The sequence below is a fragment of the Glandiceps talaboti genome, chromosome 14 (genome assembly GCF_964340395.1).
Source record: "Glandiceps talaboti chromosome 14, keGlaTala1.1, whole genome shotgun sequence".
NCBI classification, from domain to species: domain Eukaryota; kingdom Metazoa; phylum Hemichordata; class Enteropneusta; family Spengelidae; genus Glandiceps; species Glandiceps talaboti.
In genome coordinates, this window is record NC_135562.1 from 14,158,758 (window position 1) to 14,211,295 (window position 52,538).

At 36.0% G+C, this 52,538-nt stretch overlaps 3 protein-coding genes across 3 annotated transcripts; 1 reads left to right on the plus strand and 2 right to left on the minus strand.

Moving 5' to 3' along the window:
- Window positions 1–2,731: 2,731 nt before the first annotated feature.
- Window positions 2,732–7,431, minus strand: LOC144445966 (protein CREG1-like). The gene is made up of 4 exons (XM_078135619.1): window positions 7,240–7,431; window positions 5,762–5,848; window positions 4,715–4,997; window positions 2,732–3,479 (listed from the first exon to the last, which is right to left on the minus strand). The coding sequence occupies exons 1-4, from the start codon at window positions 7,318–7,320 to the stop codon at window positions 3,277–3,279; spliced, it is 654 nt and encodes a 217-aa protein (XP_077991745.1). The 5' UTR covers window positions 7,321–7,431; the 3' UTR covers window positions 2,732–3,276.
- A 1,500-nt stretch (window positions 7,432–8,931) lies between these two features.
- On the minus strand, window positions 8,932–40,545 carry LOC144445688 (mediator of RNA polymerase II transcription subunit 23-like). Its single transcript, XM_078135330.1, has 34 exons — window positions 40,413–40,545; window positions 39,569–39,657; window positions 38,895–38,926; window positions 37,847–37,934; window positions 37,159–37,283; window positions 36,662–36,773; window positions 36,192–36,290; window positions 35,385–35,489; window positions 34,467–34,536; window positions 33,374–33,486; window positions 32,758–32,853; window positions 29,747–29,950; window positions 29,146–29,289; window positions 28,335–28,513; window positions 27,923–27,996; window positions 26,963–27,134; window positions 26,063–26,205; window positions 25,214–25,388; window positions 24,483–24,646; window positions 23,668–23,865; window positions 22,766–22,832; window positions 20,268–20,430; window positions 19,715–19,786; window positions 19,212–19,382; window positions 18,285–18,401; window positions 17,800–17,899; window positions 17,016–17,145; window positions 16,672–16,778; window positions 15,358–15,517; window positions 14,510–14,582; window positions 13,124–13,353; window positions 12,501–12,621; window positions 10,858–10,943; window positions 8,932–10,231 (listed from the first exon to the last, which is right to left on the minus strand). The coding sequence occupies exons 2-34, from the start codon at window positions 39,614–39,616 to the stop codon at window positions 9,946–9,948; spliced, it is 4,224 nt and encodes a 1,407-aa protein (XP_077991456.1). The 5' UTR covers window positions 39,617–39,657; window positions 40,413–40,545; the 3' UTR covers window positions 8,932–9,945.
- Window positions 40,546–40,867: 322 nt separating this feature from the next.
- Window positions 40,868–49,798, plus strand: LOC144445445 (myosin regulatory light polypeptide 9). The gene is made up of 4 exons (XM_078134992.1): window positions 40,868–40,944; window positions 44,665–44,876; window positions 45,745–45,906; window positions 47,066–49,798. The coding sequence occupies exons 2-4, from the start codon at window positions 44,693–44,695 to the stop codon at window positions 47,245–47,247; spliced, it is 528 nt and encodes a 175-aa protein (XP_077991118.1). The 5' UTR covers window positions 40,868–40,944; window positions 44,665–44,692; the 3' UTR covers window positions 47,248–49,798.
- Window positions 49,799–52,538: the final 2,740 nt, after the last annotated feature.

The window sequence follows — 52,538 nt, forward strand, 5'->3', positions numbered from 1 at the left end:
CTGTTTCAGTGTTCAAGCCAAGCGTAGAGTGACTGCGTTCGGGCAGCTCTATCTCTATTTTTTTATGTTTACCTTTTCAAATATTATTTCTGAACAAAAGTGCCTTTTAATTTAATTTAATTTATTTCAAAAGAATAGGGCCGCCACCCATCATTCGACGAAAAGAGGAAAAATATTACAGTAACATTTGGAACACAAATAAAATAGAAATTACAAAGATAATAGCGTCTTCTCTCTGAGCAAGAACGCTTTAAATACAAAAATAGACGAACAGTGTAAGCTGATTTCTGGTCGAAAGTGGGGTTATTGCTTTTGCTCGTGTTGGGTACTGTATAAAATAATTTGGTATTAGTTCCTTTCTAAGAGACTGGTATAAAGGACAAAATAACAAAACATGCAGTTCATCATCAGGAACATTTAGACCTTCATTTTCACAAGAAAATACATTTCCTGTCTGAGATAGCTTTACCGACATGTCTTCCACTCTCAATAGCTAAAGTATGATTTGAACAACGGAATTTAGCTAATGCTATTTTATACCTGGATATAGGGATACTTTGTAAATATAATTCAGGTTCTAGTTGAGACTTAAATGTAGCATAAAACCTGAGTCTTGGGGATTCATTAATTATATCGTGCCACTCTTGTTGATAACAATCAGTTAATGTTTGGTGAAATATAGACATGAATAATTCGACATTACCAACCTGTTGCTCAAACCAAGCATAACCAAAGCCATACTTAAACAAGTAGAGCTCTTTAATTTGTGTAGCCCAAGTGGTTTTATCTGCCTCATCTAATTTCTTTAACATTTCATAGGCAGCTCTAGGGTACCGAGAACGATCCATACGTAAAAGCTTTTAAAGCCAATATGTCGTGCACATCTTTTCATGTACGTACAGCAAAGTAGGACCCTGCCACACTCGCCCAAAATAGCTTCAGTAATTGTGCTGCTCCCGACCCCTAATAAAAACCTACAAAAACGGAGATGATTTTTTTTCTATTGTTGGGGAGAATTCATAACCCCAGATTTCAGATCCATAACAGAGCACAGGTGCTACACAACTGTCAAATAATTTGAAAAATTATGCATGGACATACACCTAGTTTCTTTATCACAATTTGTATCTGAGTTAACGCCTTTCTGGCAACTGTACATTATCCCTTACGGAAACCAGCTTGAGTTTCAGTTAGCAGTTTAGAATCCTCTGTCTGAACGTTTATTTAAAATTTTAGTAAAGATTTTGCTTGTGGCTGACAATAGTGAAATGCCCCAGTAATTGTTAACGTCATCAATCTTTAGGAAAGTTACCAGTGACTATACAAATCACAAAAATACTTAGAAATTCCAACAACATTACATTTAAACATTGCATTAACAAAACCGTCAGGTCCTGGTGATTTGTTATTTGCTGAAGACATAGATACTTCATCTTGTATTTTTCTCATGAATTCATCAGACTGATCAGGTTTCCATGTATATTTGTACCATTGTTGACAAGATACTGTATCGTCTGTATCTGAACAAGAAAGTGTTTTCGGGGAACGTGATGGATAGGGAAATGATCGGAATAATCAATGTCATCAACAACAAAATTACTAACATGGTGGAAACAAGGAGTCTTGAACAATTATGTAATCAACCACACTAGAACCATTGGTTGTACAACAAGTGTAATTACCTCTACGGTCGCCTTTTAAGTGTATTTTAGATGTTCAGAGAGATGTAAATATAATTTCAAAAAAAACCCAGGAAAATTCTGCTCTTCAAATAGAACTCATTAATATGCTACCATCAGTACCTGTTCATCCACTGAACATGGCATCCAACACCTCTAGCTAGCTAGCTCTGGTTACAGCTAGGCACATCACTCTCTGTGAGGAACCCAAAGCTAGATAATATTGATTGAAACTGTAGAATGTTACCATGGATCTTTGATCCAATCAGTTGAAGTTCAACAACCCCATTTTGTTTATTTTATGCTTTGTCTGCTTGATATATCACAAGAAACCCTGTGACCACATTACAAATAAATATATATATATATATATATATATATATATATATATATATATATATATATATATATATATATATAATAAACATACAAAAACAAACTTAACATACATGAGGAAATGAAAATATTTGACTATGATACCGAACATTTAATTGTATACCGATACATGTATATGCAGGCATGTGTATACATGTATTACTTATTACGCTGATTCTGTATATACACTTTTGAGGGAGTATATAGAACCTGTACGCATTCGTTTGATAGTGTACAGGCCTGCAATATATCAATAAAAATGTATGTACATGTATACAGATATTGAAATTCATGTTTTTTTAATTTTCATTTCATTTTATCATGCAAATGTTGCATCTTACTGTTTAGTTTTACTCGTTAATATTAATTTGCTTGGGTTTTTTGTTCTTGTATTTTTTTGTCTCTCTGTGCATTCGTATGTGTAATTTTAAAAAAATATAAAAAATATGTACAATCTGATCAATTTAGATGTAATAAGATCATACATCTACATTTTTTGAAATTAGGATTTTCCGTTATTGATTTTTACATTGTTTTTCGTGAATATTATTTGTTCACATCAAAGTCTTTATTAAGTTATTTTGGTAGTACACTCACACACACAGACAGACAGACAGACAGACAGACAGACAGATAAATATTAACAATCTGTTATGTTTATTGGTTTGGTATGGAGTATTTCTTTTTGGATGATGTGGCCCTGAAAAGAACAATGCATTTGGTTTGGTTGGCCTTCACAAAATCCAGTTGGGTTAATTCCGAAGATATAGCCCCAGCAGATCTTTTTAATAATTCCGTGAGAGTGAAATAACTCTTACTATTACCCACATTGTGATATGGCAAAATCCACTGGGAGACAATTATTCATATTATTGCCCTATCAATTATACATGCAAGTATCATCCTAAGCAATGGTAATAAATCATATATTATCAACATTAAAATATAGAAAAACCATTTGGGAGACAATAATTCATTCTATTGCCTACATCCCAAGTAATGGCAATCAATAAACTATTGTTTTATATATAATTGCCTTGATAACCACATATAGCCTTTGCTAATTGTCTCATTGTTCAACGTTCATCTCTACTTGATGTATGACCGGGTTGCAAAACTCAAATCTCAAAATTGCCTGGCTGGAAGCTCAAATCACAGAATAGCATGGTTGGAAAACACAATCTCAGAATATACATGCCAGTATAAATTCACAGTGATGTGTTTAAGGTTTAGCTTTAAAGTAGTCCTCAGGGGTAATATGCTTCCCTCCTCCAAAGAAATCTATCATCCACACATCTTTGATATCAAGTTTAAAAAAAAGAAATTTATGACTTGAAGACCAATCTGGCATTACTGGATGTCTTGAGAAGAGTGCTTTCTTGGCAAACTCTGTCTCCTGTGAGTCTGTAACCTCTTGCATTTGACCTGAAAGCAACACACAAATACAATTGTTACAAAAAGCAAGTCTTCATAGAAAACATGCTCCCCCTCAAATACTTGACTTCTATGTGACAGAGCTAGAATGGGGCAATGATTTAAAACAAATTAGTGGCATCAAATAAATACTAAAAAGTGTCTCTGATATGCAGCTGGATTTTCATAATTAACCATGAAGATCAAATTTTAGGTCAAAGGTCAAAGTATAAAAAGAAAATTTACAACTAATAATACTTTTGAGAAAATTATGATTACAAATATGGCCACCATTTAGTGAAAAGTTATGTAAACAACAAAAATAATGAATAAATATTTCTCTTCTCTTGTTCTGCATTAACTTAGAATAGATGTCACTTTGAAAGAAATTGGCCACACATAATGCTAAGCTGTCTGCAATATGCAAGGAATGGATTGATTTTGATAAATGACCCAGAAGGACAAGGTCAAGGTCAAAGGTCTTGCAAGAAATATTGCAAGTGATTAGACACTTGAATGGACTCTATGAAGTTTTGAATTATGCAGTAATATATTGATCTATTACTCCAAATATGGCCGCCATTCTGTCATTCACCTTTGTGCCAAGTTTGAAAGAAAACGGATATTGCATGTCTCAAAAATAGTGTATTACGGTCGGATAACTGGACACAACGAAGTCCCAAATTGTAATATTACAGTTTTGGAGATAGGTCATAAATATTGAGTTTTCACTACCAATATGGCCACATTCAGTCAAATTTGCATATGTTGTAAGCAAAGTGATTTGCATATGTACCATATGACGTCATATTTGTGCCAGGTTTGAAAGAAATTGGATATTGCATGTCTGAGAAATGATATATTACAGATGGATGCATGGAAGGATGGACAAAGACCATTATACTACAAATGTATGCATGAGCCATTTAGTACAAAATCATTCTATTTCACGACAAAGCACGTCTATGTCACTAGTTCTCCTGTGTTCAAAATATGAGTGAAAACAATAAAAATTACCATTACTCTCCCTGATTTTTCTTTAATGTTACTGGTATTATTCTGTTATTCTCCAATATTTTTCTTTATTTAGCCATAAAATACTTGTGACCTAAGGTCTAAAACAAAGGCCCCTTAGGTCACTCGTATTTTCCGTGGCTGAAGGAAGAAAACTATAAGGGAATAACATCTTATTATAATAGTAACCCTGGGAGCGGGGGAACTAAAAATACATGTATATATAAACTTACCAAGAAGTACAAGTCTTGTACAGAGTGGGTTTTCAGGATCACCTTGTTCACTTGTTATACAGTCATTGACATCAGGTATCATAGTCTCACTAAATGTCAATGAAATGTTGTTATTACCGTTAACTCGGAAATCTCTCACTGATACATCTAAGGCTGTGATGTAGAAGTATGGTATTCCTGTACTGTTGTTTACTGTGCCATCACTTACTGATGCAACATTGCCAAACGGATAACCTTTCATACCAGGCTGGGTGGATATGGTGTTCATCACTGCCCAGTTTGCCTACAAAAGTCAAAATTATGTACCTCAATTAGATGCACACTTATCACGGTTTCAGATAGCGGCCATATTTGATTTTTGCCATACAATAGTACCAATACAAAATAATCATTTACAAGTAAATTTAATTAAAACAGAAGAAAGGAGATGGCCATGTCTGTATATGAACATGATATCATGATACACTATAAACCACTCTCACTGCAAGTGCATACACCTGAGTACACCACACTTTCATTCACGCAGCAAGAGGTTCTGTTATTATTGCATAAACTTTTCACTGGTACAGCAAATTTCCATGTTGAAAGAAACTATTGTCATCATTTGCATATCAATATGCAGACACAGGTATGCAATAATGTTTTTGGTATTGCACTGCAGTAGAAATGCCACACAGACACTTGTGTCCCAAGATTTGTTTTAGAATATGAGAAAATATTGATACTACTGAAATATTTGGCTGAAAATATGTGAAGGGGTAAAATAACTCAGGTTCCTAGGATCACGCAAGTCCACACACTGCTTATAGAAACCTGTCATTTTAGCCCTTCCATATATAAAAGGTGAAATATGTCAATATTATCAATATTTTATTGTATTCTGATAGAAACATATTCTGATACATATCTTGAGGAAACAAGTGCCTAGCTATGAAATGCCACTAGTATGCATGTACATGGTCAAGTAATCACAGTTACATTATATAATTTAAATATACAGGGCAGTACCTTTACAACTGTTGCATGTTTTTAAATTCTACTACTTACCTGATGGACTACATATCGTGCTCTTTCAGCATAGTGCGTGAATGGTGGTCTGACTTCACTTTTAGTTTCAACCACTAATGAAGAAGCCTGGAGTTGAATGAAAAATTACACCATTACCATATGCACCTAAATCATTGCAATAACATTCATTCCTTAGACAATTATTGGGAAATTAGTTTTATTTTTAGCAGTGAAAAGTATTACAGTATGACAAACATACACATATGCATGGTGTTGAGAAAGGGGAGGGGTCATGAGGGGGGGGGGGGGGTCATTTCATATGGCAATAAATAACAGTCCAATAGCATTATTAGTAAAATTGCTGGGCTGGGACCCTGGGAAGGTTCTAGACAGATAATAGTACCTCAAGGTTTTCTGTCCTATCTGGTTTCTAAAGCAGCTTATGAGACCTGCAAACTAATTTTAATTAAGTCAATTGTAAAGTCTAGATAAGTTCCAGCAATGATAGCATTGTGTTTTATCAAGTGCAAACATTTTGGCAAGTATCACCATGACAACAATTGCTCTGATACCCTTTAGTATCTATCCAAGATGATTGCCATGTCACTGACCTATCAGTAACCAGTGAGAAGCCTTTAACTAAAATTTAACATTGGAAAATATGGGGTATGATATTGATATTGGAACTTATTCCTGACCATTAGATCTTCTGGCAGTTATGTTTGATGAAGGCTTGTTGATAAAATGCAGATGTATAGTAGAGCCTATATAAAGTAGATGACACTTCGTCTACTGTGGGCATTCTTGTGGATGAAGCAGTGCCTTGGGAACCAATGGTAGATGAATTGTCAAAAGATTTTGTCTACTATAGATCAATTTCATCTACAATAGATCTACTCATTGGTAAGGGTAATTAGCAAGTAGTGTAGGCAAGGGAAACAGGAAATGTTTAGCACAAAAAACTGCAATCTCAAATTTTATGTTAATATAATTATAACACAACAGTGGTATGTCACTTGTAAGGGGACAGTCATTTTTAACTGGCTATGGAGGGCCATTGTTTTGGAGTTGAAACACTGGCACTCCGGATTGGCCATATTTGTTTACAAATATTTATTTTGTTTATTGTTTACTTTTAACATTTTGTTGTTTTTGCTTTTTAAAAATATATTTTCCGTACAAGGTGCAATGTAATAAAGTACTTATTTGAAAAGCTGGTGTTGTGGGTTTTTTCTGAATCAATTTTAACTGTTTTTGTGTTGCCATAATAAACCAATTACTAATACATTTAAATAATGCTACCTTATATATAGTTCAATAGCTGCTTTTGGTATTACAGGATTGCATGTGACAAAAAGTGACCCCCTCTCCCCCACTTGAAGTGGTATTCTCCAAAATGCCCCCCCCCCCTCCTCCCCACTTCAATTTTTTTTCCAAATAGACACCCCAGTGAGTTACAAATGACTACCCCTAAAATAGCATAAACAACTCAAACAAGGGTATCCGCGATCACTTACTGCGTTGCAATCACTGTCTGCAAATATTATCACCAACAGTACGTGCATCACACATGAGGAGACACTATCCACTTTCGCCATGGTGTTCGGGTGACTCTGATGTGCTGCGCTGTTGTCTTGATCCTTAGACGTAAGACGGGGGTGTCCGTATATGTAATCGTTGCAGAGGTACGACAGAGGATCCGGACCCGACTCTAGCGTACAGCAGAGGAACCAGAGGAAAGGCATACACAATGAAAATTCATCACGTGATATGACAATGACACAACATTGCGTAACTAGCGTTTGTTGTAACACTACTTCTGATTGGTAACTCGGAGAAGGCCGGGCGATCGCTATCAACACGTACGAGGAACGCGAGCCAATGCAATTTTATTATGACTTTTAATTATACATGGGAAAATTTACTATGCTGAAATAATGATTCCATCATGTATAATGAAATAATAATGAAAACAGCTGGAAATTTAGAATGATGATATCCCGTCTAGTATAATAAGGACGCCTTTTGTAATGTACCGTAGTCACGTTAATTACAGGGCTGTCCCCTTTTCCAATCGGTCCGGGGAAGGGGGGGGGGGGGGGGGGGGCTTATTTTCAGAAAATGGAAATTAGGGGAGGATCACATCAATTAATTTGACTCATCTAACAATGCATTGTAAATAATTAAAGACATCACCTCATGTTTTCCAACGTGAGTTGAGTGATGGAGAGACAAATTACAAAGAGTTGTACATAGCAAGAGCTATAAGCCTATAGGCTACCATATCAGTCCAACCGTAGTACAAGTTGATGCACCAGATAGGAGACACGCATGGACTCGAGATTAAATTATTCACAATTTAAGTTTCTTTGGAGCCAAGCGTGCTAGAGTATCGTGTTCTGCGTGCATGCCTTTACAATTAATTATTCATTTATTCATTGTCATATGCTCTTTGTACTATTTATATTCAAGGAACTGAAATACATCAAATTATTGTAGGACATGTGGAACTGTGGAACTATATTGGAACGTACTCCTGAAAACTAGTCTAAGATCTCAGCTCGATTTCTGGGAAATAACTTTTGGCTAAACAATAGTTGATCATGTAGGAACTTTAGTTAATTCCCTTAACGTTCAATTGATCCCAAACCTGTGAATAAAATTGAATGTGAAGTTAAGTAAACACTGAGCACCAATAACACACACTTTAATTTTGCTTGACAGGACATCAACAGCCAATACAAATTACAAATCATAAAATAGTAATAAAAATAAATAATAATTAGGCTATCTACACTATGGAGCTTTCAGTAATTACAAGAGGGGGGGGGAGGTTGTCACATTTTACAAATCGGTTGGGGAAGGGCCATATTTTAGAGAGTATGGAATTAGGGGAGGAATACGTTTTACTTTACTTACACATATAAATGCATATAAACAAACAAACAAACACCCACACACACAAATATGCACGCACACACACACACAATGAAACCCCACAGGGGCCTACAAACTGTGTTACAAACAAACAAACACACACACACACACAACAACAAACAAGCAACGAAAATACCATTAAACAGTAACAGCCTGCCAAAGAATTCAAGGTGTCATTCCATACACACTACCACATCCAGATCGGCAGTTAATTAGTGTGTTATGCTATACATAGCACAGTCAATGATTTATTTCTATAAATACATCAACACTAAGATACAAAAAATGTCACATATGTAGACAAAACGTTCTGTATGTTCTATCATCTAAGTTCATTCTGGGTTTGACAGCTACATCACATACAAAATACTATAATGGATGGCTATTTACAGTTTCCATCACTGATATATATCTTCTTGTCTCATCATAATTAGTGTGTTCTAGGCTGAGGTGACTCAAGTCATTTCTTGGAAAAAGCGAGGGATACATTTACATAACAATACATTCTTTTGTTATCAAAACCACAGACAAGGAATGTCAAATTCCTGCAACTCAGTCATTCTTTAAAATCGCTTCACCAAATTATCGTCAAACGTATGATCACATGGTTCAGAAGACTATGTCACTCATCTTCTGTTACCAGAGTTACCACATTTTCCCTTCTCTAGTACCAGGGTAATCAGATTTCCCTCTCCGTTACCCTGGTTACCAGATTTCCGTCTTCTCTGTAACTAGGGTTACCACATTCACCTCTCTGTGTTACCAGTGTAGTCACACTTCCTCCTCTGTTACCGACGTCACTAGATTTTTGCCCACTCTGTAAGATTTTGTCTCTTTGTAACCACCAACATTACCAGATTTCCCCCACTGTTACCAGATTTCCCTAATTTTGTGACCTAGCTTCTGAAACTACCACAGTGGCACAATCTTTTAGACCATATCTCCTAAAGATCTATACATCCTGGACTAGTACTTGTGACAGTGATCACTTGAAAAGTGTATCCATCACTTAATGAAATAAACATCAGATTCCTGTGATTGATGTATGAAAAATCTGCATATCTGTATTAATCATAATTCACTGATGTCTAACCAACACCATGGAGGTATAGTAGACACAGGTAATGTTAGGCCATACTGGATCACTGCTAGAACAGTCACAGAACAATGACTGTGAACAAGACTCAATTTGGTTTTTCTTCACCCCTTATCCCTCCTCCATGACAATACCTAGAGGTAATCACATATCACTTGACACTGTCATTCACAAGGCTGACAAGGCTTCATTACATTTGTACTGACTGCTGCTGCTGCTGCTGCTGCTGTTGTTGTTGTTGTTGTTGTTGTTGTTGTTGTAGATGTTGCTGTTGTTGCTGAAGTTGCTGCTGCTGTTGCTGTTGCTGTAATTGTTGTTGCTGAAGTTGTTGGTGTTGCTGCAACTGTTGTTCCTGTGTTTTGCTGCTATGAGAGATAAATCTGAGTCTCATCTGCAAGGGTTGTCTGAGGTTCTTGATGCAGCGTTCTACTTCATTCTTAACTAGATCTCCAGTAAACATGTACTTGATATGGTATCTGTATCATTAGTTAAGAAATTTATCAAACATGAAATTGTACAGTAAAGGGGAACGCCACTCCAGGAAATAATGTTACATTTGTAACTTTGGGTTCTGGAGAGTCATTTCATGGTGTTACATCACACACATTTTGTATACTTGTCAAGAAACTTCAAAAGAAGGTCTGAGTGTGTGTGTGTGTGTGTGTGTGTGCTTGTGTGTGCCTGTCTGTATGTGGCTGTTTGTATGTCCTAGTATATGTGTGTCTGTCTGTCTGTATGTATGTATGTATGTATGTATGTATGTATGTATGTATGTATGTGTGTGTGTGTGTGTACATATGTACTTCCGTACATATATGTATGTCAAATGCATGTGTACGTATGTATGTATATATGTATGTAAGTATGTATGTATGTATGTATGTATGTATGTATGTATGTATGTATGTATGTATGTATGTATGTACATTCATACGTATGTGTTTGTACATATGTATGCATAGGAAAGTCTGTGGGCATGTGGCTGTGTGTATGTGTATGTAGAGTCTGTATGTGGGTGTGAGTGTGAGTGTGTATAGTATGCACATACAGAAGTCTATTGTGCATTTGTGTGTGAAAACACATGACCCATAGATAAGGATACAAGAAGTCTGTGATGGCATCGATATTGTTGATATGTGTGACTGTCTTGTCAACTTGTTCCAGCATTTCATACAATTCCTTTGTTAGCTGAATAAAAATGATACAAAGAATGATTTCAATTAGTGACAATAAAATAAAAATTGATATGACACGTCAATGCATGTCTATGTCATTCATTCTGCTGTGATCCAAATATGAGTCCAAATGTTGAGAGTAATCACTTCTCTTCTTCTCAATCTTTCATAAATTATTCCTCCAAAGAAATAACTTTATTATTCTCCAACAGTTTTCTTCATTTTGCTAGAAAATACTAGTCACCTCATTGAAGGCTTGTTAGGTCAGTTATATTTTCCTTGGCTGAAGAAATAAAAATATTGGTGAATAAATCTCCTTGGGTAATTATGATATTGCTGACTGGTTACTTTGATACATTTATCTAATGCACAGAGAGGACAAAAATAGTTGAATATTGCAACGTAAAGACAGCAGACAGAGTTACCCCTCATTTCAATGCTGTTTTTGTGGTAATCTACCAGTAATCAAAACATGCCTAGCCACTACTATAATGCAGAGAAAAACCTTTCAGAAAATATATGGGTTGATGGTGTAAACTTTATTCATTGTTGGGAAACAATAACTTGAAAATATGTCACCCTTAAAATCTTCCCTTTGTGCATCTCCACCTTAAGAACATAGTATTTTCACAACAATTTTGTTTACAGCTTTGTCCATAATACGATCAGTAGCCATCATTCAAATCTTAACCCTCACTTTGCCAAATCTGGTGTGCCTTCTTGCGATCTTTGCATGTGAAATGGGCAGAAATTTGGTAACTGGAATATGGAGTATTGGGACAAAATTAACTTTTGTTCTTAAAAATGAAACAATTTTGTTGTATTCACTCATTTGGCATATTTTACAGATTTATCTAGTGATCAAACACTATCAATATACTACTAAATTATATTTGATGACAAACATGCAATCAGGCTCATACCAAATTCAAGACTGTTTACATTAGAAATGTAAAACAAGTGTACACAGTTCTAAATGATGATCAGAAGGATAAAGCTGTTTTCAGTTAATTTTTGATGTACATCTCAGTCTTAGGTTAAAATAACCAAAACATGGCGAAAAACTAGAACTACTCTGGCATTCAACGGCAAACGCCACTCCAGAAAATGAAAGGTTTTCATAAACTTTGGTTCTGGAGTAATTTCAGTTTCAATCACACAAATTTTGCACGATAGCTGAGAAACATTGAATCTTTTTCTCACCACTATCGTACTAACCGTTCTCAGTGTTGCCTCATGAATCTTAGCTGACATGAATATGTATTTAATGAATAATGAATTCAAATTCCTAAGTGCTTATCACCTTCAGATAGTCATTAACATGAATATGCATTGTTCATTTAACATAATATATATGTCAGTTAAGGCAACAGTGTACCACATTTAGAACACAGAAGTGAAAAGAATTTCAATTTGGTGTTTCTTGGCAAATGTGCTACATTTATGTGATGTGAAATCATAAAATTACTCTCACGCATTCAAAGTTTATGAATACATACCGTTCTTTCCTGGAGTGACACTCCCTTTTAATATCCTAAAGTTTGTTGTTTGTTAAATAAGGTACACTTACATCAATAAGACAGCGTGTTCTCTCTTGATGAAATCGTTGAAAGAATGGTCCAGTCAAGTGACACACGAACAAAAACTGCTCTTCTGTTTTCACCAATGGTTTAATGTGCTCCTTGAAAAACCTGTGTCAAATAAAAGACATACTAGAGTTTACTACACTAGCCAATTTCTGTATTATTTTTATGGTACAGCATGCACACAATGGGCTGAGTATGAGTATTTGAATATTTGACCCCAAAGGTCACAGTCATTAGTCTTCATAGGTCAACAACATAAACATCAGAATGTAGTACTGGACACTTGAATCACCTCTCTGTTTATGTATGTGTGAGTGATTACATGGAAATACAATGGGCTGAGTATGAGTATTTGACCCCAAAGGTCATGGTCAATAGTCTTCAGAGGTCAATGTAAACATCAGAATGTAGTACTGGACACTTGAATCACCTCTCTGTTTATGTATGAGTGATTACATGGAAATACAATGGGCTGAGTATGAGTATTTGACCCCAAAGGTCATGGTCAATAGTCTTCAGAGGTCAATGTAAACATCAGAATGTAGTACTGGACACTTGAGTCACCTCTCTGTTTATGTATGTGTGAGTGATTACATGGAATACTTACTGTGGTAGTAACGTCAGTTGTCCAATACTGGAATGATGCCATACAGAGTGTGTAAGTGCCAACATGTAAGCACATGTCATTTCACTGAATGAGGAATGGCTGGCAGTGAAATCAAACATTGCAAATGGTTGAATAGTAGTAAGTCCAGCAATGGAACCACTCTTGTCATTTAATACCTCACTCTTTATTACCTCCAGTATCCTGTCATGTAACGACATCCAATATGGTTCCTGCAAAACATACATACATGATTAGAGATCCTACAAAATAGATACATGATTAGAGATCCCACAAAATAAACATACATGATTAGGGCTCCTACAAAACACATACATACATGATTAGGGCTCCTACAAAATAGACACATGATTAGGGCTCCTACAAAATAGACACATGATTAGGGCTCCTACATAATACACATACATACATGATTAGGGCTCCTACAAAATACACATACATACATGATTAGGGCTCCTACAAAACAGATACATGATTAGAGATCCAACCAAATAAACATACATGATTAGGGCTCCTACAAAACACATACATACATGATTAGGGCTCCTACAAAACACATACATACATGATTAGGGCTCCTACAAAACGCACATACATTCATGATTAGGGCTCCTACAAAATAGACACATGATTAGGGCTCCTACAAAATATACGATTAGGGCTCCTACAAAACACACATACATTCATGATTAGGGCTCCTTCAACTTGAAAATATACATGCATGATTAGGGCTCCTACAAAACACATACATGCATGATTAGGGCTCCTACAAAACACATACATGCATGATTAGGGCTCCTACAAAACGCACATACATACATGATTAGGGCTCCTACAAAATAGACACATGATTAGGGCTCCTACAAAATAGACACATGATTAGGGCTCCTACAAAATAGACACATGATTAGGGCTCCTACAAAATATACGATTAGGGCTCCTACAAAACACACATACATTCATGATTAGGGCTCCTTCAACTTGAAAATATACATGCATGATTAGGGCTCCTACAAAACACATACATGCATGATTAGGGCTCCTACAAAACACATACATACATGATTAGGGCTCCTACAAAATAGACACATGATTAGGGCTCCTACAAAATAGACACATCATTAGGGCTCCTACAAAACACACATACACATGATTATCCCTATGTGGTCAATGAGGGCACACAGTACAAGGATATTCGAGTACAATTATGTTGTGATATTGGTACATACATGTACATTACAAAACAACCCTTTTAGTGATGAGAAGCTCCGAGGACTGTGAGAGAGTCTAGTCACTATACAGAAATGACACTCATCGCAATATGCTGAACGAAGACTTGATATCGGGTAATAACCTCATAATACTTACTGGCAGTGAGGTTAATACAAGTCCTATGGCATTCATCCAGCTCATAACTGACTCCCTGGCTATCAATGTATGGCTGAAAACAAACCCCAGATAAACAATTTACTGTCAAATAAAACAAATCTTACATCTCAATCCACAACCCCACCTTACTATTAACTAAGGTAAGGGCCATGGATTGAGATGTATGATTCAATATACAAGTACTCGAGTAGCAGGGAAGTACATAAACCAGTAGACATGTATCAACACATTCAGATATCATTGACTAAAATATATCAACAGTGGATTGAAATTGAAGATATACCCTGGTTGTAGCACGGGCCTTCTATAACACATCTTCATCAAGTGTATTGTTTCCATTCTGATTTGTTGGCCTTGTGATGTAATGTTCAAGTGACCAATGAAGTCACAGTATGTCTGATTACCAAGAAATCGAAAATTGCCCCCCACCCCCACCCCAACCCTGAGGAAAGCAGTGTTCATAGTTTCAATATGTATGCTCCCCAGGAAGTTGAGGAAGTATAGAAGGCTGTAGTGCTGCCATTGTACCATGCCAGGGTAATAATTATGAGCACCTTGAGTTCTCAAGAGGAAAGGTGCATTATAAATTCGAATTATTATTATATTATATTTACTATGTCTGGTCACCAAGAAACTAAATGGCAACCCCCCACCTTGATGAAAGCAGTGTTCAAAGTAATGAGCCAACACCCCCACCCCACCGCTTTGATCTCTGATGAAAGCAGTCATAGTATGTGATTACTAAAAAATGAGATGATGTTGGCCAATTTGTTGATCCTCTCACCTCCAAATATTCATGTTCTATATTGTTTTTTTTAAACACTTACTGTTTGAGTACAGCATCTATGATTGCATTGCCTACAATTCTACCATTGACAGGTAGAGCCATTAATTCCACACACGTTGTATGTAATGAATGGGCAGCAGGGTTAGGAAACTCATTAAATCTCCAGTCAATGTTTGGACTTGTAGCCTTGCCTGAAATCGGTGCATGGATGTTAAGGTGAACACACTTGAACTGTGGACAAACACTGAAATTACATGAACCATAATATCTGAACTTTATTATTGAAACTATATCCGCAGTAATAATGGCCACAACGCTCACTAAAATATGCCTGGGCAGCTCTCCCTTGTTTCATGGCTTATACAACCAGTGACAGGCAAGCATTTACAAGTAGAACTTGTTACACACTGGGAAGTAAATAAATGAACTGAATTAATAACACTTGGCACAGTATGTTCGAACAGCAAAGACTTGTATTAATTTCATGATTTGATATGAAGTTTTATGGCCTGTATATGTGTACATGAAATGCCAGGGGAACTTGACATCTGTTTGTGAAAGTGAGGGCCATAAAACTGTTCTTATCAAAGCATGCACAGGTCATACAAATCTCTAGTTCCACCATGCTGTGCCAAGTGTTATTAATCAATATATTTACTTTCCATGTTTGTAACAACTTCCACTGCTGTAAATGCTTGCCTGCCACTGGTTGTATTTCATTCTCAACACTTCATTCTAAATTTTATACATAGGGTTGGAAGGTGACATCTACTACAACAGTAACATGGGCATGACATGAGAACAGGAATCGCTCTCATATATTCTGAAACTGACAGCTCTTTTGCCCATTGAATGGCTGGTATGTACTTTTCACAACTCTATCTAAATGTTAGGCTTACAAACCAATATCCATAAAAATATTTTGGGTCATGAATTGAGAGAAAGAATTTTCCAATTGTGCACTTTTTTCATGTCATGAATCATAATGAAAATCTCACAACTGAATCTAAATCTTTGCCTTATGAAATGACACCACCTGAAAGATGCTGTTATTCTCACAGCTGAATGTGAATCTGAGGCTTGGGTGCTGACACTGATAAAAAAACTGTATAATATTCTCAAAACAGAATGTGAATCTGAGGCTTGGGTGCTGACACTCATCAAATTCAAGTCATTATCACAACTGAATATAAATCTTGGACTTGGGAACAGATATCAATTGAAAGACTACATAATAACATTCCTATGGTTGAATGTGAATCTGAGGCTTGGGAGCTGACACAAATCAAAATCATATATCATTCTCAAAGTGAATATCAATTTAAAACATCTGGCATGACCATTGTAAGGATATTATCTACAAGTTTTCCAATCATTTTGTGGTAGTAATGGTGATCTGGAACCCAGTTGATTTCTTCGATTGGTTTACTGACAAACTTCATGTAGTCTGTACTTAGACACCTGAAAATAACAAAACATGCATTCTATTAATTTACCTACAAGTTACCAAACGCAAGATCTAAATTAAAAACACTCTGACAAGCTTTTGCCCACATTATCATTAGATTAATAGATATAAGTAAATATTTACATGGTTTACTAAATAATACCTTTATTTAATTTAAAAAATGCAACAACCAGGTGGTCTGTCTCTTTTAGTGGTCCAATAAGACTAGAGATTATCATACTGGTACCTACCAACCAGGTGGTCTGATGTCTTTCAATGATCCAATAATGGCAGCTACTAATTTACGTTTGAGGGGTGGACGATCTCGTAGTCTCCTCTCATAGTAGTGTAAGGTATTGTACAGATATGTCACAGGTCGATCTGAAAACATATCAATAAAAAATGAGAAAAAATCATGAATCTGCAGAGCGTCATATTATATTATGATTGCTGGTTGGTATTAATAGTAGCATTATGACAAAATTCTATGATGCTTACAGGGTAAGTATGGTGTCTTTGGTATTTGTAAGAGTGTTTGCAATGTTTCTACATTTATTTAATAATTTCATGTGTAGTAGAAAAACTGCAAGCAAGAGTGCAAATAGCCCTTAGTAACCACACTGGCACTCTTGTGGGATGGGGTTCTGTTATTATTAAATATATTTTGTCTGAAATTATGAGCAAATTTCCATAAAAATCATACTGTGCAATTGTGCATGCAAGGAACAATTGCGAACTTATTTGCATACAGGTATAATTACATTACATTGCCAGAGCAATTGCTATGTGTACTAGTTTGTATGCACCAGTGTAAATAATCTCTGGTATATCCTGCCCCCCCCCCCCCCCCCCCCCCTTTACAGGTGTTCTAATATTTTCCAAAGAACTTGCCATGAACTTTGTAAAGACAGGTGGTCCATGTCAATATCTTACAATGAAATTTGTAAAGATACCAGCTGATCAAATAATGTTCCAAAGCTTACCATGAAATTGGTAATTACCCCCTAGGTGATCTAATAAGGTCTCAAAACTTACCATGAAATTTGTATAGACCCCCTAGGTGATCTAATAATGTCTCTAGTGACTTGGATACAGGTGGAAGTTCCAAGAAACGATGAATGACAATATCAAACACCTGAAACAAATTTATATATCACTTATCAACATTTTAACTTTTACTTATAAATAAACAAGTCTTCTGCATTCAATGACATAGCCCCCAACATAACATGTATTGTACTGTTAATTGATGTCTGATATATGGTCCTACACTCTTATCAGAAAGGCTACCCTTATCAATTTCCAATGCATCCACTTTGAGTTTTGTACAGCTGTATACATTTATGTTGTATTTCTTCTGTAAAAATCCACACTATCTGATAAATTTGTGTGCATAGAATAAATGAAGGTTGATTGATTGCTTGAGTGATTGGTTAATTAATTAATTAATTGATTGATTGATTAATTGGTTAATTGATTGATTGATTGATTGATTGATTGATTGATTGACATGTACTTACTGGTAAAAATCGAAGACAGACATTACCAAAATAGATTGGTAGATACTGATGTACAGAAGTACTTCCAAGACCACTGATTTCCTGCAAACCTTCATGGTAAAACTTCTCTGGGTATTTCTAGAATTAACACAATACTTATCAGTCTTCATAATCATACATATGCTATATCATAAAGCCTCTACCCATTGGAAATGGAATTATAGGCAATCAATTGACACTAAAAATTCATCTTGTCCTCAATGTTTCTAATAAAACAATAAACAAAAGTTTCTAAAATGTCATCTTCAGTAAATTCTTAAATATGGTTGTCAAGACATATATTCAAATGCCATGTGTTTGGAATGTCAGTCTGTCTGTAACCAGTGTTCTAATACTTACCCTGTCAAATGCCATGTGTTTGGAATGCCAGTCTGTCTGTAACCAGTGTTCTAATACTTACCCTGTGAAATGCCATGTGTTTTGAATGTCATTATGTCTGTAACCAGTGTTCTAATAATTACCCTGTGAAATGCCATGTGTTTGGAATGCCAGTCTGTCTGTAACCAGTGTTATAATACTTACCCTGTGAAATGCCATGTGTTTGGAATGCCAGTCTGTCTGTAACCAGTGTTCAAATACTTACCCTGTGAAATGCCATGTGTTTGGAATGCCAGTCTGTCTGTAACCAGTGTTATAATACTTACCCTGTGAAATGCCATGTGTTTGGAATGCCAGTCTGTCTGTAACCAGTGTTATAATACTTACCCTGTGAAATGCCATGTGTTTGGAATGCCAGTCTGTCTGTAACCAGTGTTATAATACTTACCCTGTGAAATGCCATGTGTTTGGAATGCCAGTCTGTCTGTAACCAGTGTTCAAATACTTACCCTGTGAAATGCCATGTGTTTGGAATGCCAGTCTGTCTGTAACCAGTGTTCAAATACTTACCCTGTGAAATGCCATGTGTTTGGAATGCCAGTCTGTCTGTAACCAGTGTTCTGGTGAGTTTTCTTTCACAAACTCACTGACTCTATTCCTGAACTCACTTGTCTTTAGTAGTAATAACTGGATGATGAAGAAACAGACTTGTGCCTCGTTGCCCTCATGACTACGTAAAGCCTATCATAGAAAACAAAAACACATCCACATGACTATGATCTTTGTTATCTAAATTTTATGAACAGCAAAATATAAAGTTATATCCTTTCAAACTAAATGTCACTAGATCTTATAGTTATAACCATCATTATGCTAAAAATGTACAATTGGTACCAATTTATCTATGCTACAATGTAACAATATCTCACCATACTTAGTACCAATTTATCCAATGCTACAATGTAACAATATCTCACCATACTTAGTACCAATTTATCCAATGCTACAATGTAACAGTGTCTTACCAGACTTAGTACTAATTTATCCAATTCTACAATGTAACAATGTCTTACCAGACTTAGTACCAATTTATCCAAGGCCACAATATTATGCTTCCAGATCATATCATTCAAGGTTTCTATGCACTGTAAAATGGAAGGAAATAATTATTGTATAAATGACAGATACGACAATTAGATAAACAGTACATGCTCATTAATAGTCAAAATTCTAAAATATGTGTTTATAAATATGGTAATATTAAACATACATTGTATCTGTATGTGTAACTAATTTATGTTGACATTACTTGATTAATTGTGGCTCTTATCAAACAATTTAAATTTAACATTAATTATTATAATTTTTGTTGTTCTGAATGGCTATAGAAAAACGGAAAGAAAAGTATCCTGCAGGAACTTTTTTATGTTACAAGTGACACTGATATGTTGTCTTTGAAAACTTTTCAAGTGCATTGTTACTGTTTAACTTCACTGTCTGTGTAATTCAATTTTCATTCTAAAATAATGCAAAACTGTCTGCAAAGAATAACAAGAATTTTCTTGATGTGATTTTGGTTGGCATATGCTTAGGACTAGAAAGGCTCAACTTTTATTTTGATCTCACCTTATTAACATGTTGTCCACCCACTGATGTAGAAAACTCATAAACTAGGAAATCAGCAAATGTTCTGATATGACGAGATAGAGACCTAGCACCAATTCTTTCCAAGACTTTAGGTGCCACTGGACTGACACGTTCCGTTTCTAGTAACACCTTCCATAGTATGCTGTAAAGAGTTGATTGAAAAAAAATGTTACAACTGTTTACTTACTTACAGGTTTACTTAGGTATAATGTACTGGGCACAGGCTTTACAAGCCTATAAGTCCAGATCCAAGTGTTGAGAGTTCCTTTGAAGATGGTGTGTATGTGTTCTATAATTTGGTTTTGTAATCACATTTAATGGCTTGCCCTCTCCAAAAAACTGTCTAGGCGCTGCTCAAAACAGTGAATCAATGGTGCTGTAACTACCGAGTGAGGCAAATTGTTTCAAGTTTTGACTAGTCAAATGTGTATTTCCTGATATTGAGGTGGCATTGTGGTTTCAATACTTAAAGACAATGTAGGCGTGTCCTATCAGATATGTTTAGTGGCAGAAAGTTAGCAACAGCTTTGTCATAATATTCATTCAAAATCTTAACAGTACCGATCATATCTCCCTGCACTCTGTGATATGCTAAGGTTGGAAGACGAAGTTTGCAAATACCATGAACACTTTGCTGAGACACATACATTTTGAAGAGCGATACAACATTAGAAGTAATTGGATACGAGATCCTTAACAAAGCTGACCAGTCATCCCCACTGAGTGACACAATAGCGGCAAACACAGTCAGGTACATACCCACAGAACAACTGAAGTTTTGATGAAGACACATAACTCAACATCTACATTTGTGTTTATCTCAGTGTATGTGTGTGTGTGTGCTGCTATTGTGTCACTCAGTGGGGATGACTTGTCAGTTTTGATAATCTCATATCCAATTACTTCTAATATTGCCTCACTCATAAAAAATGTACATGTATGTGTTCCAAGTAAAGTGTTGATACAGTTTTTTAGCAAACTGTTGTACAGTGAGTAATATATACTGAAGTAAAGCACTTTTTCTGTGTGCTACACATATTTATAGCATTCATATCAAGTGTAAAAGTATACTGTTTCAATTGGTTTATTTACAAGCCTAGCATGTGGCCTTTCTAATGTGGTCAGTTAGCAAATGAAACAGTATACTTTTACACTTGATATAGATGCTATAATGATTGTGGTACATACAGAGAATGCTTTACTTTGGTGTTATGGCTTGTAGTTAGATGTACTTTATAAAATGTATTTTTAGAACCGACTGTATTTAATGTATTTTGGTGCTTGGTTTATTTTACTAATAGCTGATGCATATAAAGCTCTCAATGGCTTAACTCCATTTGTGATTTTCATCCATACACACTGAGTCACACTCTATGCTCTTCAAACAAGAATCTATTCACAACTAATTAGAGACAAATCACCTATGGAGGTCATTTAGTCTTACATGTTGCTTTGTCAATTGAATTCATCAAGCCTCCAGCCTGGCTTGTTTCAAAACAAAAACTGAATTTATTTGTTCACCAATGCCTATGATGTACTTTAGCCATTCAGAATGCACTTTTGAACAGAGCATTGCTATGGAGAACTGTTCTTTGGAAATTGGTGATTGAATGATTGATTGATTGATTGATTGATTGATTGATACGTGCAAACGTTTTTTTCCCACAGAAATACATGCAAGTCCTGCTAACATACTTTCAGTACATATACTTTAGCCATTCAGAATGCACTTCTGAACAGAGCATTGCTATGGAGAACTGTTCTTTGGAAATTTGTGATTGAATGCTTGATTGATTGATACGTGCAAACGTTTTTTTTCCCACAGAAATACATGTAAGTCCTGCTAACATACTTTCAGTACATAATGCATATTTCTAAATGCATATTCAGCTGTTGTTAAAGGTGTCGACAACAGTTCAATGAATGTACCATAACTTATTCATTTATAAGTAGACAGTCTCCATTTTCCCGGCACTGTCCACCAAAATAAAGTGCACTTGATATGTCCTATAATTTAGCATTCTGCCAAAAATATTATGTGGCAAAATAAATGCTAATACTAAATAGTACTTCCTACTACAAACATATGGCAAATCTATGCTACGGAGTCCATGCATAACCCCTTAGGTTGATTATTAGAGACATAATTACTGTGTGTTGTATGTGGTGGGGCGAGGGGGGGGGGGGGGGGGGGGGCTGCACTCACAACTAATGTCAAGTGAAATAATGACAAACAAAATATACAACAAAGGATTTTTTACACACACACACAGAGAGAGAGAGAGAGAGAGAGAGAGAGAGAGAGAGAGAGAGAGAGAGGAGGTAGAAAAAGACAGACAGGCAGACAAACAGAGACAGACAGACAGACAGACAGACAGACAGAGACAGGCAGACAAACAGAGACAGACAATCAGGCAGAGAGTGACAGATCAACAAAACGAAAAGGCAGACAGAGCAAGAGAACAATGCTGACTTACCATAAGAAGAGAGATGGTCCTGCTTGATTTGAGAAATGATTCACCATATCAGTTTCATTGGTCATTGCTGTAATAAATACACAATAAATAAACACTTTATTGGTCATGGCTGTAATAAATCCACAATAAATGAACACTTTATTGGTCATGGCTGTAATAAATCCACAATAAATAAACACTTTATTGGTCATGGCTGTAATAAATACACAATAAATGAACACTTTATTGGTCATGGCTGTAATAAATACACAATAAATAAACACTTTATTGGTCATTGCTGTAATAAATACACAATAAATGAACACTTTATTGGTCATGGCTGTAATAAATCCACAATAAATAAACACTTTATTGGTCATGGCTGTAATAAATCCACAATAAATAAACACTTTATTGGTCATGGTTGTAATAAATACACAATAAATAAACACTTTATTGGTCATTGCTGTAATAAATCCACACTTCGTGATAAGTATACACTAGATTACCTCTAAGATAAAAGAAACTCCAGTTCAGAACCGAGTTATTCAAAATCTTTCAGGAACATAAAATATACTATTGCATTCTGATTGTCATGCCCACATAAATACATGTAGTCATGAAAATATATTGAGTGGACATGCTCTCATTTTTCAGCAACAAATGGTATGACATACATTGCAATTCTACATAAAGTTATTTGTTTTTTTTTTCATTTGTTACTAAAATTTGTAGTTATAAATACTATATTCATTGCTTTTCAACTGATATCTTGTTGCATTTATTTGTTGTTGTTGTTGTTGTTATTATTATTATTATTATTATTATTGTTGTTGTTGTTGTTGTTGTTGTTGTTGTTGTTGTGTCATTGTCTGTGAAAATTGACTTAAATTTTGGATCACTTTTAAGAAGTCTTTCCTCACTTTTCCATTTTTTGAACTCTTCTTCCACATTTTTCTTCAGCATAGCTCTGTTTTCCTGTTGTGCCGGATTTTGACGGAAGAATTGTTGTATGGCAGTGGGAAAGCAGCTGAGAGTGTGACTAGCCCAGTTATGTGGTGTATTCTGTATCAAGATGTTCAGTATCTCCTTACACCAGTTACCTGCAATAGATTCTGATCCTGAAAAAATACATAAAATTTGACTTTCCTAAAAATGCGCAAAATTTGCTCCTTCCGAGAATGTGTTTATGAATTCATAACTTTGACTTTTCTAAAACAGAAGTGTTTGAATTTGAACCCCTAGAAATACACTGTTACGCGAGACAAGGCTACATGTAAAAAAAGGCCCCCTAACTTCATGGTGGTTATTTTCAAACTTGAATGCATACAGTGAACAAGGGAGCGATTGACAGCAATGAGCAGCTGGTAATTTTGGTAACAAATTTGGTCCGTGTTGACCAGTGAATGTCGCGGGAACGCGTGTGTTGTTACAGAAAGTAGATATTTATACATGGCATTCTGTAATTTTGGACAAAAAAGGAGAATATATCGTTCATGGTTCCAAGAATCAATAGAACAGTGCAATATAGTTACTTTGGAATAGTAAATTAGAAACAAATGCGTCTTTTTGATTCGTCTACTACAGCCCTTGATCATGCAATGATTTAATAATTTGTAACAGATGGACTAAAACATTGCATTCATTTTTAATTACCATTCCAAAGAAACTATACTTTCCTGTGCTACTGGGTTAATACCAATGCTCTGTCCAATTACTTACTGACATTGACTATTACCTGTGACATGCATAGCCCTTGCTATAGTTAATACCAATGCTCTGTTCAGTTCTTCAGACTCTGCCGATAACAACTGTTTAGGATCATTTAAGAATCTTGATAACTGTGGTTGTACTTCAACACTACCAAGTCCTGTAATTAGTCTTAATGCCGTAGTTTCAACACTGCAACAAAACAGACAAGTTCATGTGCAGTACTTAAAACGACTTTGCATTGTTGTTTCAACATTGCCTAGCTGCTAGACCCCTCACGTTGTTCTGCTTACTTTAATACCGAAGCTGATCTGAGGGCCCTAGCCCAGACAGACAGAGGTACCATCATTATCTTTTAGCTTTATTTAGCAACTCCTAAAGTGCAGATTCGAGGTCTTACTACAAGGCTAATTTCAGAACTCCAATGGAATTGACAATGACATGACTTTTACACTACTAAGCCCTGTAATTACTCTTAATGCTGTTGTTTCAATACTGTGATGAATACATACCATAGATATATAGTTGGTATTGGTTGCTTTGTGGTATAGTAAGACATTATGAGTTTGAAAGGTAGACAAACTTGTTTGTCTTTGGCAAAATTACTATTTCCAATGTTTTGGTCACACGTAATATGACCTTTTGCATGGAATAGAACTGGAGTAGTGAAAGAATGCTTGTACCTGGGATGATAGCTACATTGTAGTCAGACTGACAGTAGCTGTTATTATGAACGAAGAAGGTACACAATGTACATACCATAGATGTAGTTGGTGTTGATTTGTTTGTGGTACAGATGCCAGTGAGTGCAGATGACTCAGTAACTGAACTCTGTAGTGAGGTTGTATATGATGAAGCCTATAACTAAACATCTCTAGTAACGTATGCAGGATACCCCAGGCATGACTTTTAAATACACTGGGTAACAGCTGACCTGTGAACACAAACACACAGACATAATAGTTAACAATTTTCAAACAAATACAAAGAAAGTCAGAAATGATAACATATAATACAATTCTTGATGTACCCTTGTCTGGACAAAAATTGTCGCAGTGGTATAGGATGTCATTATTGTGAAAGATTTCCCCATAACCCCTTGCAGGAAAACCCTACGAAATGGCCAAACACATGTCAATCACATCAAGTGACAAACACAGTAAATTATATAATGTAGAAAAGCCATGAAAGGAAAAGAAAAAGAAACATACAATCTCTATCTGTGTCTGTCTGTCTGTCTGTCTCTGTCTCTCTGTCTGTCTCTCTGTCTGTCTCTCTCTCTGTCTCTCTGTCCCCCCTCCCTCCCTCCCTCCCTCCCTCCCTCCCTCCCTCTCCTCCTCTCCTCTCTCTCTCTCTCTCTCTCTCTCTTCTCTCTCTCTCTCTCTCTCTCTCTCTCTCTCTCTCTCTCTCTCTCTTCTCTCTCTCTCTCTCTCTCTCTCTCTCTCTCTCTCTCTCTCTCTCTCTCTCTCTCTCTCTCTCTCTCTCTCTCTCTCTCTCTCTCTCTCTCTCTCTCTCTCTCTCTCTCTCTCTCTCTTCCTTCCTCCCTTGCTCCTTTTTCTGTCTCTCCTGTGTTTACAAAGCAGATCTCAGTTTAGTGGTACAACTTACTAATAAATCCTTTGATTCCCAGTGATTCAATCTCCATATAGACCAGCAATCTACTGTAGGTTTCTACTAAAGCTGGTGCTAATGCTATACTCTGTTTATTTCCAGCCATCTTGATCACCTTGGTTACAATACTGTGAATTAAAACTGATAAAATACAAACGGACACAAACACTGATAAGTACTAAGTCTCAGGTATAGAGCTCATTTTTTTAAAAGTATATTTATCATGTATCTGTCCTCAAGAAAGCTCCAGGCAAAGACAATTAATAACCATAACATGGACCTATAGTGGTACAACGGCACTTTAGAATAGGGGAAAATATTGACAATACATGTATATACAATCCATGAAAAGGAAAGACCAATAATGGTCAGAGAAACTAGATGCATAAAAATGGAAATTGTGCTATCAGCAAACAAAGATAGACATAAACTAAAATCCTGTTCTTGCATTTTTAGATTTTATTCCCCAATACATTTCTACATTCAGCCAAGGAAAATATGAGTGATCTAAGGGGGCTTTGTCACTACAAGTTGCTAGACGAGTAGTGACAAGCCTTAGGTCATGAGTATTTTCCACTTGAATTAAGAAAAATATTGGAGAATAACATAATTACACCAGCACCAGTAATATCAAAGAAAAATCAGGGAAATAAAGGTAATTTTGAACATTTTGACTCATATTTCGAACACAGCAGAACCAGTGACATAGACGCACGTTGTTGTGATGTAGAACGACCAGAGTACATACTCCATATTTTTGTTGTTCAACTTGGCTTGTGCATGGTATTAAGGTAGATTATACAAGTGGATGACATTTAGTGCCTTAGTCATGTCTTTAGGGACAATATTCACAGAACAGATACCCACTAATGTGATAAGCTTTTTATGCATACCAACCTCATTTTGGCATGTATAGTTAGTGAGTCTAATAGACTCATTGACAATGGTGTGGTAGGTCCTGATGCAATACAGTTGACACCAGGCATCGGTGTTGTAGCTTGGCTAGAACCATAGATAAACTCCACCAGTATACCCATTGGTAAGGTAAAATACTCTGTATTCGTACTGTCTACAAAATACAAGAAAAATCACATAAAGTACCTAGTCATCAAAGGAAATACAAGTCACATAATTATCTGCATCCTGGAGTTAGGGGTAATAAAATAATAGTGTGCATTATTCAGAGTACTGTGGCAAATGTAGAGGTTTATTTTGACAAACAGCAATGGCACATACAAATCCATGGAGTCATCATAATGGTCAAATGGTTAGTGTGGCCGGCTTGGAATCTGCAGGTTGCATGATCGAGTCCCATCGCTGCCATTTGTTCCAGAATGACGAAAATCCTTGGGCAAGATTTGAACCATGATTTTTCCCCAGTCAACCCAGCTGTATAACTGGGGACCTGGTAGGATACAGTTTGCAATGTGAATGCTTTAATCCTATGCACTTATAAAGGCTGCAATGGATTGTATGCTCCCGAGAGAGTTTTGATAGTATTTCTGTTGTGCCGCTATAGACCTGTGACTGGGGTAAAATTATGAAGTGCCTTAATCACAGACTGGGAAAACATTGATATAAACCCCAATGTTATCATTATTCAATACTGTCAATAGACAAATATTTAGTGTAATCATAAATAATTCTTTTGTCTAAACAGGGTATATACAACTTACAGACATGGTATATATATCTTATACATATGGTATATTCAATTTACATGCATTACAGAATAATGCTATCCGACAGTCTGTCTTTGGCTGGGACGGTGGAGGGATATAACATATAGACATGGTATATACAACTTATAGACATGGTATATATATATATCTTATAGACAGGGTATATATAACTTACATGCATTGCAGAGTAACGCTATCCTATAGTCTGTCATTGGCAGGGACTGCATACTGAAACTCTGCTGCAAAAACCTGAAATCAATGTAAAAATGAAACAAATGTTCATAGGGGTAGACACTTGAACAAAGTCTATGTACAACAGTTCCTTCATTATCATTCAAATATTTCAATTTTACGACAAAATATGGTCATGCACCATTCATTCGGATGTGAAAATGTGGTGAAAGTGAAAAACATACATATGCCATACAAGACACATCAACCAATCAGATAAGGACCGGCAGTTGGTCAATACAACAAATATCAACCAATCAGATACCAGCTTGTTGGTCAATACAATACACACAAACCAATCAGATAAGGGCTTGCTGGTCAATAAAACAGATATCAACCAATCGGATTAGACTTACTCTAGTTGTGATTTCAAGGCCTGTGGTATGGACTTCTGTGTTATGTTGTCATCCATTCCTGGTTTCTTGGGTTGTTTCACATCTTTGTGCTGTGCTTTCTTGTTTAAATGTATCCATATACACGTCATAGCAAATGCATGGGTACACTGTGGTTTACTGATATCAGGTACAGGCAGACTCTGTTAAGATAATGTACATGTAGTCAGTGAAGTACATACATATATAAACATACATACATACATACATACATACATACATACATACATACATACATACATACATACATACATTCATACATACATACATACATACATACATACATACATACATACATACATACATACATACATACATACATACATACATACATACATACATACATACATACATACATACAAACAAACACACACTATATACATACATACATACATACATACATACATACATACATACATACATACATACAATGATACATACATACATACATACATACATGTACATGTATACATATATACGTACGTACGTACGTACGTACGTACGTACGTACGTATACACATACATACATACACACACACACACACACACACACACACATTATTACATACCTGTACACACACTCAAACTCATACATACTCGCTGAGATACACGCACGCATGCATGTGCATGTCATTTGCATACATGTATGTTATAATTTTTTTTTAATCTCGCACTATAATGCAAATACCACTAGTAATGGTATGTGTGCACACCAGAGTAAGTAATCTCTGGTACATACATATTTAATAATACTGGTACCACAAAAAATACTTACCTCCTTCTCTGGGTACAATAAATCAAAGAGTTTCATGACAGGAAGGAATTCACTAAGTGGGTTCTTTTGTATACTACCAGAGATAAATTGTAACAACACCCACATTAAATGATCACGACCTTTGCTTAGATTCTGTTTGCTTAGCTGAAATGAATAACAGAAACACAAAGTCAATTCAATTTGATTCTGACTGGCTGAAGTCCTTGGACAAGATTATGTCAGCTTTTGCCCCACAGAGGTTAAAAATATTTATGGGATATTTCTAAACTGTGTGTTCTCCTAAAACAAGGTAACAGGGTGCTGAGCCCCTTGTAATGCTGGGTTCTTCCTGTACTAAATTGGTTCCCTCCAGGTCTTTATAAAGTAGTGGGTTCCACCCTATGATTTACTGGGTTCTCCCCAGACCAAGTAGAGTAGTGGGTTCCATCCTATGATTTACTGGGTTCTCCCCAGACCAAGTAGAGTAGTGGGTTCCACCCTATGATTTACACAGTACTTCCCAGACCTTTGTAGAGTAGTGGGTGCCACCCTATAATTTACAGGGTTCTCCCCAGACCTTTGTAGAGCATAGTGGGTTCTGACAAAACATGATTGTACTTACCTTCTCGTGTAATGACAATACCATGTGTGGAAAACTTGCAAATTGGAACAATACAAAGAAGATAAGCTGACTAGATAAATGTTGCCATAGCAACTGACTTGCAGCACCTCCATCAACAGAACTGTCCTCTGATTCTGTTCTCTCCATGGCAACGACAACAAGGTCAACCAGCTGATCTTCTAATACTGGACATCTTTGTTTTTGCTAAGTGTAAGAACAGACAAACTTGTAAATAAATAGTATTTAGTTTCTTTCTGCTTTTAACACTAGAGCACTATGGTGCTGCACAAGTACTGACCTAGCCAATCTGATTAAAATCTGATGTGGTGAAAGCGGCTAGATGTCCTTATTTACCTCTATTCATCGTGTTGTGACGTTTGTTTTGATCGGAGTGATCGCCGCCTTCCCACATCTGAACTGGTGTAATCTACAATCCCATTGAACGTGGACAATATTGTAAGGATTTCTCAACCAATCAGTACGTTTCTTTCAAAATCATTTAGAGATACAGTTGCCACCACCGACGCATCGGGTCGCTTAACATAATGCCAAGTTATCATGTTTAGTCTAACAGGCAGGGGGATTCTTGCCATAATGATATACACAGTGAAGCCTTTAGTAGGCACCCAGCCGGGCCGTAATCACTCTTTGTATCATCATGTGTATTTGATCTTGAGGTAGACTTTCGACTTGAAGGAAATGGCACATGTGTGTATAAGCGAGTCAACTACTTATTTTATTATACATGGTTTTTATACATTTTATTTTATCATACAAACGTAATTCCTTGGGGGGGGGGGGGTGAGATTGTCTTTTTTCGCGTGCGTCAAAATCACTACAGGGATATTTAATTCATACTAAGATGGAATCAAAAGAGGCAATGCTATTTTGCTACTCTTGAAAATGACAGTCAGAAACTTTGCCGACATACACGGAGTGAGATGCATGTTGTTCTAAAATAACCGTATGGCCAAGTAACCCAGCTGGCCAGGGAGTGATGTACAATTAATGAATGACAAAAACAACCACACGAATGCTGCGAAAACATGATTTTATTATTCACCCACACCTAAACAGAAGTTCCTGAATTCAAGAGACTGTTTTTCTGTTTGTTCGGTCATCACAACTATAAATGATGGTACGTGACGAACGCACGTGTCAACCAATTTTGTGCGACTAGGATCGATACTAGTAAGCGTACAACCCAAGCAAGTCATTACTGATTACACTTAATGTAGACATTACCTCATTTACTTGTACGACAACTCTCGGTTTTTAAAACGTCCTATATAGCTTTACGTTTTAGGATTACCTAATGCCAAATTCTAGACTAGACGGGTAGCTGTTTAGACACGATGCGATTCATAGTACACAAATATAAATATGGCACTCCACTACGTATACGTAGGTAACGTCATGTGATCTTCTTGTCTGTCAACGAAAGTTAACGAAGGCACAGTACATGTAGGTACGTGCACATGATCAGAGCCGATCGTTCAATCGTAGTCGCCACTTTTAAAGGACGTACCTTCATGATAATTGATTTGAATAGACTATGTGGGGAGGACGTTGCCAAAATCCACCTATACACGAAGGTTCTAAGTTAGGCCATGTTGGGGTATAATGTGAAACTAATACGAATGTAAATCCGGAAATTACCGATGAGATGTCACATGTTTGACGTGACGTGAAGTGACCTCTAAATTTGGACTAAATTGTCGTAGATAGCGTGGTATTGCGAATGTTTATTTCGGCACTAGCAACAAGTTGATCGTTCGACTGATGTTGATTCAATCCTTCTATTAACGTGAAAATCAAAAGTTTGGTCGCCTGAAATAATTATTCAGCAATAGTTTAGTAATTCCAAACGGATTTGTAGATGTTTGTAGATGATAGTTGAAACATGCATGTCAAAGGCGTGGTCAACGTGTTCGTCACTGTCGCGGTGCGATGTCACAGTCAAAATCAACTTGTATAAATAACGGCAGCGTGCGAATATATAGACTCGACATAAACAACTTGAAGGCTAAAAAGCATGAGAACTGGTAAATACAATTTCTAGTTGAAACTATGTTTTGCAGAGACAGTTAAATGTTTTACAGTTTGAATTGCAATGTTACTACATATAGTTCTTTACTCCAGTGAAAATGGTTACTTCATCCGATCTAATCTTTGGAATGGCCTTTAATGGGAAGTGGTGTCCTGCTGTTTGCAAAACATCCATTTCAATTTCTCCAGTGTTTGAAGCTGCCAACGTAACGCTCGTCCTGATTGGCTATTCAAAAGCGCGAGATTCAAACGGGATTGTAGATTACACCGGTTCAGATGTGGGAAGGCGGCGATCACTCCGATCAAAACAAACGTCACAACACGATGAATAGAGGTAAATAAGGACATCTAGCCGCTTTCACCACATCGGATTTTAATCAGATTGTGACCTAGCCTACTTCCAAACTGGTACAGTATTACGTATTAAAAACTTCATTACTTTACCAGTCTAGACAAGGCTGTCATGAAAGGTGTTAAATTGTGGTGCTCCCCTGTAGTGAGCAAAGCGCAAAGGGTGCATGTCAGTAGTAATCCATCACAAACTGACAGGCTGTCGTCATCTTATTCTCCAAAGCATACAGTGTGGTTTAGCCATTGAGCGTCATAGAGCAAAACAATGTTTTTGGATTTTGGCGCTATATAAACTTTGCAGATTGATTGATTGATTGATTGATTGATTGATTGAAAATAAAATCACGTGAGGATGCGACGATTTCATCATGTTTATATGAACACGGTTGGGGGGAGCACAAAATCATTTGCTCGAACAATTGCCTTGTCTAGACTGGTAAAGTAATTAAGTTTTTAATACGTAATACTGTACCAGTTTGGAACTAGACTAGTACTGAACATGTACAATGTCTGAAATTGCATTTGGTTTACATAGAATACATTATTTGGTAATTTTAGAGGTGATTTTATCTCTGCAGTCATAGAAATGTACCTCTTCACTGAGTACTGACCTGTTTATTGAGTCCAAGCATACTGCAGACCATGTCCCTGGAATATGGTTGTTCTAATACATATCGTAGTAATTCTGTTTGTGGTCGGCAAAGATCCTGTAGGCAAATACACAAAACAGTTCCAATGGTGCTGTAGCACAACTGATTACAGTATGTATATACTCATTTACAACTTGAAGGATCAACACCTGTCTATTTGATTCAAACAATATCCATAACAAGTAACACATCAAGACAATCACCTTTGTGGTCTTTGAGTTGAATTCTTAGATGTTTACACAGACAAACATACACATAGTGACACATATGTACATTATACATACACACATACATACATACATACATACATACATACATACATACACACACACACACATACATACATACATACATACATACATACATACATACATACATGCATGCATGCATACATACATACATACATACATACATACATACATACATACATACATACATACATACATACATATATCACATACACACATGTATGTACGTATGTACATACTCACACACACACACACACACACACACACACACACACACACACACACACACACACACACACCTATACAGATACACACATACACTCATATACCTTATCATATGGCAGCAGGCCTTTGAGGGCAAAAGTCAATGTACTCGGTTCTAGTTTCCAGGCATTGCTTGAAGTACTAGAATGACCTACTACAGGTAGTAACTGAGGACGACCTGAAAATATAAGGTATAATATATGACGGTACTATAGTATACATCACTTGGATATCACTAGCCTGTTTGTGGTGGTAGTACATGTAGTACTACATGAAGTCATTATGTAAATGAAGTCATTATGTAAGTGTACACCAAATAACCTGTTTACAACTATGACGTTATTCAAATGAAGTCATTATGTAAATGTACACCCAATAACCTGATTACAACCATGTTATTCAAATGAAGTCATTATGTAAATGTACACCCAATAACCTGACTACAACCATGATGTTATTCAAATGAAGTCATTATGTAAATGTACACCCAAAACCTGATTACAACCATGTTATTCAAATGAAGTCACTATGTAAGTGTACACCCAATAACCTGATTACAACCATGATAATGTTATTCAAATGAAGTCATTATGTAAATGTACACCCAAAACCGATTACAACCATGTTATTCAAATGAAGTCACTATGTAAATGTACACCCAATAACTTGATTACAACCATGACGTTATTCAAATGAAGTCATTAAGTAAGTGTACACAAAATAACCTGCTTACAATCACGACTTTATTCAAATGAAGTCATCATGTAAGTGTACACAAAATAACCTGCTTACAATCACGACATTATTCAAATGAAGTCATCATGTAAGTGTACACCAAATAACCTGCTTACAATCATGACATTATTCAAATGAAGTCATTATGTAAGTGTACACCAAATAACCTGCTTACAATCATGACATTATTCAAATGAAGTCATTATGTAAGTGTACACCAAATAACCTGCTTACAATCATGACATTATTCAAATGAAGTCATTATGTAAGTGTACACCTAATAACCTGATTACAACCATGACATTAATCAATGAAGTCATTATGTAAAGGTACATGCACAGCAGAGAAAGAAGTAATGCTAGATATAAGCACTGCATTTCTTGAACTTAAAACTCTGTATGTACAATACTAGCCATGACTCACCTGTGATTGAAGCCATGTGGGCTGTTGGTCTAAAACTGTCTATAAAGTTACATAAAACTTCACCAAGTACCTGAAAGAGAGTGGTTTGACATGATTATCCCTTACATATATATCACATTATCAACAACAACAAAAACAGTCCTTGGAGTAGATTGACAGATTCATTATTCACCCATATTTCACCTATTCTTCAAACTCTACACTGGTTACCGATTCACTTCTGGATACACTACAAAATCCTGCTTCTGACATACAAAACTGTCAATGACAAACCTCAATCCCACATCCATGACCTTCTGAAAAGTTACACACCGATGTATTCCCTTCATTCAGCTAACAAGAGACTCCTGCAATCAGCACAAGTCCAAGACATATGATACCTGTGCATGTTTAAACTCTATTTTAGAGAAGTCAGGTGATGTAGAATTGGTGCAAATCAATTTTCTCTTTCCCCGACTCGTTATGAAATTCAGCTGAGACAAAATTAAAAAAAAATCCTTGCCTTTGTTACCTGTTAATATACAGTGTTGCAGCCAGAGGTTTTTTGGGGATCATTTGCCCCACATTTTTTTGGACCTGACCCATAATTTTGGAAGTGACGGGTCATAGATGACCCACACTAAAATTGTATGCAAATATGTTTAGCAACATGACCGAGCCTATAGCAACAGCCAAATGATTGCATATATTGCATAGATAACAACAGGGTTGGATAGGCAACTGCATAATCACTCAGCAAATATCTAGCATGGATCAGCATGTGGGTAGATATTTTTAAAACCTGTACAGTTGCTACAACGCCATTGGCACTTTTTTGATAATGTCCCAAAAAATTTATGCCCCACTCTTTCAAAAGGCTGGCTGTAACACTGAATATATGGTAACTATATTGGTTTGTATTATTTGTTTAATACTTACCCAGTGTGTCTGTGGTCTGCTGTCTGGATACAGTTTCCTGATTTCATTGATAGCCAAATAACTTGGTAAGAGACAAACATTTCTGTCCAGGATATACGTCACAACCTGAGAGAAATGTTGAAAAATGTAGAAATGTGACTGAGTTAGGGAGTAAGGGTTTGTATGTGATACAGTTGGACTCCCTAACGCTGACCTGATTTGAATTGCTGGGTGAAGTGCAAAGGTTCACAGAGTGGTACTTCATAATATATAATATTTCACATTCCAGTTATGAGAGAGACAAAACATTACATGGTTTGACCACTAGGAGCACTGTTCACAAACCATTTTGAAGCCCCAAAGTGAGGACAACAATAGTTGTACGGCAATAGACACAAAATTACCACTCATTTCCATGTTCTCCCTGCAATATTTTATTTAGTAACTACCAGTAATTTAAAACATACCTAACCACTAGTGTAATTCTCTTTTAAGCCCTTCTCTTACACACGATTTGTTCATGGCTTTGTGTATGACCATACAATCAGTTGCCATGACCAAATTTTGGCCATTAATTTGCTAAATCTGGGGCGCCCTCTTGAGATCATTATGTGCAAAATGGCCAGATGACTGGAAAATGGTAAAGAACCCCTACCATAAACTTAGTTTATCTAGCTGTCCACTGCAACTCAACAACAATGCATGATAGTCCTTCCCCCCCCCCCCATATTGTGCTGTCCACTGCAGTCAACAACAGTGCATGATAGTAAACCCCCCCCCCACACACACACACATACATTCAAATAACTATATATAAGACTAACTCACCTTGGCTGCCACCTCTAATTGTCTAAGACTGGACACATTCAAATTTACTGGTATACTTTGAATCTTCTGAAGTATAACAGAAAGCAAATCACGACATCCCTGAAATCAAATCAAATCAAATCAAATCAAATCAAAGATTATTACACAATGTACCAGTGAATACTTACATAGGTGAACACATACATACTGTACTGCAAATTCTCAATACCTATGAATATGGTATTTGCACTGCACTGTGAGTATTACAGACATGTATGCAAATTAATCCCACACATTCCATGTACACAAAATTACCGTATGTGAACGCACACTTACATTTTCACAACATTGCTGTTTCGGTTAATCTTGTGTAAACAATGCCTTGTATCTTACATGTATGCTCAGACCACTAACTTTTTAGTGGTCAGTGAGATGTATGTTGGGATAAAACATTTGTAGAGATAAACAAACCAACAACACACAGTACTCACCTTGTAGTCAACACCACCGATGATTTTCCTAATTAACATAAATGTCTGATGCCATAGATCTGAGTTTTGATGATCTAACTTGTCACATCTCAACAAAGTATCACATATCAACCTGTAATCAAATATAGATACTATAATGGCAGACTACTTTTGACAGGCTAAAACAGACAAACTAGAGCTAATATTGCAACAAGTTGACATGATGTATCAATAAATATTACAGTTACAGTACAGCAGTTTCTAAACTTCAGATGATAATGAGGTACCTGTTGGAAGCCATTACAGTGTTTTATTTTTCAAGTCTTGTTTGCTTAAGTTTAACTTACTTAAGTGGTATGTGTGCTTTCTCCACAATAGTAACTTAATTTTAACTTACTTGGGAGGTATGTGTGCTTTTTCCACAGCGGTGGCCAACATATCTCATTTAGTAACTTAATTTTAACTTACTTGGGTGGTATGTGTGCTTTCTCCACAGCAGTAACTTAATTTTAACTTACTTGGGTGGTATGTGTGCTTTCTCCACAGCAGTGGCCAACATATCACAAAGTAACTTGATTCTTTGATGACTTTTCAGTGTGTGAATATATGACACATAGTACTGCATCATACTTTCGTGAGATTCCTGTGTAGGAGTAAAGGTCATTTATATCAGATTTCTAAAATGATAACTAAAGAACAATCACTATAATTCAATAATGGAATATTGACGAATAGATGTTAAGTTGTCGATGGCAGCCAATCTGGTTTGAGATTCTGTTTGAACTGTTTGAGGACAACACAAAGATATATGATTTTCAATGAATGTTACTCCAGGAAATACAGATATTTTCATAAACTATGGCTTCTGGAGAGTCATTTCATGATTTTACATTGCCTAAAATTACTTGCAATTTCAGAGAAGCATCAAGGTGATCTTGTGCCTTTATAGGGTATCTTTGCTATGGACTATTGCATCATGGGAGTCAGCAGAAATAATGTAGTCAAGTTGCACATTCATAATATTCATAAGTCCTGAGTACATATACCCTTCAGTATAAAACATCTCTCATGAATATTCATTGTTCATGTTCAACATTCCCCTTCTTAATTAAAGGCAGTTGACAGAGAGATAGATATCTTAGTCATGGTGCATTGATAATTCAAAATGCAATCAATGTGAAGTGTGTACGATGTAGCAAGACTTACAGCTGGTACAGACTTCCAGAAAGCTCTGAATGATTCCAGACAGCACAGAATCTTTGTTTTGTCATCTTCTTGAGAGTGAAGAATAAAGCTGTAATTGAAGAAAAGTTTAGAACTTCTGGCTAGAAGATAACTGTATGGTTACAATGAAATTTCTACTCACAGAGACAAAAACTTTCTTGGAAGTGAATCCCAAATCACCAGCATTGTCAGGGGTGTACTACAATGGCTATTGTCACCAGCATTGTCAGGGATGTACTACAATGGCTATTGTCACCAGCATTGTCAGGGGTGTACTACAATGGCTATTGTCACCTATTGTGTGATTACAATTATTGAATACAGCTAAAACAGACAGTGCTCATCTGAAGACTACAATGTATACATGTAACATACACATTTACGATCACAAAGGTGATCATTTTGCAAGCTGAGGTTGTTGTTTTACTTAACACATAACAACACTTTTACTGTTGAACACAGCATGATTGTTATTAAGGAGAGTCTAAAAAAAGTTGATTTATATAAAAAACTTTCCCTTTAATCACACTCCTGCTGTGTTCAGCAATAAAAGTGCTTTTATCTAGCAAGTCAAACAACAATCTCAACTTGGCAAATGATTGACGTCGATCATTAAATGTATGTTATGTACAATCTTCTAGTGACCACTCCTTGTTCTAGCTGTAGTAGCAAACTGTACCCCTCAGTTCCATCAAAATTCCAACAGTCCTCTCAGTGTGACTACAATTTCAGTTATACCTCTCAGTATTTGAAAAGTGTTTTATTTCTGATTTCAATTTGAACAGGACCCCTCAGCATGTTACAAAATTGAACATACATGTACATTGTATCCCTAAGTATGATAAAAATAAGTTTCCCCTTGAATTACATCTCTTAATCTGAATGATAACTCTTCACATGCCGGCTGAAGACTACATGTACCCATATTTAATAATGGTTATTTTGAACTTTAACCTGAGAGCATTATACTAATATTACTATAGGCATTTACGAATCAAACTATATGAAAGTGTACTCAGAAGTGACTTACCCACAGAAAGCTTCCTCAATAGCACTTGTTTTCTAGAATAGAAAATTGATAAAAAGGCAATGCAGAATATCAAGTTCTCTGGCAATGCAAGAACTTTGCTAACTACATGTTTATAGGGTGTGTTCTCTTTTTGTGTGACATTACAAGATGTTCTCTGTCAATACAGGATGTTCTCTGTCTATACAAGATGTTCTCTGTCAATACAGGATGTTCTCTGACATTACAAGATGTTCTCTGTCAATGCAAGATGTTCTCTGTCAATGCAAGATGTTCTCTGTCTATACAAGATGTTCTCTATCAATACAAGATGTTTTCTGGCAATGCAAGAACTTCACTAACTACATGTGTATGGTCTAGAGTAACAGATACCTGTTCATTTCAAATAATATAATTTTTCAAACTCAATCTTTTGCCTATCTATCTATTTATGCATCCTAAATGAAAGTCACAAAAGTCACATAAATATTGATTACTATTTCCTCAAACTGTCTGAGACAGTAGCTATTAAGTGTAAGTTCCAAACAATGAGTCTGGGTAACAAAGACTAAATATATTTACAAGTATTTCATGTAGGTTAAACCATAGACAAGGGAGGAGAAGTGTCTGTGGGTTAACTAACAGGAAGTTGTGCTCCAATACTCAGCAGTTAAACTGACAAAGTATAAAGTACTTACCAAGACATCAGACAAAATATCTTGCAACTTTGATTCGAGTGTTGCCATGGTTACACAAGTCTTCAGAGAAAAAAAATTGTGTTCAAAATCTGAAAAATAAATTTAATTGAAGTACATCACGTAGATTTCATTTTCCCATTCAACATATACATTCTTAGATATATATGCAAGTATGTCAGTTTAGGTTTGGGATTTTACTGTATATCTGTTTTGTAGCTTTTCATTGTTGTTTCATTGTTTCATCGTTACGCTTTCATTTGCTAAGGTCCATTTTATCTAATTGTATCTCTTTTGTATAATTGTTGAGATGGAGGTAGGCATGGATCTATTATATACATGTATGGATCTATTCAATATTAAATAGATCCGTGAGGTGGGCAAGGACTATGGTGGGAAGAAGTCACTAGTGTATTGTTAAATAATCGAGTTCAGTTGTAAGTGATAAATCAGTGATCCCTTCTCATATCATAATTTGGTAAATCGGTGTCAGTTTGAACATTCACGTGTTGTTGTTGTTGTTGTTGTTGTTGTTGTTTTGGTACAGCCCACCTGTTTGGGGACGTATTTATCCACACTATAGCACTATGATGATGTAGTCTAACGACCCTTAATCAGCAACATTACACTAATACAACACTGGGGTACAACAAGCTTGTTATCAACATGAACCCCACACTTTATACTTGCATAATAATATTAGTATCACAAAACGTTCACACATCGCCACCATCGTCCTCTGACATGGAGCGCATGCATACATCATGTACGGTGTAAACAAAAAGAAATGGGCGGTGTTATTGTCTTTGCAAATAGTATAACCGAAGTTGACATATTTTGCACTTACATAGAATTGGAAACTATACTATTTCTTGATCGGTGGGTGCGTCGCAACCTTAAAAGTGGTCGTAGACACCTACGGGTGCCCGATGACTGATTTCATCAACCACTTCTCCTTATGACTTTCACAATGGTGCTTTATTCATGGAAGCCGCCATATTTCAATCAACGAGAAGCATTTCATCAGAACGACCAGAGAGGGCGTTTAGGTCAAGCCACTCCACATGGGGTGATTACGGATAGTTCTCAAATTTCAAATATATTTATTAGCCTTCAAGTATGTGCAATTGTATCTATTATATTCAATTTTATTCAATCATAATTTATGGATGTTTCAAACTATTCTCAGAAAAATATTAACACCAATTTTTTTTAAAGTTTGTCGTTATGGTGTGTACCGCAAACCCCCATATCAATAGTTGTTGTTCCAACATCCCGTTACGTCATTTTGCTGCTTTTCTGCACAGTCTCAGTTCGATCAAGGTGTGTAGCTTATTCCTGTAGTTCATTTTTTGTGCAGGTGAAGGCCTCATTTACAGGTACGTATTTTAATGATTTTCGCTCCGATTTAGAATTAATGATCACCAGATATTCGTTACTTTATTCCTTGTGTATTTCATTAGGGTTATTTTTCGGTGACAAGTTCACAGGTGGCCGTTTTAGATCGAAAAAAACTTGGCGTCGTCCGCATCCTGTGCATTCCACTGCAGAAGCACTGCATAGCCACATTCAATTCAACACACATTTTTGTTATATTTCAATTCACGAACTGGACAATTTTACCTTTGTGGGTATGGCGTCAGTATCATGTACATAATCCTATATAGCTTTTGATTTGTGTAAGTTATGGAACCAGAGAGAGCCGATTTGACGGCTGTGTGAAGTACTCTGTTGACTCGTCATATATCTGAAAGGTCACTGGGTGATTCATGACTGCTGCTGGAGGTTGAGCGGTACAAACTCTAAATGCGATTGTGGTTTCCGGAGAAGGTGTGGCGTGATAGGGGCGACTTGTGAATCGGTTTCCCCGTTATGTTGATGTAATTTTACGCACAGAAATATGTGATGAAAAAAGGCTACAGTAACTCGTGTGATTTAGGGCATTACTCACAGCAAAATACCATCACATACTTCCCATACCAATTTTGGCCTTATTTAGTCTAACACTTATTAGCATATGAACAACAGATGAATTATACGTTTGAATTACCATTCCTAAGTACTTTATAAACAACTAGTGTTCTCATGTAAGTAGTGTATGCCAAATTGTAAACAGCCTTTCACACCTGCATGCCATCATTCCCCTTACAGAATAAATCACCATGGATAAGTTTACTACATGTAATACTACTATTACTAGCTTGGCTTCTGTTAGATTGTTAGAACACCTACTAAGTACTACTTACAGTACATTACACCAGATATGGGAATATGGTAACAATACTTCCTCAATACAAACATATGCTTTTGTATACTATTTATTTAATTTTGTGTGATGTGTGTCTTATAAGCCGGTAGGATGGATGACCTGTGGCTAGGCGCTCTCTTTCTGTATATTGAAAATAGCCTAGAAACCTGGTGTGCAGGGATTTTTATAGCTCTTGCCATTCCCCTACAGAGCCAAAAAATCCCTGCATGACTGGACTCTGGGCCAACTTTACAAGACAATGTTTGTATTATTTGATAAAGTTCACTTTAGTAGACCATAGAAGTTCAAGTATAACTGACATAGGTGATACTTCCACGAGTAAACCAAATAATACTAACCTTTTTTGTAGTTCCGAACTCAGTTTAAATAATTTTACCTAATATTTTTTGGCTAAATAACTCGGCATTCTTCAGCTGTTTATTTAGAATTCAATGATATAGACTTGTCATGTGACTGCTTACTAACCTGCATTGTGTATTAATTTCATTAAAGTTAGTATTTTGAAGAATTTTGAAATTTTGTAGGTTTTTAACACTTAGGCGAAGTCCATTGATTGTGAGGTACACTCTGTTCCAATAGGTGTAAGCCAATGATTTGGTGCAATTTTTAACCTCACAAAAGTAAACAACATAACCAGTGAGTAACCTCTTTCAGTTCTCATCAATTCCTTGACTGAACTGATCAGATTTACTGGTACAGTAACTTTTAGAAATATTAAATGTCCAATGTCAAAGTCATTTTACAAATGTTTAATTGACACTTTATGTGTAAACTAAACAAGTTTCATATAACTGTTTCTCTTATCAAATATGATATACATGTAAACTCTTATCCAAATCACATTTGGAAATTCAAATACAATTGCCACATGTGCTGCTGCAGCACCCAAGCTGCAGCCCCCGAGCATCCAGAAATGAAAATCACACTCCAGACCATTTCACAACTTGTATCCAAAAAAAAACACATTACAGATGCTACTTTCTTGATCCCCCACCAGCAACATCAGGTGATACCAGAGCTGACCTGTGATAATAGTCTAGGGAGAACATTGTTATTATTGAAGTAGAGACTAAAAAGCTTGTGTCTGCATACTTAGACAAGACTGTCAGTAAAATACGCAAGATTTGACACAAATGGATGCACTAGGCTGAAATACGACAAAATGTACACTGACCGCTTTACCCATTACTTGGTGCCAATTCCTTGACAAAGTAGCTAATTGGTATGAGTAAATTAGTGTGGTCTATAATTCTGTTTTTCCTTTGTAATAAACTATGTGTACTCACAAAACGTAGCTATTCACTGGGACAGTACTACTAGCAAGTTACATCATGTCTGGAGTCTATATTGTTCTACAGTAGTCAGGAATGACATTAGCTTTCTTAGCAGTGCTACTGCCGATTTAATGTTCGTATTCACTGACCCTGTTTGCAACTAGACACAGACACAGTGGCATGGTAGCACATTAATTCATTTCATTTAGACAAAATGTAGCTAGAAACTGAATTCATTTAATTTTGCTAATGTAGTATACACAGTTTCTTATTGGTTTCTGCATGGTTGTATCAAATAGACCGCGAACACTAATATGATGTGAGCTGTACATGTATGTATATAGTGTCTCCACTAACTAAAATACAGGTATCAGGGGTTTGTCATGTATATCAAGTAGGTGGCCAGGTAATGGAATTCTGTGGTAGTTCTGAACTCCAGGCATACATTTGTAAATATTAAATAACATATGTAGAGTATATTTTAGATGACTAAATCACTCTTCTTCTGCTGCTACTGTTAATGTATACAGTTCAGTGACGTAAATTTATCATATGGACGGTATAGTGGCATGTTCTCAGCTTTCATCTCCTTAGAATCCATGTTATCATAAATTAATGTTCAGTTAAGTAATTGATAAACTTTATCATAAAGTATGTAAGTATTCGAGTATTATCTGTACTAGTTGGAATGTGTGTACACATATACATGTAATGTAGCTACTGGTAGGCTTACAGCTTGTGAGATTGGCAAAACTAGACACCAATGTCTTATCCACATCTTGCAAACTACTCCTTGTTGGAGATCAACAATATATATGTTTTGGGATAGCTAAATATCCACCCATAATTAACCTAATCTTACAGCAAATTCTGAGCAGTAATCGCAGTCACAATAAATACATGTACATGCTGTTTTATATACATGTACATGTAATGATGTACATGTATGATTAGTTTAGTGAACTGTAGTATCACTGACAGTGATACAGCCAAACTTTGACTACATGTCGGAAACATCTAGTTTACCTATCTACATTTTTGTTAGTCTCAGTTACCCAGAAACGGAATCCAGTGTTGCTCACATTGGAAGTCACACAATACATTTCTTCCGAGTCATGGAAAATGGGCTTATGAGACGTGTTTGTTGTAATTAAGATGTATTTAAGTCGCTTGAGTGTCACTTGAGACATGATAACTTGTCACAAAGGTACCTGGATTGTTCAGAATGTAATGCTGGACATATTCCCCAGCATGCACTGCTCTGGGAAAGAGATCCAGTGCAGGCGACTTCGGATTATGTTCCCCAGACTCTTTGTCTGGTTGGTCGTGTGGTAGAGCCCCCGGTGGAAATACAACAAAAACCAACAGCTAACGCCTTCAATAAGAACTTAAAGACTTATCTATTCTCCAGAGCATTCTAACTGTACAGCACCTGTGAACTCTACATTGTAGTGCTAACTGGCACTCTAGAAATCACTGATTGATTGATTGATTGATTGATCGATATGAACCTATTTTTTGTTATTCATAAGTTGTCTTTCATTTCAATCCACCAGTTGATTTGGAATCTACTAAACTACCACCATGTCTAGTCGTAAAACCAAGTTAAAGACTACCAAGAAGCGAGCACAGAGGGCTACGTCCAATGTGTTTGCTATGTTTGATCAAGCCCAGATCCAGGAATTCAAAGAAGCATTCAACATGATTGACCAGAACAGAGATGGTTTTATTGATAAAGAGGATCTCCATGATATGTTAGCTTCACTAGGTAAGAGAATTTTCCTAGGTTCAATGTACATGTATGTCAACAGTAATACCATTTCCTCTAAAACAACATTCATCCAGTGAAGGAAGTGTAAGTCACCTATATTTTGTATTGTGGAGTTGTTGGTGGTGACTGGTTGGCTGTGGGTGGGTGGTGATGTGGCTTCACACTTGTACAATGTATTGCTTGAGTTGGGATGGTTGGTGTTGACTTACTGTTTAGCTGTTGGGAGTGGTGTGGCTTGTATTGTTTGAGTTGGGAAGGGTTGTTGCGAACTGGTTGGTTGCTGGAGTGGTGCTTGAGTTGGGAGTGGTTGTTATTGACTGCTTGGCTGTTGGAGTGATGTGGCTTGTATTGTTTGAGTTGGGAACCCTGGTGGATGTACAGTTATAGGTACATCACTTCCATCTATAGATCGGATCAATGTTAATACCATGCTAAATAAGTGATAGAGAATGCACCCAATGCAGTCTCTTTAATTCCACGTTATCTTTCTACATGACCTCTCTGTCTTCTCATAATGGTGCCGCTTCTTTATCAAGCACTTACATTTTGTATTAGCATGCCTAATATGGGCTAATTCATGTATACAATTGGCCATCTGATCCTTCATTCTACCTTCCACAGCCAATCCTTCACCAATGGTTTAAGGAGATGTACGCCATACATTGTAATTGTCATACACACATCATCTACGCATAATAAAACTTCGCAAAATGCTGAAAGGTTGTCCAGTGGCTTCTTCCAAGGTTAAATAATGCAAAGTTAAAATCATAAAAATTATGGAAGTGCAGATTAAAGTGATTTGTGGTTTTACTATACACTAATTTTTTTTCCTATAAATATGCTAATTTGGGGTATTTGTTATCAGGTAAGAATCCAACAGATGAATATCTAGAAAACATGATGAAAGAAGCACCAGGACCAATTAACTTTACTATGTTCCTCACGTTATTTGGAGAAAAACTTAACGGCACAGACCCAGAAGATGTAATCAAGAATGCATTCGGTTGTTTTGATGAAGAAGCATCAGGTAAGACTTTGTACTTTCATGTAACACAACTCATATCGTGGAAAGTGTGTTAATCAGAGATTTTATGCTGTGGGATCACATACATGTACCACCCATTGTACTGCTACTGTATCTTTGATCCACAGTCTCATCCAAAGATAAGATGTGATTGAAACCAAAAATTGTGATGTATCATACATGTAATGTTGCTGTTACAATGACGACAATTGTCAAACCACAGCAAATTCAATGAATAGGAAGATGATGAAATGTTCCGTGAATATGATATATATCATTATATGTATATATTATATATATTATATACGTCAGTCTTACTTCCAATCCCAAAATTTATATAGAGCAATATTTCAAAGTGACTACCACACCTTCGGACTGGTTCATTAAAAGTAACAATGCAAATCAAAGCTACAAGAAAGGTACAGCACCTGTTAGAACGTTCAAACATGCGAACATCAAAAGCTACAATTCACATGTACAAACTGAATGTAAGAAAATCCATATAGTCTAGTTATAAATTCTTGGTGATTCATATTCATTAAGTATAAATCCATATAGTCTTGGTTTTGATTCCTGATGGGTCATTCATCAAGTGAAAATCCATATAGTCTAGTTATGAATTCTTGGTGATTCATATTCATTAAGTATAAATCCATAAAGTCTTGGTTTTGATTACCGATGGTTCATATTCATTAAGTCTATGAAGATACATTGTTGTAAAGATATATATATATATATATATTCAACAAATTCAGTTTCATTGTAAATATCGAAATTGCTTGCATTCCTGTTCTCTGACCTAACATACAACTTTTTAAGTCTTGTCACCAGCAGAAAACAAAATATCAATAAATCCAAAGCTAAATTTAAAAAAAGATATGTGCCCGGGCGTGATACGAAAAATTATTGCACAAGTTCAATGTATGCGCTCTCTATTAAATTACATTGGAAGTGATAGTGGGTATATCATAAACTTTGTTAAAATATTTTTCGTATAAAATATTTGGTTTACTATCCTGAAAATTGCAATTTCACACAACTGTAGTGTTTACAAACGCTTTCAACTAGCACCTCTGGCCTTGTTCGCTTGCTGCCACTAGAGGGCGTAGTTGCAATTTACTATTGTTTGATACACTTTCATTTTGTCATCTCTTGGATATAGGCTTTATCAATGAAGACAGATTACGAGAGCTGTTGATGACAATGGGCGACAGATTCACTGAAGATGAAGTTGATGAAATGTTCCGTGAAGCACCCATCAAACAGGGCAACTTTGACTACGTGGAGTTCACTCGCATTCTCAAACACGGAAAGAAAGACAAAGATGATAACCCCAACCCATGAACACTAAACTCAGATTTCAGTCCATAGTAGTTTAGCTTTTTTTTTCATTACTAGTTCATAACATAGTTCTGTGTGACAATCACAGATGTCTACTCTATGAGTCAATAAGTTGTAATATGCTAATAGGTATGTTGATATGTAGATAGGGCCATTGTTATGATATTTGCATAACAAAAGATTATGTTAATCATTTTAATGTTAATTACTGTATTATTTCAAGAAAGTATACTGTAAAACTCCTTACTCTATAGCATAAACGTGAGGGGAAAACCCTGTAAATTATAGCGTGGAACCCACTACTTTACAAAGGTCTGGGGAGAACCCTATAAACCTCAATAATGGGCTGGGGAGGACCCTGTAATTCATAGAATTAAACCAAATTGTGCATGAGGCTTTGGGAAACCTTGAAAATCATAGCGTAGAAGCCACTACTCTATAAAGATCTGGGGTGAACCATGTAAATCATAGTGTAAAAGCCACTACTCTATAAAGGCCTGGGGGGAGAACCATGTAAATCATAGTGTGGAACTCTCTACTCTATAAAGATCTGGGGAGAACCCTGTAAATCATAGTGTAAAAGCCACTACTCTATAAAGATCTTGGAAGAACCCTGTAAATCATACGATTGAACACCATCTGGTGAGAACTGTGACCTAACATAGACTATTGACATAGAGTTTTATATACAGCATATAGATGATACCATGAGATTGGTATGCTTTGTTTTTGAACTAGTCTTAAAGTACAATATTATGTATTGCAAACATCTAGAAACAACTTTTAGTTTTTTATTTATACTTTAGAATTACAACATCGGTATTATTATGGCTTATATATCATTATACTTTATTGATAGGGAATACCTCACAGTGTTTTTGCTAAGGTTGGGAACCCCAATAACAGAAAGGGAGAAAGGGGTAAAAATGGCAATGTTTCCCCATAGAGTCTATGGTAATTTTGTTTGGGAACCCCCGGTAGATTTTACCTACTTACCAACCTTAGCAAAAACGTTGCCTCAACTTGTAATCAGATACAGGGATTTTAATTGTCGGGGGTTGAGGGCATTACTAATAATAGAATAATGTTGGTTATTTAGATAGGTTAAGCAGCCAAAGGAGAATTAAAAAATTGAAAATATTGTATACACTTTCACAACTCTATGTGTTGTTAGATCGTAAGTTTTATCAAATTCTGCCAAATGACTTTGAAGTTGATGTGTTTCACTTACCTTTTCCAAAACAAATTTCTTGATCAGAGTTTGTCCGTTCTATGGCTGGTAGTTGCTACATTGCACAAGCTGAGTTTATAAACTTTTTTACTCAAGTAGAAATACTGACATCAAACCTCAATTAAACTATTCTAGTATAATATTAATGTCGGTGTATGCCTTCTATGACATTGCACTTGTTTTCTGGTATTATTACTAATATTAGAACTGTTGACTGCATAGTAGGGATTTCATTGGCATTTTTTATATACATGTATGAAAAGTATGTAAGTCACATAATTGGATCATTTATAAGTTATATCCTAATACCAGGTTTGATTCAATAGTTCATTTCAAGTGATATTTAAGTATGCTTCAGTTAAGTTAAATACTGTGAGTATTTTTGAATGTTCACCAAAAATGTATAATCTCAGCTTGTGCCCCTTTAATAAGTTCAGGTTTTAGTTATTGGCAATATAGTCGTGATTACTTTACAGGATTTTCTTTTTGTTTGTTGTAGTTTTGATTTAGTTGCCTATGTTGACCTCACTTCCATGTCATTAATTATGTATTCGTATATTGCCATGTTTCTTTCTTGCATTGTGTGTTGTTTATTCCCTATAGAGGAAAGACTGCCTTTAGTGTGCTATATTTCAAATAGACTGACAGAATCAGCCGTTGAGGGCGTGGTCTAATCTCCCTTTCCCCAATTAGGGTGGGGTGATAAGTCTGGACCGATGACGTCATTATCGTCTAGATTTCAAAATATTAGGTAAAGTAATCCTTTAAAGGGGAACACCACTTCACAACTACCCAAAGTTTATGGAAATACCTTTATTTCCTGGAGTGTGTTCCCCTGTAAAGATTTATCGAGACACACATGATAAAATTACATATGTAATTGTTGAGTTATGTGATGAGAAAACTGTTGGAGAAATGACCTTATTAGGAAATGTCTCAGTTTTGCTCTTTTGTCAAATGACCTTTGACCTTTTACCGTATTGCCTGTTTGTTTAGTCTTTGAAATCAAACTTGGATGCCAACATTCCAAATTGTGTTTTCTTTCCTCTGAATGCATTCCAATAATTCTATTCTCTTGTTATTTCTGTAAATTTTGGCAAGCCAATATAAATCTATGTTGTTTTTTTCTGAACTTTTTCTGTAAATTTTGGCAATGATTTGATGTCGTTGGAGTCTCGATGGGTTTAAAAGATTTAGAACATGACTTTTCTTCCTGCTACAATGTACTTTTATTTTTGTATGAATCAATGATACTATCCCATATGATTGAAATGAAAAGAACATCTTTTACTTTTCAATAAAAAATATGCTGATTGAAATTCATACTTGCAGATTGCAGTTTTTAGACTATGTATCATGTTGTGCTGAATGGAATGTGTATGTGGTTACTCAAAATGTGACAATATGACAATATGAAGACACGGTGCACCACCTCTCCCGGTGGCAGTACCAGTGGTCAGCTCTGGTAGGGGTATGTGGCCTAAAGGCATGGTCTTCCTTGTCTTTGATAAAGGGAAGTGAAAAGAGATTTTCTGTTAACATTCTTTATAATACAAGGAGTATATAAAAATTATATTCACTCGTATTCTATTGCACATTCAGACACGACATCATCTCAAAGAATGTCGTCAAATACCGAGATCAATCCATACTATTAAATAAACAATATTTTCATCTAACACCAACCGTGCACCATCGACTGGCCGAGCGCGACGTTCTCTAGAAGAGCGCCCTCAATCAATAAAACGAAGAACGTTCTATATCACATTTCCACCCGTTTGAATAATCATCACTTCGACATATAATCTCGAATTCGTACTTCGAATTCCCTCACTGTGCATTATCTTCTGTTCTTTGACGTCATCAATATTGCCATAGATCTTGAATGGGACAGTCTCTTCCAAGATCTATGGTATTATTACCGTCTTCCAATTTGGCTTCAGACCGTTCGCCGGGAGTCTGAAGTCCGAAGTCTGAAGTCTGAAGTCCCTTCCCAGCCGTAGTAAAGTTACCGATATGCAATTCACAGTTTTGACATGATTAGAAAAGATAGCACAAACGTGAATGTATGTATAAAAGATGAATCATTTAGATCTAATTAAAGCTACAAATACTGCAGTTTGACGATAATAAGCTGATACGGACATATTTTTTACCAGTATCAATAAAAATGACGGGATTAATGCATAAATTTCATAAGTTACGTATTCGTTTATCTCATAATACGCGTAATTTTGATAAATTTAAAAGTCATGTACATTTCACAGAATTAATTGAAATTTAATAAACTTAGATAAACTTTAAAAAATAAACTTTATATTTACGTGTATTTCAAAAAAGTATATCGTGTTGTTACTAAAGAATGTAAAATATCAATTAGTAAATAATGTATACATGTATTTCACTTCAACACTTGGTATCCACACACACACACACACACACACACACACACACACACACACACACACACACACACACACTTTCTTCCTTGTTTGTTGTTTTAGACAACTCTGACTCCTCCTTGTTTAGTATTTTATGGTTTAACCTATTCTAAAGCGGAATCTTGGTGTCCCTGTGTTACAGCCCTTAATCATAATCCCTCCCCTGTGGCCTATCCATAATCCTCTTCCATGGCCAATTCAAGGTCTTTAAGATTAGTGTTTTTTGTTTCGATGAAGTGCTTGCGCATGTGCCCAGCTGTATGTCCTAACTACTGTCTTAGTATCTGTGATTACGTCACGCACTACAAGTAGTACACTCATGGTCACATTATGGAAATACCACTGAAGTTATTCCATGGTCACACCGAATAACAATCATCAGCCTACTAATAGTAACTCTTTTGAGTTTAATGTACCACCGTGATAAGGTCCTTCACAATTTTAGTCAGCGGGTTCTCTCATTTTTCTTTTCTCATAGACATAAGTTAAAGCATGGAAGTATAAGTGGGTTATACTTCTATGGTTAAAGTAACATTTCAATGTCCACTGAAAATGGGTTCTTCAAATTTTGAGGTTTGGATTTTATATCCGCTCAAAAGTTTGGTGACGATTACTTGCATGTTGGTGTAAGCTGTTTGTGGTGTGGTTTGGACATATATTTTCAGATTCACATTCACATGTATGCATTCAAAGATTCTTTGCAACATTGTGTACCCCATAGAAACACAGTTGTACATACATTACGTAACAAAGAAATCACATTGGGTCTATGGTTTCCATGGTTACTATTGTACACCTCCGTTGTAAATCTATTGTTTCGATGTACAATTAACCAGTTGTTAATTATTCTGTTAATTGACAATTATCTGTTCAAGTGTAACTCCTACATCAATGCTCTTTATAAAAATCAATATTGATGAATACTGTGTTTCAATGTTTAGCGGTCGTAACTTAGAAAAGAATTTGAACTGTTGGGCGTTCACGTCTTTAGAGAGCGATGGGATTCAACTTACTTTCAGGAGTGAATACTGAAGTGTATAAATGTGTCTTAGATAGCAATGCTAACAGTGATCATATGTATGTGATACGTACACAACGTACTAAAACTTGCAGTAATTAAAGGGGCACAAGCTGAGTTTACAAACTTTTTCTTCAATTGAAAATACTTTAAATAAAACCACATTACAGTATAAAGTTAATATAGATACATGTCTTCTATAACATTATGGTTGTTTTCTTGTTTTATTTGAACAGTTAAGTGCATAGTAGGAATGCCCTGAATATTTTTTGATACGTATGATAAATTACGTCATCGGATCGTTGATGAGTTGTATCTAAATACTAGGTTTGAATTCAGTCAATTGCAAGTGATGGTTAAATATAGCGTTGTTATACTAGAGTTGTTAGTTATTCCTGGTACTGAGATGATATGTTTATTGTTATCTCTGCTCAGTATACACATGTTTGAAACTCCACTTTGGTTTCAGTGTCTCCTTTCAAAGTTGGCACAGACAGGAGAGGCGACTCAAAGGGTGTCTTTTATTGCTTGCCTTTCACAAGTGACTGCTTTCTCCATATATACACACGGTTATATATTTTAAAGTATAAAGACTATATGCTAA

Coding starts and splice junctions, on each gene's coding strand:
- LOC144445966 (XM_078135619.1), bottom strand. CDS start 7,320: ATGGCGAAAGTGGATAGTGTCTCCTCATGTGTGATGCACGTACTGTTG. Junction 5,849..7,239: donor CAGACAGTGATTGCAACGCA/GTAAGTGATCGC, acceptor ATTCAACTCCAG/GCTTCTTCATTAGTGGTTGA. Junction 4,998..5,761: donor CACGATATGTAGTCCATCAG/GTAAGTAGTAGA, acceptor TGACTTTTGTAG/GCAAACTGGGCAGTGATGAA.
- LOC144445688 (XM_078135330.1), bottom strand. CDS start 39,616: ATGGCAACACTCGAATCAAAGTTGCAAGATATTTTGTCTGATGTCTTG. Junction 28,514..29,145: donor TATTGTACCCAGAGAAGGAG/GTAAGTATTTTT, acceptor TTATCTTAACAG/AGTCTGCCTGTACCTGATAT. Junction 14,583..15,357: donor ATAGATGCTGTACTCAAACA/GTAAGTGTTTAA, acceptor GTTTGTTTTCAG/CCATACATTGATAGCCAGGG.
- LOC144445445 (XM_078134992.1), top strand. CDS start 44,693: ATGTCTAGTCGTAAAACCAAGTTAAAGACTACCAAGAAGCGAGCACAG. Junction 44,877..45,744: donor TGATATGTTAGCTTCACTAG/GTAAGAGAATTT, acceptor ATTTGTTATCAG/GTAAGAATCCAACAGATGAA. Junction 45,907..47,065: donor TTTTGATGAAGAAGCATCAG/GTAAGACTTTGT, acceptor TCTTGGATATAG/GCTTTATCAATGAAGACAGA.